Here is a 72,089-nt window from a genome sequence, read left to right as displayed (position 1 = left end):
TAATGCACCGATAGCTTTGTCTCCAACTTTATCTAATAAGACATCCAACACTCCTTGTTTTATGACCAGCAAATGTAGAAGTGTCTTGTTAAGTGAAGTGCAAATGTCTTGTTAAGCTTGGGTCTTAGCGCGGAGGTCAGAAATTGTAGCGGCCCTCTGATAGCTTAAAACGAGCGACATTTTGCTATTGAGTTTTTATGCCCTTAAGAAATCTACGTCTATTTTACCACACCTCCAGCTGCTGACGCCAGACTTGTAAATGGTGAATTAACCGCTGCTCCCTAAAGGGCACAAGGGATAAGCCAAGGCCGGGTGTCACTTTAGGGTACCAATACATCCTTAACACACTGACCCGGTTGACTTTCGTCATACCAGACAGAATTGTTATCTTTGCAATTAGCAGGTTGCACAAAAACAAAACACACATATAACATTCGCGTCAATTCCTCGGTAATTACATTTGCCCAGCATGTTATTATAGCCTCATGATAGAAGGACAGATAATGGCTGAACCCCAACCTGAGGATGGAAGTCTAAACCAGTGAAAATTATTAACGATTTAACAGGAAGAAGAAAACGATATCTGAAGAGAAAGGGTATAAATCACATGCAGCAGTCTTAGGCTAGATAGAGCCAAAAAGAAAGCCAGTATTATACATTTATGGAAATAAATAATAATAAAAAACTGTTAATGCGTGTACGGCGATAAACTGCTACGCAAGCTCATTTCGAAATTTAACTTCACGACAACAAAACCACGCTCATTCTCCCATAAAGCTGGTCTACTTGGCTAATAGAAAAAAAACATCAGCAATACTGCAATAATGACGGTTCGCCGTTTACGAGACGAATGTTTCTTTCTCGCCATTGCGAAACTGCTGTTGAGACTGGTGAGCTAATCAGGCATCATTAAGATTGCCCCCGACCCCCCGGACTCCATGGGCCATGATCAGAGGAATACGTGTGTTGATTTCACTCATAAAAACTTCACATTGTTAGATAATGACGTCTGCGCGTTGACTAGTTTAAGACTTGGATCATGCACCAATTGACCCTTGTATGTTAAGTCTTTTTTTTGGGAGGGGGGAGGGGGGTCGTCTCTGTTTTAACTCTGATGTATAAAGTTGTCCGGTCGCCTGCTCGAAAACAGACCGGTATTTCATTGCATTGATTTATTGTATCTTTGCACCCGTGACCTACAACAACAAATTATTACGTCTGATAATAGAGCGAGTGAAGCCACGCTGTATATAAATACACGAATGTGACATGTTGAACAACACTTACGCTATACTTCAAAATCCTAAAATATCTGACAGATTAGACAAGTATATAATATATATGCAGCTAAGGAATGCAGCCGATCAGGTTATAATGGCAACGTATATACAAAATAGAACAAGGCAAATTTCCATCCTCATTACCAAAACATTGATGTTGTTATTAATAAAGTGGACCAGAAAATAACATCCAGGGCTTTCATGGAGGGATGCATAGGTGGTCCTTTAATTTCGATGGGCCTTAATGACAAACTTTAAGTATGGCCGTAAACAATAACCGAACAAACAGACAATCATATCCGTGTATGGCCGTAAACAATAACCGAACAAACAGACAATCATATCAGTGTATGGCCGTAAACAATAACCGAACAAACAGACAATCATATCAGTGTATGGCCGTAAACAATAACCGAACAAACAGACAATCATATCAGTGCATGGCGGGAAACAACAACCGAACAAACAGACAATCATATCAGTGTATGGCGGAAAACAACAACCGAACAAACAGACAATCAGTGTATGGCGGCAAACCACACCGAACAAACAGACAATCATATCCGTGTATGGCGGGAAACAACAACCGAACAAACAGACAATCATATCCGTGTATGGCGGGAAACAACAACCGAACAAACAGACAATCAGTGTATGGCGGCAAACCACACCGAACAAACAGACAATCATATCAGCGCATGGGAACAAACCAATTCCTTGCCTTGGAATGTGCATATAGACTGTAAATGTTGTATAGGTATATCATGTATGTTAAACTACCACTCTCAAAAGAACCAAAAGAACCGTCTAGAATGACAGAAGGGCTGATGCATAAAAGTGCTTTTGTAAATGTTGAAACCATAAACCATAAGCCAGATTTTTATGGGCTGTATATACATATATATATATATATATATATATATATATATATATATATATATATATATATATATATATATATATATATATATATATATATTTTCTTATGCTGTAAGAAAATACAACTTTTCTCACATTAAACATCCATTTAGTCCATTAGATTTATTTATTTCATTAGTACTTTACGCCTTACTCAAGAATATTTCATTTATACCACGGCGGCCAGGATTGGGAGGAAAACGGACAGAGCCCGGGGGAAACACACAAGTATCAGGAGATTGCTGCAAGAAATTATCACTTATGGCCGAAGAAGAAGCCAGCATGAGCTGGACTTGAATTCCCATCGACCGCGTTGCATGGCGCGAGACTCCTGGGCCATTGCGCCGCGCTGGCACACTAACCACCTCTGCCAAGGAGGCACCATTTCCTATTATGAAGAATGCTTCACATTTTTACCAAATGGAGACTTGTCTTGACCACGCAAGTAAATATATGTGGTTTCATCCTCTGAACTTCTAATCGTGTTTGGGAAAACATTACCGAGGTCCAGGTACATATTTCCTAAATTTTAAATTTGCATTTGCTAAATGTTACTTTGAAAAAGCAACATTTTTTGTCATTTCGATTAATTGGCTGATTGGTTGACTGAAATAAAGGTAATTGATTCATTTATTGATTGATTTATTCATTAATTTGTCATTTCAGAGTAGCGCAGCTGATTGGATTGGAGTTGTCTGTATATATGCATATATAATATATACTGATTTATTTATTGGATTAGTGTTTTATGCCGTCCTCAAGAATGTCACTTATACGACGGCCGCCAGCATTATGGTCATATATAAGAAATGATTTCATAAGAACGAAATAACCGATGTTATAATAAGGGACACGACATATAGTATAGACTACCTATACAGCACTAGCAAAACCCTGAGACACGTTGTTATAGAAAATCTGCCCGACGCGCTATATGGCAGAGCATTGCTGTCAGTGCCAATGTGACACAGACAGTGTCCGAATGTCGGTGCAATGACATAGATTAATTTGGCCTTCATTCCAATTTACTGGATATACTACAGACCCAATGGGGTGGAGAGAGAGGGTGGGGAAGAGCGGTCATGGACAGTGTAAACTATGTGACCGGCTTGTGGCTGGGGTTAAGTCAACCCCTCCAAAGTAGGTCCATGTGTGAAGTGTGTGGTGAGTGAGTTGGGAGTCGGAACTACATAGTATTCTACATACATGTACATGTATACACTTTGATGGAGGGTATCAGTTATTATACAGATCTGTACTGGCTGTTACAACAGTATTTCTACATCTTGTTATGTTTAATTCTATTATAATAAAACGCAATTTGTAACTGTATACAGAGAGATTCGAGAACAAAAGGCGTTTTATTTTACGATCTGGTAGAGTTGAGCTGAAATTAAATGTATTGAAAGATTTTGAATAAACATTTTCAAGTTTTGCACGAGCATTGCTTTCATTAAGACTGTGTCTAAATGGTGTGGTTTATACGTCATAACGTTATCAAATAAGCATAAACTCTTTTTACGTCGGCTTACACTAAGCTCTTTTTATAATGCTTACTTATCGTGACTCACTGTGTTTCTAATTCTTGTGAAGGAGTATTAAAACCCTGGACAACAAAATTTTTGGATGGTGTCTAAAAGCAAACAACTTTTAAAAAATATGCCACCGAGTGCATTCCAAATGATAGTTTTCTGTATTTTCGAATGCAGAATAATTGCATAACATGTATTATTTCAAATTAATTATTTATTGATCTCTGGACAATAAAAAAAATGGTAGTCTCCCTTGGCAGCGAGTCCCGATGCACGAGTTTTGTTTACCTTACCTCTAACACATGAAGTCGTAAATATTTAGACTATGTTCAAATAATGATGTTAATGCTGGTGTTAACCTGTATTTAAAAAAGAAGATAGAGAGGAAATCAGATCATGATGTTAATAATACAACACCGAGGCAATATTTTCAACAGTGAGATACAGCCTTTCGCTTCTTTATCCACAGCTTATGCTCTGAAAAACATAGGCCTGCATATTTTTATCAGCAAACCATGATGAAATACAGAACCACGAAAAGAAAAGTTTGTTCGCACATTTTAAGTTAAAACATCAAATGCAATCCAAAGAATATTCCTTAATGACGTCATTGGTAATCTGCGGTCAGTCATGTGACGTCACAGAATGAAAAAAGTCAGAGGTTGCGCATAACCTACATAACCTACCTTTGTCAGGATTATCTACACGCTTAATGAATGGTTTACGTGAGAGAGTAATACTCCCCGGACGTTATGCGCATGTGTGTGTAACCCGCCGTGTCGCGAAAACGCAAATATTTACCCTAAACAAATAATTACACTAAGAAGATAATTCCCTTTGCATTTTGAAGGGGGAATTCTCCAACCTAACGAATCATATTGTGAAAGTAGGTCATATAGCTGACCCCACAGTTGTGTTTTGTCGGAGTCATTATTTGACTGTGACACTCACCACGGAGGCAATCCGCTTAAAACAATTGTGTGGGCGTGTGCGAAGCTGTGAACGCATGTGCTGAGCCGGACCGACTTCCGCGTGACTATATATCACTGTAGGTAACTGTGCATCACTGTATTATTAAGGCCAGCTGTGTGAGGCAGTATGTCTGTGAGTTTGGCTCGCTACACCTGGGCACGGAGATAATATGTCCGATGGACATCACCTGGAAATCATTGTATTATAAATCGGTGCAGATGGATATACCACAGCGACAAATATATACCAAACAAGTTGGATGTGAATTAAGTCATATTAGCGCGGATCAATATGTCACTGTAATATATAACACACAAGCCGAGTGTAACTCAATTATATATAAACGCATACGGATATGTCATTGCAATATACACCACACAAGCTGAGTGTAACTCAATTATACATAAATGCATACGGATGTGTCACTGCAATATACACCACACAAGCCGAGTGTAACTCAATTATATATAAACGCATACGGATATGTCATTGCAATATACACCACACAAGCTGAGTGTAACTCAATTATATATAAATGCATACGGATGTGTCACTGCAATATACACCACACAAGCCGAGTGTAACTCAATTATATATAAATGCATACGGATATGTCACTGCAATATACACCACACAAGCTGAGTGTAACTCAATTATACATAAATGCATACGGATGTGTCACTGCAATATACACCACACAAGCCGAGTGTAACTCAGTTATATATAAATGCATACGGATATGTCACTGCAATATACACCACACAAGCCGAGTGTAACTCAATTATATATAAACGCATACGGATATGTCACTGCAATATACACCACACAAGCTGAGTGTAACTCGGTTATGTATAAACCCATGCAGATATGTCATTGCAATATACACCACACAAGCTGAGTGTAACTCGGTTATGTATAAACCCATGCAGATATGTCATTGCAATATACACCACACAAGCTGAGTGTAACTCAATTATATATAAACGCATACGGATATGTCATTGCAATATAACACCACACAAGCTGAGTGTAACTCAATTATATATAAACGCATACGGATATATCACTGCAATATACACCACACAAGCTAAGTGTAACTCAATTATATATAAACGCATACAGATGTCACTGCAATATACACCACACAAGCTGAGTGTAACTCAATTATATATAAACGCATACGGATATGTCACTGAAATATACACCACACAAGCCGAGTGTAACTCAATTATATATAAACGCATACGGATATATCACTGCAATATACACCACACAAGCCGAGTGTAACTCAATTATATATAAACGCATACGGATATGTCACTGCAATATACACCACACAAGCTAAGTGTAACTCAATTATATATAAGCGCATACGGATGTCACTGCAATATACACCACACAAGCTGAGTGTAACTCAATTATATATAAACGCATACGGATATGTCACTGCAATATACACCACACAAGCCGAGTGTAACTCAATTATACATAAATGCATACGGATATGTCACTGCAATATACACCACACAAGCCGAGTGTAACTCAATTATAAATAAACGCATACGGATGTCACTGCAATATACACCACACAAGCTGAGTGTAACTCAATTATATATAAACGCATACGGATATGTCACTGCAATATACACCACACAAGCTGAGTGTAACTTGGTTATATATAAACGCATACGGATATGTCACTGCAATATACACCACACAAGCTGAGTGTAACTCGGTTATGTATGAACCCACGCAGATATGCCATTGCAATATAACACCACACAAGCTGAGTGTAACTCAGTTATATATAAGCCCATACGGATATGTCGTAAAGATCAAAATATTCTTGAGCATGGCTTAAAACATCAATCAAACAAATATATGCCACACAACCTGACTGTAACTCAATTATATATAAGCACGTACGAATATGTCACAGTAATATATATACCACATAATTCAGCCAGATGCCACTCTATTATATATCAGTGCAGATGAATATATCACTAAAATATATACCACCCAAGCTGGATGTTACTCAGTGTAACGTTATATACAATGTATTTATTTATATGATAGGTGTTTTATGTCATACTCAAGAAAATTTTACTAACAAGTAGAATGAGACTTGCATAATATGGTGCGAGGAACAATTGCAAATGCGAGTGAGGATGAATACAAGCCTATACTGCGATATATATCACACCAACTGCGATATATATCACACCAACTGCGATATATATCATACCAGCTGGATCACTCCAGCACATATCGGCCTAGATGACTACACCACACATGCTGGATGTGACCGTATTACATACCACTGTTGTTGGACACTATGCACAGCATCAGTCAGAGATAACTAGTTCACAATGCGGTATACTGCAAGAGAGTATACTTTAATTATAATCTAATCATACGCTGAATAAAAATATGCCCATATAATTCTCATTTGTGGGCAAACAAATGTGAATTAAGGACGAACTACTGTTCTTGAAAACATTATATAGATACGCATTTCTGACAACACAAGCATTGTATATTCAGGCACGAATGTAATACAACCATCCCTATTACAGCACGCATCACAACTCAGTGTCATTTGCTATACGTGAATTAAGTGTTTCTTTCTAGATATGTTGTCCTGTACATCTCCAAAATACACCAGTTACATAAAGCATACTGTAAGACGGTACCTTCTAAAGGCAACCCATACTTCTTTCGGAAACAGTGTATCTTCAAAACACAGTAGTCCCATGCGGTAATGAGATTACTACTAGAATTTATACACTGAGAGATAAGTTGGGTCAACTGACTCAAAAATCTGAGTAATTCAGTGGAGCTAATTCGACTCAGTCAAGAGACTCAGCTGGTTTATAACTCGACTCAGTCAAGAGACTCAGCTGGTTATATTTTGACTCATTTGGTTAGTAGAAAAACCCACAGGAATGGTCCATCGCTTTGCTAACATGCTCAACTGATTAAATTTTCTGAGTCGAAATAGCGCCATTGAATTACTCAGATTTTTAAGTCAGTTAACCCAAACTTTCCTGTCAGTGTTACATACATATCTGTTTAATTATATAATCGGTGTTTTACGCTGTACTCAAGAATAAGGAGTATACGACGTCGGCCATGCAGCATTATGGCTGGAGGAAACACGATGTATATCATGTCGCCTCAGCAACTCCATTCTGACAGGATCTGTCTCCAAAAACATGAAACATTTCCTACTATATCGTGGTACACGCCTGAAATCGTACGTGCCTTCTTAAAACCGCATGTCTCCACAACACAACACAACACATTCCGAGAATGAAGTTTACTACCGTCATAAAACCTCTGCATCTCAAATTGCACTGTCATACAACTCGATTCCAATATACACATATATATAGCAATGCAGTATGTTAATGGAAATCGCCATTTGAAATCAACAGCATTTCTCCAATATAAAGTGTATTGATAATATAGCGTTATTATACGTCTTAATGTCTTACTTAATCATCCAGTAACAATCAAACGACAGTTACTCTATGGACCTCAGATGTCCGTGTTCATTAAGTTAAATAAGGTAAATGCTGTCATACTCTGTTTTAATACACTGTCTGATTATATGTAATCTCATATATATTATCATACAGGTAACCTCAGTATTTATTTATTATTATGTATTCTATTGACTGGAACCTGAAATAAAATCTAATAAAGAAATAAAATATCCAATGAATGACTCAAAACGTAGGAAATCAGATCTATCCCTGTTACCACTGCTAATCCGCAAAAAGGAAATATTTTGCGCGCCAATAAAAAAAAATTCTGATGTCCTTCTATAAAGCAACATCCCTTCCAACATATAGCAATACTCCACTAATACTGTACAATTCTAGAGTACAACATCATTAAAGTTGTCCAAAGACGTGTCTCCATGCAAAATACAGCGATGCTCTAGACATAAAAACACCATACCTCTAATACATTTGGTTCCATTCATTTCGAATTCATATTCTACTTTTGATTTATTTATTTATGCCATTTGTATTTTACGCCGCACTCAAGAATATATCACTTATACGATGGTGACTAACATTATGGTGGGAGGAAACCGGGCACCGCCCGGGGGAAACCCACGACCATCCGCAGGTTGCAGGCAGACCTACCCACGTACGGCCGTAGAGGAAGCCAGCATGAACTGGATTTAAACTCACAGCGACCGCATTGGTGAGAGGCTCGAGGGTCATTTCGCTGTTCTAGTTTTGATTCTTAACTTACACTAACATACATGGCAATACAAGTGTGGCCGAAGAATACTGTTTGTCTGAAGATAATGGATGACAATACATGTGCGCATCTAGTAGTTTTAATATTTACAGACACATATTTGTTACCACTATATATATATCCAACCAAGTAATGTAATCACATGTAATTTTTATCGCGAACACGGAATCACGTTGACAAAAACCTGAGTAAAGATACAAAGACCTGCTCCCAGTTAAGCTTCAGAAAGAGCTTGCAAAGACTGAAAAAAATGAGGGCAATATAGAGGTTGGCTAAATGCTGATAGCTCCGGACTTCACATTGTGACGCCAGATACACCGGTGTACGTTATGAACACAGCGCGGCTGTTCACAAGCAAAGGTAACTATGGTTTTGGCTGAGGAAGAACTTGTACAGCTAATCACAGAGCAGGCATCCAGTGCTTGCCAGAACTGTTTGCTTTTCCATTTCATCCTCAATTACTAGGATTGCTGAAGGAGGCGTGGTCCAGTTCGTTTCATGAATGAAGCGCGAGGCAATCGATTTCGCTCTGCCACTTGCACGTCACTTCTCGGCTGTCTATCTGTCAAGCGTTAGGCCGTCAGCCAATGACTGCGCCGGTCTCAACCACTTGCCGGTGAGGCGGGGACAACAGGATCGACAGAATGCATTATGTTTATTAGATCATATTAATGTCATTCACATTAGTGAATTAGGATTAATAAGGTAGACTATGGTAATTTGTAGCCTGTGAACAGACAGGTCCTGCCTTCTGTGCATGCACACACGTTGTATCTCAGTCGGACAGATCGTGAGAAGCTGTTAGAAATTGTACCGGTACCTCTCAAGACAAGCGTGTACGGAACCGCGCGGGACGGCAAGCGAAGCTAATCATCAGTTATCAGCTTAATACAGGCCGCGAAAGGCAGGCACGCTGCGGCGAACTGTTTACGTCAGGCCAGTGTGTCTCCGTGTGTACAACTGGCCACTGCAACATCAGCAGTTCACAATAACAACTGTAACTAAGATCGGCGTAGTCTCTACCCCATCCTCATCAACCACACCCATTCTAGGACAGACGCTTTGGAGTTTATATGGTGTTCTCGGTGTAACCATCTCCTCCTCTGCAACCACAGCCGGCTGCCGCCAGGACCCTAAAGCTCACGAACGACGTATTATCCATAGACAAAGGTAGGTACCCCAAACCCTTTTTCTCCATCACGTGCCTGTCATTGAGAAATTCACCAGAATAGCATAATTGTGTGCCCTGACAAACATGTCCCGAATTCTCCAAGCCCTACAACCGTGTTGATTTAGTCATTTGCCTGTCACACCTGTGCTCATAAGCCTGTGACCGAGATCTCGTGGGGCATGGCTTTTACCCGACCACTCCCCTGTCGCAGCTCGCATAACCCACAGCTTTGAAGAAGTACTCTTTGTATAATATATATAATGTAAACTATTCCGCATACAACATATACAATGTAATTCTAATTTATAAACAATGGCCTATTAATCTCGATAAACAATGGTTACTACATTATAAACAATTCGATATATTCTATAAATAATTATTGTAACAATGCTGTGTGTTGGTTTTAAAAGAAACTCTGGGATGGAAATACAACAAAAGGTGCCTGTTTATCTACATAATACATACAGTCATTAGGAATACTAATATATACGTTTTATGATATACTTCTGAATCTATCTTTTGTCTTGTTTACATAGTACATTTTGCACTGATGGCGAATTCCTTCAAATCTGTGGCACGCAGTCATTCGCGTATAGCTACTTTAACAAGATAGAGTGAAGTCATTACACAACCTGGTCTCATTTGTCTGCTTGTAATAGAGCCAGTGATCGGCAGAAAGGCGAGTTACGATGGGCATAATTTGGAGAAGATGATAAAAACATCAGCCTTCTAATACTAGGATCTTCCCATCCATCAGCGCTACACTGACATTGATACATCTCTTACAACTTTTCCGTTTTTCTTTTTTTTTTTTTACTCTCCTCAATTATTGCAATTTTTTCTGAATATTTCTCTTCTAGGATTGTCGCTATAGCTAACACGCTGTCATATTCTTCGGTGTCATGGCTTGCTTCTGGTTGTTATAGACTGTCTGTTAAACAATTAGCGTATTGTGTCAACCGAATAAATATTGTCAGTGGCTTGAAAAACGCGTTAAAAAATGGAAGTATATTTGACATGTATTGGTGAGGTTGGCCAAATTATTTTGCACCGATACGAGACTAAATTAACAGGTGAAGCTACAGGACAATGGGATAACCCTGAACTGCATGTATGAGCCGCTAAACAATGGGTCGTGGGTACAGAGATGTGTGATATATAGACCTGTATCTTTTATTGTCTTCCCCAGATTGAACACTAGGCCAATCAGAGCAAGGTCGTCTCCGCGCAGGGGTGCAGTCTGACAGGTACTTCTGATGAGGAGAGTGGTGACGGCGCGCGCGCGATCAGCGACTATATTGTGGTATTATCGTGTCACGCCTGCATGGTGGAAATTTGGATCCCGGACCGACGGACATTGTCACGCTTAGCAGCGTCTGGACCCAAAAGGGGACTTGTAAAACATTCGCAGCTGTATTACATCTTTATAATCTTCTTTCGCTGAAATTTCTGCGACCTGCTTGAGAATCCCAGTCAATTTTGGGCCAGTCTTCCTGAGGAGTCACTTCAGCGTGGTTGTAACAGCTGGGTAGAGAGGCCAATATAGACCCGGTGTTTGACAGATCCTCCGCCCTTATTAACATCCCAGGGGGATATTGGTCTTGCAGAATTAAACTCGTCCAGACATTAAGGTGATACCTAGCGGTCTTTCCAGCTCTCCAAGCCAGATAACCTCTTCAGCTGACCGGACCAACAGTGACAGTCTAGATCAGTATTGGGGCCCCATTCATATACAGGCCCCCCATTTTACTGCACGACGGCAACAATATATTTATTGTGTAAAAGACGCACACAAGTATCATTTGTTATTCAAACAGATCCGTGACATAAAAGACCGCTTGATATTTAATACACGTCGCTCGAAAATATCATATTGAAACGGCAGCCGGCAATTGACAGACAGATAGCAGTGCCCGCGGGCTGCCGGTTCACTGACGGCGATTGACCCACGGGGTAAGCACCCCAGCCTAAAACACGGCCCACCCAGAATGACAGAACATTGTATGGGAGAAGCCGGCTGCGCCTGTCACCCAGCGCCCACCTCGGGTCTCTACACATACAGCTACCCCGGACTGATGGCCGGCCAGGCCCACGGGCTCTACTCTGCCTCCCCGTACGCGGGCCAGGGAGTCTTAGCCACCAACCCGTCCTCGATCTACAACCCCACGGTAAGTTATATAACCTTCCTAGCAAATGCCTAGACCATATGAATAGTACATAATAACTGTAATTAATATGTTTCCAATTAGGAATACAGTTTGTTTGAGTTGAATATTAAATCTACTATCTTAAATTATCTGGCAAAAATTGAGGGCTGTAAGTTGTCTTTTCAATTTGAAACTTTGAACCCACTGATTGGATTCGCAAATTTTATAGGAATATAAATATTTGATGGTCTGTGAGGTGACAGCTATATGTGATACCCACTGTACTATACCAAGTTAAGTCGCTTGTACAGCTTTATTCAAAACATTGCACGTATAACGGAAACTAAACTGGGTCTTAAGTTTGTCATTTGTACTTAATCAGCTGTAGTGCCTTAATTATTCTAATTATGGGACATCTGGTCTGCTCTGCTCTTTTTAGTCAGTATACATATAATTGTAGCAGGAATATTTAGTTTCTTTTTTCTTCACATGATTACTCCATCAACATATTTATATCTTTACGTTTCCAAAAAAACTGGTAGAGAAATGTAATTCTTTGCCTTAGCACTACTAATATCTGACCTAAAAATAAAAAAAAAAATTAGGGTAGATTCTTTTATAGTTTTAACTTGAATTGTTTACAAGCAAATACGATTATAAGCGTCTTAATCGTACAGGCTGATGCGGCATTTTTACCATGTATACCTACAAGATGTACTTATATTGCTTCGGAATTATGTAACACGATAGTATGACATTAAAATATAAATTCACTTGAGATATTCTAATCGTCTTCTAAAATGTATGTTTTAAACCAAGTCTCTGTTGGCTGTTTTTATAATTTTTATGTTCTTGTCAGATTGTTGTTTTGACAAATTATTCCCATTTCTCATGGCAAACCTGTTTTTAACATAGACCCCGAATCATTTGTTCCGGAACCCCGAAATAGCCGGACCGGCTCTATGCCAGATTAGTATTTTACAAAGGCACTTGTCTTCTTACATTTTAACGCCTCGCATGTTGATTAAAACTGTGTGCATTTCTTTCAAATACATGTACAGATATTTAAATTGTCAATTATAATAATATAATTTATGCAGAAATATGTTTTAAAAAATGTTGTGTGTTTAATATTTCATAAACATGAAAAATGGTGTGTAGGCACAACCACATAAAGCTGGGGACGAGACTATGATTATCCTTTGATATAGCCTTTGTACTGATGACCACACGTGCAGATGTGTATATGGTGTTACAAAATTAAAGGCGACCACATGTGACGATTTTCGTATTTGCACTGCTCCATATCTGACGTTTAAAGGTGTGAACTACAGTCGTCTCTGTAAATAATAGAAGCATAGAAACTTAGTATACATTGCACGGTTGGTCAAAATCCATGCAGTGTGCTAATCAGCATTGTAATGAGACAAGGGCCTTTTTTAATTGACAAGCGCGCGTTCAAATTCTACTATTTCCGACTTTTTCGTTCAGTAGATACATCTGCCCTAAAAATATAACTCATTGTCGTTGTACATCTTAACTGTATAGGTGTGTAATGCTAGTCTGTACCTTCACATAATCCAGTAATGTAGCATACTGATATAATATTCCTCTGTCATATACTCCATGTCTTATAACACGTGATTAGTAGTATAAAATAACTGTAATTATATGTCTGCTAATAGTTGTTATAGGTTTCTATGTCCGATGATTATTAGGCGGTCATACATACATGCAGGCATTGTTTAGAAATAGCTCCATTCATAGATTCGTTCATACACAACTGATTATCTGTGCTTATATGGTTAATCATTAGACAATTCGTCCAGACACAAATTTGTTTCCATAATCGTGTCTTGTTTATGCATGTACATTATTGAAAAACGAAATTTTTTTGAACGTTCAAAGAGCCTTCGAGACCATGGCGCTTTCACATACCGCAAATCCATGCATGTATGAGATAGAAATTCTCAACTTTTTTTGTGTTAGTTTCGCTTGAGTAGGACTGTCTGTCAAAATCGATTCCAAGTTTATTACGTTTTTGTCGATCGGAATTATATTTACTTTGTTTACAACGAAGCGAGGCTGTGAGTTTGTGCCTTTAATAATGCACTGCATTTGATATATCTCATGGGTGAACGACACCCTCCTGTATATAGGCCCGTATACAGACAGCGTAACAGATGATAATACTATAGCCTTGTAAAACACGATCGACAGATGAGTTAATCCTTCTGATGTAAAACAGCGCCTTTTCCCGTTTCTTCTAACGTGTATACGCTTATATTATATAACATGTTTTTTTAGCCATGTTGAGCAATAAACAGACATGTTATACACATATCCACCATTCTATATATTTGTATTTGGGATGGTCTGCAGCAACCTACGGATGGTCCTGAGGTTCCCCCGGGAACAGCCTGGTTTCCTCTGTACGGGAGGCCGCCGTCGAATAAGTGTAATGTTCTTGAGTATGGCGTGAAATACCAATCAAATAAATAAATAAATTCCATGCATTATCCTGTGAACGTCATTGCTGTTGAGGAAGCAAATATAAGAAGAAAATTTTCAAAACAATTCTTTTAAAAATTAGAAATGGCGAATCCGCAATATAAACTTCATGTCTTTCCCTACAGATGCTGAGTTACCTCTTACCTTAGTTATTAATTCTGTTGCTTCCGTACTGTTTGGCGAAGAAAAATAGGGCTTATTGTTTTATTTCGGCAAAAGACAAGGCATAGATTAAAGTAAATAAGTAATTAAAGCCAGACTTAGGTGATCAGACATTCTTAATTACTGCCCCGGGGCTAACGACACGTCTAGGGCCGACGTGATCCCTTAATGAAATACCGTGCTTATCTCTCATAATCAAGTCGCATTATTTCGCTAAACTCATTAGAGACTTGAATTTGGAGCACGATTCAATGACCGTAAATGGCATTTTTAACCGCGTAATTAAATGCTCACGTCGCGCATTATTGCGGTATGTATACTTGGCCATCGGTTCTTAGAAGTTTTATCTGGAACTTTAAATTTATAGAATACCAAAATATATCACTGACCCACCCAAACTCTGTAATAATGCATAGAGTGTGCCCCCTGTATTATTTGCTAACGTATATCTATAGTTGCCTTATTTCAAATTTATCACTATTATGCAATGATGAACTAGCCGTATAAACACATTTAGTTATGCCGAGAGTTCTGTCAACCATGTCGAACCCGTCACACGTATTCAGTGATGTGCAAGTCATAGCATCAGTGCAATTTCCTCTTGGAATGTTAAGTACGCTTTTTAATCCTGGACAAGAAACTTTGTTCCTGGGATTCTTTTATTTCACACTGAACCCCATTTCATGCCATCACGCGTAGAACGTATTGAGCACACGATTTATCTGCATCATCTCTGTATATTCTTGCACGCAGAGTCGTGGTTTATTTTAAATTAACTCTCATTTTCCTTAATTTGTTATAAACTATAACTGTTTTCGCTCTGTCGTTTGGTGTACTGGAGTCTGCGATATTGCTACATCCACATCTGTTCACTCAGAAGGATATTACCAAAACATTTTTTTTTATTATTATCTGTTGTTTCATATTGGAATTGTTGTTTTACATGGCATTCATAATACAGTACATACACTCACAGTGTTATAACGAAATCATTTTCCCTGCTACTCTGCATGGTTTCGTATTTGTTGTCTTATGTAGCATTTACATCACAAAACACACACAACGGTACACACAGCGATATAACTAATACCATTAATGAATTTACCGTTTAATGTGGCATCCACAATAAATTACACTCAAGCGAACAAGAGCCAACAGATTCCAAGTGTTGTTGGACTTGCACTGGAGACCTTGTTTTAGGCAAAACCACTCTATCACATTCACCGATTCTGAACAAACGGTTATCCACTCTCAAAAATAATTCAGTTAAATTTGACGGAAAGTCTGTTGTCTGAGTGATGCTAGAATGCACTCTGTTAAATATAGTACACAGATTCTATTATTTTCACATAAAGAGTGTATGAGACTCTAACAGGATATTATATTTAACAAGACAGTATTATGTTATAATAACAGAATAGATTATAGCATCACAGCAGACTTTCTGTTAAAATCAACAGATTATTTTTAGAGTACAATGCCGTCTGGTTTAGGAATCCATTTGGAGGAATTTGCTTTCACACCAACTTTCATGCTTGTCATTCTTAAAACTCGTTATTCATAAAATTTTATCCTTTCTATTCTCTGGTCTTGGAGCCATTTGATTTGACTACTTTTGGGCTCCTTACAAAGATGATGGAGTGATTAACTCAGTCTAGCCTGTATTAGAAGCGCTATTTCATTTTACGGTAGCCCCACTGTAGACCCTCCCTTCTCTTGTGACATTGATCATCGCATTTGTGTTTCCACTTACCGTTTATAAGCTTTCTGTCAGTTAGTTTTTTTTTGTACAGGACGTGTCAGCAGACTTGAACTTCTCCGTAAATCCACGGAGCATATATAGTGTAAAGTCGTATAGTTTATGAAGGATATACTTGTTGTGCTATTGAACTAGCATTTCGAAGTGGTAGAGATTTATGTCGTCCCGACCCTCAACGCCATCCCACCTCACCCCACCCCATCCTCTCATCCCCAAATCAACAGAAGCAACACGCTACTTTCGACATACTTCGTCATATTCAAACATGTGGCAAACGCTGGTATTTCATTTGGTTCAAACAGTTACACGATACAGTATGATGCGTTTAAACAATATTCGCGACTTGACTCAACGATTGGCAAAGAGCCAAGAGCGCGCGACGCGCAGCTGTGATGACGTCATACGCCAACTTAATGCCGCCCTCAGCTGCCACAGTGAGTCTCTCCACTTAAAGTTGTAGATTTCTCTTTAATGCCATATCAAGCTTTACACCTTGTCGGCGTGTTTTGGTTCGTAAAAATGTAGGCGATAAATTAGATTTCTTGAGGTTTATGTACACACGTTTGGTTTATCGTTCATATATTCAGCTAGTATTAGTGGTTGATGTCGCATGCTCTTCAGGGTGTTACCAGACGGCTTTACAAAAAAAAATCTTTTTTCGGTACTCTCTTTGAGCATTTCATGTTAACTGTCTCGCATATACCATTGCACGTACTGTTGCATGTATAGATTACTACAATTTGTGGAGATGGATATATTACCAGGCAGTTGGGAAGGCTAAAGGAATTGCGTTCAGGGTTAATATGACTCCATGATGTTGAGAGTAGGTTAGAAACTAATGTGCTTCGTAAAAGATAGTGCTGCATGATTTCAATGATCGGCTGATATCGCCCTCTAAATTCCATGTGCCTGCACGACAAAACTGTGACCACTCTCTTCTATTTGACCTCTGCGGGTTTACTTCTCAAAGGCACTGTCACTGCTCACCCTGTGTGTTTACTCCTAATACTCACACTGTCACTGCTCACTCTGTACGATCTGACCTCTGAGAGTTTACTCCTCTACACTATCACTGCTCACCCTGCACGATCTGACCTTATTGACTTTACTGCTCACCGACACTGCCACTGCTCACCCTGTACGATCTAAATTCCGAGTCCACGCCTCACAAGTAGTTTCACTTCTCACCCTGCACTGTCTGACCTTTATGAGCCTACCCCTCACAAACACTGTCACTGCTCACGCTGTACGATCTGATCTTTTTGAGTTTACTCCTCAGAAATACTGTCACTTCTCAACCTGTACGAGCTGGCCTTTGTGAGCTTACTCCTCACAAACACTGTCACTTCTCACCCTGTACGATCTGACCTTTTTGAGTTTACTCCTCACAAACACTGTCACTTCTCACCCTGTACGATCTGACCTTTGTGAGCTTACTCCTCACAAACACTGTCACTGCTCACCGTGTACGATCTGACCTTTTTGAGTGTACTCCTCACAAACACTGTCACTGCTCACTCTGTGCGATCTGACCTCTTTGAATCAAATAGTTTTACTTCTCGCCCTGCACGATCTGACCCGTGTGACCTTACTCCTGACAAACACTGTCACTGCTCACCCTGTACGATCTCGCCATTTTGGGTTTACTCCTCACTCACTGTAATTACTCACCCTGTATGATCCGACCCTTGTAAGCCAAGCATCATAAACACACTCACTGCTCATCAGACTATTTATCACTATTTTCCGTCACATACATTATATAACCTAGAAGGCTGACGTCTTCCATGACTGTTGCACTATGAATTACTAGAGGATAATGTTTCAGAGCGTCTAAAACTTTCGACAAGGCTTATCAGGAAATGTCAAATGCTTCTAAGAAAAACAGAGTGGTTTTATGATCAGTCGCTATAAATTCCTCATGCAGCGTTTTATCCTGAGTCATTTTCCTGAGCCATTAAACGTAAAATTTAGTTCTGCCAGAGCTTGGATTTGTAATTGATCTGCTTATCTGGAAAAGTGTATTAAGGTAGAGGTAGAGAAGGAGCAGATAATTTTAAGCTTCCGTAAATGTACTTCATTATTCACCTAATCAGCCAGTCGTCAATTCTCTAACTTGGACAGCGCAAGCACGAATTCCATACGAGAACAAGGGATCTATCTGTCATCTTAAAATATAAAATGTAAATACACAAACATGCATAATGAGAAACAAAACTGTACTCTAATGACCATTACACATGACGCATAATATTGTCAAGCTTGTGTATTATGGCAGGTCATGCTTTGAGATACAATAAATCTTTTTGTTGTCTTTCCGATGATTAACACGAGCTAATTTCAATATTTAATCGCTGTGGAATAAGAGACTTTGCATTCATTATTTTTCGAGCAAATTACCACGTCGATGAGGATTAAAATTAGAAGAAGCATGTATCTATAACCAATCGCGCTTCTCGTTCTTCAGGATGTCATGTAACAAGGCATGTACCTAAGAACAACATACATGTAATACTGCAAAAAACAGCTAAATGGTTGCTTGAGATGAGACCAGTGGATGTTTATTACGTGCGTTATGATTGTATAGAGTGCTGTGTTTAAATCGCACTTAGTTTCTAAAGATTTGTCTTACATTTTACTATAGTTTATCTGCACATTTTTTGTAAACAGGCGGCTTTGGTGCGTCTGACTGAAATGGGCGTTTGTATTTTCTTTTCGATTAGCAATTCCTAGATACTTAAATGATCCGTGTAGTTTCATGCAGTTTGTTCCATATTTCAACTGGATTTTAACGTACTTATGTTTTGTTTTTGTTTTGTTTTGTATCGTTTATGAGAAAATCGCATAGTTGAGCTTTGTGAGTTGAGGGTTTCCTCGTGCAAGGTTTGTCTTTACCCAGTTCATAAGTGGGAAGGTCTGTCAGGAACCTGCGGATGGCCGTGGATTTCCCCCAGGCTCTGCCCGGTTTCCTCCGACCATAATGCTGGCCGCCGTCGTATAAGTGAGATATTCTTGAGTTCGGCGTAAACCACCAATCAAATAAATAAATCAATCAATATTTACCCAATTGGGCCTGTCACTTTCCCAATACAAATATCTTTAACTAGTGTTGTTACGGTACAGGATGATGATATTGATACGGATTTATTAATGAGGAATGGCAGTAAGTTAATCCGAGACATTCTGCATTTTTGTGCCTGCGTTACTTCATAAACCTCATCTTGCTTTTAACAAGATTAAACCAAATCAAATCACGAGGTTTTCATCAGAAACCGTAACAGAGTGAAAAAAAAAAAACCAGAAACAAATGAAGCACTCAGAAGCTAAGATAATTACTCGATTGGAGGTGTAAAAAGATTCTGTTTTAAAAGATTCCCAATGTTCAGAAATCATGCGCGTGGCCGTTAGCGAGTTGTTAATGCGAGTCGGACATAACTGCGTCGAGGTAAGACAAGGTAAGTCGGGTCGGGGGGTCCGCTGTGGACATCGGTTTGGTCACGTAACCAGGTTACCCACCATTAGTGAGAGACAGTCTGACAGCCTCGGCATCGGATCAGGGGACTGCCAATAAAACCACACATACAACATACACGCTGCCTAGCTCTCGTAGATCACTCACTTTTTTTTACACCCATCCATGCAGATGAAAATTTTCGTCACAGCCTACGTAAGCGTTTTCGTGACTAAAGCATAAAGTAGTAGACTTAGTGAGGAATCACGTATAGACTGATAGCATAGAAATGTGAACTCCTGTGGGTGATGATGGTGTAGCCCTGACTCTGAACGCCTCTGACATTATGATTGATGTCAGATCATCCTAGAGTGCTACCTGTCCGGGAGGGCTCCGGCTAGACCTCCGGGCTGACCTCGTGCGTCCAGCTGGGGGAGCCCTCACGGCTGACTGACGTACGGCCCACACTGGGGGTCGGGTATCAAACTCTGGCTCTAGCTCTCCGACGCATGTAGCAGAAGAATGAGCTCATTAACACACTGGACTCGAGCACACACACACAGCCACAAGCGATTTTGTTGAGATAGTGCTGGTCTACTTAATTCTGCATGCCCTCATGATGTTCATGTCTGAATATACATATACATATAAATATACATATATCTTTAACGGATGTGCCCTACGCCGAGGTGACATATTTGGCTAAACATCAGCTATTACATTCAGTAAAAGTATGTCCAAATTTACTGAATTATTACATATTCAATAAAACCAAAGAGTTCAGTTTCACACATCTTTAAAAAAAACTTACATATAAAAAAAATACACATGTACATTAAATATAATGGCGGTTCATGATACTATTTAGCGAAATGTTGCAAATTCTTACAAGCCAAGTCTTATTTTGCACAAATGCATACATCATGAAGAAACATCGGGTACAACAGAGCAACGTTTTCAGGTTATATGGCTACATGACAAATTAGCATGTGTAATGTAAGCTAATGTTTGTGTGCCTGTTTCACTTTTAAGCCGGGTTATACTTCCAGACTTTTTGCGGGATCCTGTGACATGGCATGACAAGGTCTGACTAAACCGACCACTGTTGATGTTAAGACGCCATATGAATTCTTGGTTATAAACTAGATATTTAAAAGGAGAAGGGAAGTTAAATTCATAAATGATCCCGAAAATAAATATTGAGTCGTGTACTGGCATATTCATTAGTATTTTAATACAAGACGGTTGAGATCTGGCATTGTGGCTATTGCAACCTCCGTGCTGACTAGATGCCGTCGACCCTTTCCACCCCACCCCCACGTCCCCCTCCCCGCGCGCTCCGAACCACCACTACAGTGCCACCAAGCTGCACGAATACCACATCTTCCAAGTCAAACATGAGCAGAATGGACGAGGAAGCCTGTAGTTGTGTGAGCTTCTACCCCGCCATGGCCGGGGGCCATCTTAGCACACTAGGGTCCAAATTGTATGAAGCAGATGAATAATGTATTATCATAATAACAGAAATTGCCCACAGTTTTTTTTTTCACCTACAGCGAACAAAAAACCGATCACCAAATCAGTTTGTACGAATGCCATCTCAAACAGCGCTGATCAGAAAATCATGCACTTGTAACAATCACTAGGCTTTCGTAATCATGAATGATTCACCCAACTTCTCTGATATACAGGGCCTGTTACACGTACGCATGTGTACACCACGGCCTGTGTATCATGTACACATCAGTACGTGTCCGCCACAATCTAGGCTCGCGCTAAAAGTTAGACATAGGCTGTAATATGTACGTCGCCGTGCTTTCAGACCCTTAATCTATCAGTAAATTGGGGTTCAAATCCAGCCCTTACCGCTAAGAGTGCTTTCGGGTTTTGTTGGTACCTTTCATTGCGAACGCCTATTTTCCATGTTCATTAACATGGCTGCCTTTCGTCAACTATGGCTTTAAATTTAATCAAATAAATGACTAAATATATTTTGAAGGAGTTTAAAGATGTATCGTACTTCTGATCCTAGCCAGAACAGTTATAATAGTTACCAGGGTAAACTGTTTGCGTGACGGATTAAATTAAGTTAAACTTAAACTGGCATTTTTATTTTATTCATTTATTTTTTTTTTTGATTTTTGCTTAACTCAATGCTCAAGAATTTACATTAGATTGTTTTAGTCTTTATAAGGCGTACCAGTGGATTATTGTATTATAGCTAGCTCCAGCGTTTGGATTATGTGTTTTATAACAGTGATTAATAATGTTGATGCCCGAGAGGTGATGGGAGTTCAGTGTACAAGTGTGGCCAAATCTATTTTCAAAGCCTATTACGTGCTTTGGCCAATCTATCTCTTGTATTTTCAGTCGGCCACGTATGATCTGAAGGACACACCCGCTGCGTGGAGAGGGGCCGTCTACCCTGCCGGTTATTACGCCTACGACCCCTCCATGGCTTATCCATACGGCAATGGGTAAGTAGAGACAAAAGTTTCTAAATTAAGACACTCGTTTCCCATTTATAGACAAACATTTCCCAGCATAAACACAAAGTTTCCCAGTGTAAAGACAAACATTTCCCCGTATAAAGACAAATGTTTCCCATTTATGGGCAGCGTTACCCATTTATAGTCAAACGTTTCCCTATATACAGACAAACGCTTCCCATTTATAAACAAATCTTTCCCAGTATAAAAACAAATCTTTCCCAGTATAAAGGTAAACGTTTCCTGGTAGAAAGGCAAACGTTACCCGCGCCATTTTATTAGACAGACAAGAGTCTGTGCCAGTCGCAATGAATCGTCGTTGATACTATTTAATGTCCATATGCAAAATCGCTCAAAACCTAAAAGGTCTTGTACTTTGCAATAAATTCTTGTCTCCTGGCAAAGACTCGTGGCAAACAGTAACCAGGTGTTCATGACTTCAGATAGCTAATGTGCAAAAGCTTTCACGACTCGTTCGGCCGTGGACATATGTTGCCCCTTGACAAACAATTGAAGGCACTGTGCATGTAAATGATTAACACAAGTGGTTTTGCATATATAGAATAGGTGTGAGGTGAACTCAGCATTGCCTGAGCTTGTTAGAGTAAGAATACATGCAGGCCGAGTTCCGCATCTCCGACGGTATATGAAGGCGAGCTTGTCCAATATTACAAGTACATGATACATGTTTCATACGTTGGTGTTCTTGTTGAAGGAATATTGAACCATTAGACACCACCAGTATAATAGATCTGGCTTACAAAACATATGTCGGGAGTGAAGAATATATAGAGAACAAATTACTCTGCATTATGTAAAGGTGAACGTGCACAATTGTCTGTCAAATAAAGTTTTTTTTTTCTTTTTCAGTTTAAATGGTGTATGGTTGCGCACCGTACTTTTCCATTGCAAATACAGAAATGTTTACCCAAATTATTTTCATGTTCTTACTTATAAATTCGACTTAATCGTATTTTCCAAGTGACATAAATGTGCTGCCATCTTTAGAATAAGGAAATTCAAAGTTTACACTCCTTGAACCGTCGTCACATAAATGAAAAATCAGTTCGTATGTAAACACCAATCAAATAAATAAACTGTAAATACTTAATCAGCAACTTTAATCAACACTGCAATTTCAGCTCTTTCTTTTTTTTTCGAAAAGCTACGCCATAAAATCAATCCCTGATGATGTGTACATGGTTGTTATTTGTCTAAGTGGACCATGAGCGAATTCAGTACAAACTTGTAATCAAAATACACATATTATAGTATACTCCGTATAAAACGAAAAAAAGAAAAAAAAAATGTTCTGCTGCAACGAATTTTTTTTAACATTGAGATATCACATATATCTTTTGTTGTATTTCTTTTCTAATTGGATGGTCGAAGTTAATAGATCGCGTGAAAAATGTGAGAACGACATGCTTAAAATAGAGGAGTGAAACGAGTAAAGAACAAGACGAACATGGAACAATCAGCATGGGTCGTTTGTTTGGTGATGAGAGACGTCCTTGTGCGATGAGGTGAAGGAATAATGAAGAGAGAATCGAGGCCAGACTCCGAGGCATTGCGCGCACACTTTGCCCTTTGTTGTTTTCCACGTTAAAACGGACACATACATTTGCAATTAACATAGAATCCACGAGCTTTTAACTTTTGTAATTTATGCCGATCTTTGTGCGGTTTTGCTTATATACAGTCCTGGCGGACGATCCACTATAGTCTTTATGGTAAAATTATACCTGCACTAATTTGTAGGCTCTATTAACCGGAGAATGTGCTGATTGAAGTTAAGCGGAGTTAATGAGGATGAGAAATGTACATATGCCCGGCCTGAGAGATCTTGTACACTCCAGATTTAACTCCGGCGCCATTGAGAGAAATATGCTGGCTTGAAACTATTACACATGAATAATGGTAGCCCGCTTCTTGGTGATTAATAGTGTCTCCTTATTTTTACTGGCCACAAACGTGCAGTATAATTTCTACTTTCTCAACGCCGTCTTAGTTAATGTATATGTAGCTAAATACTAATCATTGTTTACATAATTTGACACTTTATGTAATGTAAGTATAACTCAATGTATAGAATGTGTTTGCCTCACAGGCTATATTCATAGTTTCGAACCCCGGGGTTTTTTGCAAGGTTTAGGATGTGATAAATAACGTAGAGCTAAGTGGACGAAATACTGATTTTGCCGACTCTTAGAGTGTATATTACTACAGGAAAGCGCAACTGTCAAATTTGAAGTCTAGGTACAGAAGTTCTTACCTGAAGCTATATTTTTCACTTTTTATGCTAAAATCTTGTGGAAGGCCTGTCTCCATTAACTGGGTTCAATTTGCTTTGTTTTCACTGCCAGTTCTCTTGTCATGTGACCAAAGGCCGTGCTGTTGACTGGCTCAGAGCAGCTATGACATCACTGCAAAACTATGACTTCATGTATGCACAGCTGTGTTTTAAGTTATAATTCTATTTATTTCGCCGTTGAACACAAATCAAATAAATGTGAATTGATTAATTTTTGTATGTGGAAGAAATGACATGGTATGGGATCACCAAGCTTCATTGCTCATCGTGTAAGGCCTTTTTTTGTTTAACCCTGAACAGATACGGAGCAATGCCGATAAATGGGGCAACACACACGAAAAATGCGACCAAGGAAGCGACGGGAATACTAAAATCCTGGCTCAACGACCACATGCAAAACCCCTATCCAACGAAAGGAGAGAAGATAATGTTGGCAATCATCACAAAAATGACTCTAACACAAGTGTCCACGTGGTTTGCCAACGCTAGGAGGCGCCTCAAGAAAGAGAACAAGATGACGTGGTCACCTAGAAACCGCTACGATGATGACGTAGACAGAGAAAAGGATGATGATGAGAAGTCGGAGAAGGACGGCGAGAGTCGGGATGACGTCACAGCCGAAAAAGGAACGGTGGAGGAGAAGTGTTTGTCAGGCAAAACAGGTGAGGGTTTCGTTCTCCTACTTGCGGGTGTATCTGTGTGGACTGGTAGATGAAGTGGAGAATGCATAGGTGGAGTGGGTTTGCCTCTATCACGGAACAAATCTGTATAATGGGCTGTGCCGTGAATAAATTAGTGTAAAGCAACACAAGGTACATGGGTCCGGTATTGCTATGGCTATACACGGAAACATATATAGATGAATCGTGCAAGAATTTAAATGGTGGTATACCGACCAAGTGCAAAACAATATCTTTGAAAGAGATTTTGGATTGTGAAAAATATCCATCAGACATATGAAATGTACAAAGCGGCATAATTTTTATTATAGATTTATATTTATTTCATTGTTTCACATGTTTACGTCGATCTCAAGATAATTTCAATTATACAACATCTGGCAGGTTTGTGTATAGAAAAATCGGAGAGTGCCGGTGAAAATAATCACACTTCAACAAATGGCTGAAAATTCTCTGTATACTTAAAGCCACTTCTAAATCAGCAAGAGCTGGGTTCGAACGCAAGACTTCTGTGGTCAAATGCGTGTGTCCACCTCGAGATCGGCGCTTAGTGCCTCCTACCTCATTAATCAGAGGTTAAATATTCATTATTAATTCGTATTTCCGCGAAATGAAACAGATGTTAGGGGGAAAAAGACACTCTCTTCCTGGTTGGATCCTTGCATGGATTGTATACCCCTTAATTCTTGGGGTATATACGATCTACAATTCTGGACTGTGTGGATTCCAGCCATTCCAAACCATGAAAACAAACTCTTTACTAGTTTATTGTCACCACAAAAATGAAACCTGTGGTGAAAAATGAAATACTTCAGTCAAGATTGGAGTATGGATTATTTCTAATCGACTCATTGACTGAAGGACTATTTAATGTAGCCCTTGGATTGGATAAATATCTGCTCAGTTTTCGAAACGGTGACATTTTTATTGCCTTTTAAATAAGAGACAGTAGTATACAACATGCCTATGTCGAGTGTGGATAACGTTCTGTTGGTATAGTTTTTCAATGCATGCGTACATTTAACTGTTTATATTTAAATCACGTTTACAAGCGGGCTTTGTTAATTTTTGTAGTTCAGCTTTAAATATAAACAACATGTTTAATTTTTTTGTTTTGCAAGAATTCTAAAGTTAACAGCTAGAAAGGGCATCAAACATGTAGTTTAATTAACCCGTTCAAAGCAGTCGTTTTGTTCGCTCGTATGTGTATAGTATTTGAAGTGTTGTCGTATTTGGTTCACTCGCTCCAGCCTATACCTGAATTGTCGTGACTTGAACGTACCTGTTTTTTTTTTTTTGTTTTTTTTTTTTTTTTGGGATCGGATAGTTTATGTGATGACTGTCAGAGCGACGAGACCGTGGATGACAGACACCTTTGCCGACAATTCTGACGTCTCTTAACAGAAAAGGCCATTCGGTCTCTCTATGATCTACCTCATAATGCATTGTGATCCGTCAGGTAAATTTCTCGCATGTCTCCTGCGACCGTTTGACGGATTTACAATCATCCTTTCTTTTTTTGTACTTTTCCTTGTACTAAGGTGTCTCAGTTTAAAATCACATATGTATATATGTGATGTACCGGAATGCAGAGCGAAGCGGTTCATCTCTTTATGATTATTTATTGTCGACAATCTTTCTTCTTGAAAGTTTTCCTTAACAATCTTCAAATTAATTTAATTAGTCTTTCAGCTAAATATTTATATGTGCAATATTTCCCTGCATCTTCTCTGTCTGTAGACATTTTTATTGTTCTAATCAGAAAAAAACATAATTTGTTTGTGTCATGTATAGGCCTATTCGTGTACATACACAAGGTATTTACAATTATCACTAATTTTTGTTTCACTATAATGTCCAAGCTATTGCGTGCCGCTAAACCTAGGCAGTCATATAGGAAAACGAGTTCAATTTGCGTTTTGAAACGTAGCTATATTATACGAGCGTTTATATGCATTTTGTTGAATTTTTTTATGTATTTTGGAATATTTATGAATATTATAACTTTTGTGGGGGGCCTCCGTGGCTCTGTTGGTTAGCGCACTAGCGCAGCGTAATGACCCAGGAGCCTCTCACCAATGCGGCCGCTGTGAGTTCAAGTCCAGCTCATGCTGGCTTCCTCTCCGGCCGTACGTGGGAAGGTCCCTCGGGCTCTGCACGGTTTCCTCCCACCATAATGCTGGCCACCGTCGTATAAGTAAAATTTTCTTGAGTGCGGCGTAAAACACTAATCAAATCAAATAAATAAATAAATATAACTTTTGTGTGTCAAACTAGATTAAACAAAAGTCATTAATTTGACGATTATTGAGTGGTGGTAGAGTGAAGTGTTGATTAGATGTGCATAGGATATTTAAAAATAAATTATAATAAAGTATACATCAAATAACAACATTAAGTTTGGAGGCGCAAGAGTTATACTGTTTTTTTTTTATTTTTTTGTTTTTAAATAAACTAAAACGTAGACGTAAAAAAATTAAAACAGATAACGGCACCATGCTGCTGGTTTTCTTGTGACAATCTCGTTTTGTCACTATCCCGTGCTATGAACAGAATTTGCATGAAAAAACAAAAATGATGAAGTCTCAAGCATCTCAGTATTTGTTACTTTGTTATTGTGTCTTTTCCTTTTTGAACTAAAACAATATTCTAATGTTCAAACTGTGAACACCATACTTCTACAAATGCTAGATTATCGTACGTCTTCAATGTAATATTCATTTTGTGCTTCATTTTGATTGGTTAAAACTTCAGTTCAAAAGCCAATTCTTTGGAAACAATTACTATTCTCTATTGTCCGTAGAGAATGTGTAGCTTCTGAGTCAGCAGTTAAAATAAAGTAAAGTTTTAAAAAAGAAATGCTTCTCTTTTGTGTTATGTGCCGTGCGAATGCATTTAATACTTTGTATTTGGATTCACTGCATATACATTTGGCTCTGGTTTTGCAAATATATAACTTTTTATTGACACCCTGCAGAAAATATATAATGAGAGTCATGTATAATACAATTAAATCTTATAATCACATAATCGTACAGGAGAGTATAATAATCCATTCAATAAGTGGACTTTATGTATCAGTCACCCTCCATGGTGAGCCCGCGAAAGACATTAGCTCTGCTCAGAGATATGTTGAACGATGTACTTAATGCATAAGCGTGAGGCCGTATAAGCTACGCCTGCACTGAGCCCCTTACACCGTACAGGTAAACCACAAAGAGTGCAAGCTGCTCCCTTTATGAGCCCCCGAGCATTGCCAGCTCTCCGCACAGATGTATCATGGAAGGGAACGAGGGCACTTTGTTGGAACATAATTACACATATTTGTACCGCGCGTGTGAATTAAAGAAAACCAAGAGAGTGCCGACAAGCCAGTTTGTTAGCCTCGCTTTGTACTCTCTCTTTATGAACTCGCCCAAACACATTCCACACTGATGTTTCTCTTTTTTCCCTCCTAAGTCTTTTGTTTCGTGTTGTTATATTCGGATATTTTTAAACCAAGTGGCCAACATTCCATTAAAGCCGCGCTGTTGATTAAAACCTCAGTTTGACAAAAACCGGCGCTGCGTTTTGCTAATGATGAGTTTACGACTCGATGATTCTCAATAAGGCGAAAAACAAATGAAGCGGAGTACATGAGACAATGGGGTCACGTGACTAATTGGCGGGGTGAAAGGCGATGAGTGACAGGCCTTTTAGGTGGCCAGCAGATGAAACTAACTCTCTGTGCGATCGGCCATAGTCTGAAACTATTTAAATTGCTGCCGAGTGCATGCTTTGAATTTAAAAGCCTTTTTTAAAACTTTTACTTAGGTCTAATTGTCAAAAGAAAAATGGGAAATCGTTCTGATTTACTGGTTTCAGTTACTAAACCATTCTCTCGTGATGACTGTCCAAGCAAGGACGATTACTTCTGATCTATCGTGTCATGATGAACTTATGCAAATGTGATTACCATTAAATCTCGCCATGTTTGCTTTTTGACATGATTTGCTTTTTTTTTGTGATTCTCTTTGAATGGTTTGAGAACTAACTCCGAAAAACGATACAGATCACACCTGTGTTTCTATATTTCAGTTTTATGACATCATCTTCGAAGGTTGTCAGTAGAATGAATGTGTGTAAAATAGAACAATTTCCATTTCTCCAAAATAGTTGTCAGCCCGACAGCGCCCAGTATCGATGTTTAAAAACTCACAAGGACGTCACGCCCTCGGCATCTGCACAGCATCTATAGCACTTATATTGCCTATTATGACGTGAACTGAGGCTTCGCAAAATGTTAGCCCGCCTGATGCAGGCGCCCGTCGATAGAGGTCTAGTTTACAATAATGTGGCATCCATCCACAAACATTTGTTTAGCTCAAGTTGTCATATTTGGTATAAGATGCTCGACTGGCTTTCCCGAACTGGACTCCATTTACGGGACGACGCATTAAAATGGACAAATCTATATGTCGCAGACGCTCAGTAGGGATGTTTGCCGTTGAATAACGTACGCGACTGTGTTTACCGGGCGTAATTATCGTGTGAATTGAATACGTCATGCGATACAAACTGTCGAGTGATCGCCAATTTAATGTAAACAGGTTAGGTTGCGATATGAGGTGGTCACAAGAATCATTACCTTGCTGATTACGACTGCTCCTGTAACAATACACCGTAAGGGACAATGCCCGACACCTGCTTTACCTGTAATCAAACCCTGGCCGCATCATTATCAACCCACTTCGAACCGTGCCACAATGTTTGTCTACCTTCGCGCTGTGGTCACAAATAAAAAAAAACACTGCATGCTTTCCACCTGTTTTTTTTGGGGGGGGGGGGGGGGGGGGATGTACGCATGAAGCGCTATACACACAATAATTTATTCCTTTCATATTTCTCTGTAATTGTCTGTCTGAATCCGTTTCTCCGCCACAGGCGGGCCAATCTATTTGATTGTGGCCGAGGATTATATTGCCCCTTACCACATGTTTCTTTTATTGACTGATTCATTTTTCTCCGCATCTCCATTGTTTTACTCAGTGTTCCTGATCAGTATTGAGAGAGATGCTTATCTGGCTGTATAAGCTCGCCAGCCTGACTGCGTGTGTGTATAGGTTTGACTAGACAGGACAGATGTACCCTGTACACACCCACAACAAAAAATAATTCATAATCTGAATGGATTTATACGTTTGCTAAGATAGCGTCAATGTTATCTATCAATGATATACGGAAAGGGATGTTTTTTCGTAATATAGGGGGATGGTGGATATTTGAAGGAAAGTAAATAGCGCCACTGCCATTACTTAAGGACACATGTAAAACAAGTAGAAAAGTGTGACGATTTTATTGCGTATTTTATCACATTACTGTACTCTATGTATACTATTGGGATATTTTAACAAGCTTCAACATTTTTTTATCGAATATTGGTAACATTCATGAAGTAATTTTGCGGTATAGGTAATTTGGCTCGAAATCGTGTTTATTTTTAGCACGAAAGCCGCGGTATAGATATTTACTGGTTAATAGTTTGGTGAAAAACATAGTAGGCTGTAGTGGTTTATCAGCTCATAAAGGGAATACAAAACCAACACACAGAATTATCATTTTTAACATATATCTTTTTTCTTCGTAACTTTGATGAAGTGGCAGACTTGGGCTTATGAATGTATTACACACCATATGTGATGCAAATTCATGACAAAGGATTGGTGGAAATCGACATATTCAGGTTGAAATCATTCCATACGGGTTTTGCTTTGTTTTGTTTTTTCTCTTTAGCAAAGACTATTTCGCCTCGAGCAAAACGTCGTTTGGCATTTCCATAAATCAAGTTTCTGACACTTTAAGCTAATTGACGTTTACGGCAATGACAGTCAGAGATTACTTCAACCCCAGCAAACATAACACCCATCGGACGTACATATATAGAAAAATTCATTGTCTAGAAGTATTAAAGTATATAAGTATTTTTTACGTGTTTGAACATTTACTGTTAGATTTCATTTTTTAAGGGACGAAAGCAAGCTCTTCCTGTGGTAAAGTAAAACTCGTGTCTTGGGTCGATGGGTATAAGAATAAAGGTCAAAGGCGTGTCAAATCTCATCTCTTATTATGACAGCCTGTGTAACATGTGGCAACTTTCTCGCGGATTTATTTGGCTGAATTGTTCGTATCTCTTACTTAGATAACATTCATTCTCAATACGCTATACGCTAACGGCTACATCATCCATCTATTGTCGGCTGTCTGTGTAAGTCCAAAACCTCTGTTTCTATTGTTATATTGACATTTATTTTATAATAACTGCAACACTTTATATCAGCTTTTTGAATTGTAACAATTGCGTTTGTTTTCTATACGATCACAGCGAAAGCTTCTGTTCTATTCTCGTTTAGGGTGCATTGTCACAGCATCCATTGTGTGCTTTCCATTTTGCATGATGTGGATGAAAATATTGCGTAACATATTTGTTTGTAGCTGAAAACATGTATTAATTGATACAGTAATTAATTGATTGATTGAGAGTTTGTGATAATGTGTAAAACTGATGTAAAATGTTGCAGCTAGACAGAATGGCGGATTACAAGATAAACTTATGTCGGATATTGAAGTGTGTTGGTACCGTAACTATACAGTGTGTTTCGTCTGTTTCCAGAAGATACCTTCCTTAGTGGAACCTCCGTGAAGGCCCCTAGCGTCGACCATCATCTTTCGTTGTCCCCGAGACTCGGTGGGATAGATGAATCCTCTCCAAACTCCTGTGCCAGTGAACAGGATGTGACGTCACCTCACGTGCTGCGGAGAGATAGCGTTCTCTCCGTTGATCAACTCTCGCCGCCCCAGTTACGTCAGAGCGGCGTTGTTCCCGAGGACCTGACGGTGGCCTCTCCGCTGGGATCGCGCCTCCACACTCCCGATCTCGACACGGCGAAATCGCCCATAGCCAACGACTCCTTGACGGCTAGTAAACCACGGATTTGGTCCATAGCAGAGACAGTGGCGTCAGAAACACCTTCCACGCGTACAAAAAATACGAATTCCTCTATTTACTCTTTTGACTCTTCGCAGACGTTCGCCCCATCAGTGGCGCCTTCCTCTGGGCAGCAGTAGTCGTCAATGGAATCTGGCGCCAGACCGCGTTTCACAGTGCGTCACCGTACTGAACCTTCGCCCGTGTGTTGCCACGAACCTAACAGTGTCCTTGTGACCCTCTCTGCATGGATATTAAACGGTGTGATGCCCGAGAATCTCCATAGCGTTGAAGCAGAAAAAAGTAATGTTCGTCTGTGAAATTTGTAACATTCAGATCTCCTGCCGGACGTGCCACGTGGGTGGGGTGAGACTGTCTCATATGGCTCCGCCTAGCGGCAAGGGGAGCTAAGTAGACAGTAGCGAAATGGAGGAGATTATAGTGTTATGTAGCCGTTTTACATATGTTTCGTGTCGTGTGTTTCAGATGTTCTGCTGGCGAGAAATATGCTGTATTCTTGTCAGTGATTTTGTAAAGTATTACTTACCGTTAATGCTCCTCAGACTGTGCGACCTCATATTTTTGATTTTTTCTATTCAAATCGGGAGGATAAAGACAATAAGGCACCTCCTTGCCACATTTGCCACAACATTTGGCTTCTTTTTCTTTGTTTTAAAACTTTGATGGACTAACAATCAGGAACATTGTGAATTTGATTGTTCATAATCATGGAATGACGACTTAGTCAGATGGAAGATTACAGAGCTCAGGGTATTCAAGTCTCCGTCGGCAGATGACTGGTGTTTGGGGAGACCTGTTTGCAATCAGCAACAAAATTCCAGGTAAAGTTAAAGAAAACCTGCTTGGGGATATAGAGGTGAAGGTGCGGATAGTGTTAGTCCCTTGTTGTCAGACTATTGAGCAGCTTGATTCAGGGACAAATGTATTATTCATGGTCGTCATTTATTTATTTATTTATTTCATCGGTGTTTTACGTCGTACTCAAGAATTCCTCGTCGCTAATAGACAGTAAAGCTTTTTGGGTATTGCTAAAGTCTGGGGGGTACTTCAAGTTCAGGGGGCATTTCCGGGAACATGACTTCCTGCCAGAGAACACGGGAGCAAGAGTCATTGATACTGTCGAAGTCAGTGCTACTGTAAATGTTGCGAGAAGAGGGGCCACAGTCGCGTAAAGACTGAGGCGTGATGGCCGTTACGTTGTCCTATGGAAAACGCCATGGGCGGTATTCATTACATGGGTTTTGATATTCTATTTTACTTACAGTTTACGTGTGGTCGCTATTATAGATATATTGAATACGGGACGTCTGAACAGTAGCATATCGCCACCGACTTCGTTATCCTCGCTCAATTCTCCTCTGAACCTCCCTCAGCGTTTATTGTGGTTCCCTCAAATCGTGCCGTCCTGGCAGGTCGACACTAAGCCCGAGAGAAAATCCGATATTTGGGTGAAATTTGCCTCATTTTGCCATCTCTTGCCGTGCGTCAGATCTCAGTAAAGTCGCCTATAATAATTTCCATGTGAGAACGGCCTATCTTCTGGGCTCTCTTACAAATTTCCACTAATCCATACTTCCCTCTGCTCCGCGAAACACCTATAGAGACGCTGTAAAAAGGCTTGTTTACTTATTTAGCGACGCTTCTCCAATGCATGAGGAGAGACAATGGCGCGACATGGCCCACTATAATGGCACAAAAAGTTTTACATTGTCCGCGCCACGTTCAAATGTGTCCCCTGTTCGGTAAAGACCCTTCGATTCCATTCATTGAGTCATATCCAAACAGAAGCGAAGACCGAAGTAAAGAGGGCCATTGGAACTGTGAGGATTGAGCAAGCTGGAAGAATAAACAGCAGTGGTTATATACCCCGACCTCCCGCTAGAATACCAGTCAATCAGCGCGTTCAGAGAAATCGACAATAGATATCCCCCCCCCTTCCCCCGAATAAAATCGACAAGGCTCCTCCCAGCGTCTCCCTTTCGCCGACCGACACTTACGAGTCTGTCAAAGTGGAGGTACGTCGTGGGGGGTCTAATTACAATATGTTTATTCTGCCATTTAGACGGGACGACACGCGACCGAGCGCTTTCAGACTTGAATCCGAAAAAAAGAACGAGGTTGAGGTAGCCCTCGGCAAACATCTCCAGGTTTTTAGCCCTTGTATCGTTTCTTAGCTTGAAGGATCGGAACGGAGCAGACATGTCATGCCCGTATATATATGTAGCTTGAGGACGAGGGTTGTGTTTTGCGTTATATTTTCTGAAATGCTACTAGCATGTAACCATATACTTCTAATGTGATCATGCGCAGATATGTCTTGCATCGCTACACAATATTCACCTCAAGAGTACAGGCCTTTCTTTTTATATATATCTAGTTACACCCAAGAGATGCTCGTAGCCAATTTAACCGTGTATGTGTGTTTTCTCAAATTTTTCAGTGCCGAAATATTTTAATACAATTAGCCAAGATTTATTTTCTGTTGAAATCCGTAATGGATCGTATTAACATATATACCCATAGAAATAATATCACATGTCGTATCTTTACAGTTCATGAAGGGAAATCTCCACCACCGGAGGACAAAAAGGATCTCAGATGCTCGAGTTCTAATAGAACATCTAGATATGAGAGTGGCGAGAAGAAATGTTAGCGGGATGCTGGATATAAGCAACAGTCACGGATGTTGGGAAATCGTGACCCAGTCATGAAAGAGTGATATTCTAAAGCAAACTTTTAACAATCTGAAAGAAACATTTACGTGCTAAGCAAATTCGGCATTAGATACAGACAGCGTGACTCTTACTGAGTTTTATGACGATGTTCACCAGGACGGTCAGCGTATACTGTTGTTCGTGGCATAGGTTTGAAGGGACAGGAATCCAAGATGGCTGATGCCATGAAACGTTGTCAACCAAATCCGTTGTGTACCGTTGCATATACCGTTGATGTCGATGTTCACGGCAGACGTTTGAGGGGACTGGAATCCAAGATGACTGATACTACAAAGCGTGTCACCCAAATTTGGTGCCGTACTGTTGCGTACTATAGAAATATGTGGAACCGGAAGTGATGTATAGTACATATGGCCAATATCATGACATTTGACTGGACTGCATGATTAACGCTATATCTCGTGGTAGACGTGATGGAATCATGTGATACCGATTATTAAATATGGAGATACTTCAGAGATTCATGTTTCTCCTGGTACCTTGTCTGATTGCCCTGACCACTCCGGCTGCTGATCAAAGCCATCCTCAACGCATCTCTCGCCGACATTCATTTTTATGTGTTGTGACATTTTATGGAGTATTTCACTAGATGACATAATCTTATCATAGGTTTATTTTTCATTTTCAGCAAGATTTTGATGTTGCGCAAATTAAGATGATGAAATCTATCTCCCGTTCAAGAATGGTGTATATCATGGGCAACCCTAGGTCCTATATTGGTCAGCCTGGTGTTTTGAGGGTAAATTGGACCAGCAAACTTATACTTGCCAAATTTTGGAGTTTCTATTTGAAATCCTTAGTTGTTTGTTGTTTTCTTTTTTATAATGCAATTTATAATGATTTTCAAACCAGTTCATTTCAAATTAAATATCTTTAATTTGGCTAAATGAAATTCTCACATGTCCACGCTGTGTATATATACTGCATAACTCTGGCTATACTGTGCAGGTATGAAACTGATGCGCATCTTGCCAGTTTTGGTCAGTGTGCCTGCTCTAGCATTTCTTGTCACTATAAATACCACAACATCGGACTATATGTTCACCAACGATTTGGGATCTTGAATTTCTTTTTTGGTTTATTTGGATGTTAACGAAATGACTTCATTTACAATTATTTATATATACATAAATATATATACATAGCAAAAAGACATTAATATTTTGTGAACGGAGAAGCGATAAGAAGAGAATATAAGGAATAAATGTTGATGGAATCTATATATTTATGCGTTTGTGTGTTGTGAAATATTGGACGGAATATTATAATAAAGAGTGAGTGAGTGAGTGCTTGGGGTTAACAATTTTTCAGTCATATGACGACGAAGGAACCCTGGCATGTAATGTGGCTCTTTGTTGCGTGATTGATTTCCACCGCTCTTTTATCTAGTGCTTTATCTAGTGCTGCTTTACTGAGACGCCTTAGCAAGTAATCCGCCAAACCCCAGCCATTATACTCATAGGGGTCAACCAGTCGTTGCACTATCCCCTTCTCGCCGAACGCCAAACTAGGAAGTTACGACTTCCTCTTTTAAGGTCTTAGGTGTGACTTGATCCAGAATTGACCCTGGATCTACCTCTCCCAAAGCGGACGCTCTACCAACAGTGCTACCGGGGCCTGTCAAGGGTTGTAATAAAGGAAAAATCTGCTGAAAATACCGTTCATATTTATGACTGGATTACAACCTTTGTCGCCAGGAATATACATCAAGAGAGAATCTGGATCTGTTTGTGACCTCTGCGATGACTGATTTGTTGATTGATTGGTGTTTATTACCGTCTTTAAGAATGTTTCACCTTTGTGACAGTGAGGCGGAGGAAACCGCCCATATCTTCACCAGATACCTTCTTGCGAAACATTGAGAGTTGGGTTCGAAGAGGAGGGCTTCCGTGGGCGAGTTCAAATCCAACTCATGCTGGCTGCATCTACAGTCGGAGGTATGGCAGCCTGTTTCCCTCGGGCTCTGCACACAAAATCTAACACAACTACAACTTGTGCTGTTTCATTCAACCCAGTGTTACCCCAACACAAACGTATTATAAATAAATGTCAAGTACACAATTTGTATTAGTAAATAATAAAAATCAAGCAAGACCTTGTGTTAATTTAACACAACACAAATGTTAAAATATGACACAAGACTTTTGTTGGAAAGAACACAAGTTTGTGTTCATACAAGTGTTTTTTGCGGGAGGAAAACAAAAAAATAAATATACACTCAAAAAAGTAATCTGTTTATTTTAACAGAAAGTATGTTGTCTGAGTGATGATAGAATGTATTCTGTTATAATAATATTCTGTCATATTCAACATAATATCCTGTTAGTCTAATAGAATCTTTATGTTGAATTAACAGAATATGTGGGTTATATTTAACAGAACAATCCGCTGCAATACAGAATACATTCTGTCATCACTCAACAGACTTTCTATTAAAATTAACATTATTTTTGAGTGTATGGATTAAATATATGCCTTCAAACTAGCGACCTCATTGGTCAGATCTGATAGTCACAACGAGGCAGCATATGTTTGTGATTAGGCAGACCCATTATGGAGATTAAGCAAAAGGCTTTTCTAGTACCCATGACAGACAAGTTTGTCACGTAAATTAAGCTTAACTAGACAGTTATGTCATTTAATGATTGTGGGAAACCGAAGAATTAAAATGTATTGAAAGGGGAAAGAAATAGAAAGGCCCTATAGTTTCGGTCTTTATCTCGGCTGTCTGTTCGCGCGTGTAGGTGTGTTCAATGATAATTCCCTAAATTAGGGACTGTTGCCTTCACGTCACCTGACAGATCATGGATCAGGCACATTTAAAATTTTCAACAAACACGATCTGGATTTGTCAATCTATGCATCGAAACGGAGATTCGTATACCATCCGTCAACCAATAATGACGTTCTAGGTACAGTATTGTTCTGTTAACAATTGATCCAGGATCAATCCTTGATCGATTCACACCTAAGACTTTAAAAGAGGAAGTTGTAACTTCCTCGCTTGGCGTTCAGCATGAAGGGGATAGTGCGACGACTGGTTGACCCGTATCATTATAATGGCTCGGGCGGGGCGTCTTACTTGCCTTCGGTAAGTCGTCTCAGTGAAACAGCACTAAATAAAAGAGCGGTGGAAATCCGTCCTGCAACAAGGAGGCACATTGCACGCACATGCACCCTAAGGATTCCTTCGTCGTCATATGACTGAAAAATTGTTGAGTACGACGTTAAACCCCAAGCACTCACTCACTCATGAACGAACATGTCGGTATGTGAGCGCTTGCAACTTTGACGTCATACATGTGCGGGGCCTATTCTTATACAGGCCACACTCACATTAGCTTAACTCAAGTTGAGGATTTACCCACAGATATCATGCCACTATGCATGGAACTGATTCACGTCACACGTGATGAAGAATGGTTATGCTTTTGATTCTTTTAAATAATATTTCTTGTGTAAAATACATCTTAGAGACAGTATTTATTTATTTGATTGGTGCTTTACGCTTAAGAATATTTTACTCATACGACCCATTAAGGTGGAAGGAAACCTGCCCGCTTAATGTTTAAAGCTGCTGAAATATTGTTGAGTGTAGCGTAAAATACCAATCGAATAATTGTATAATAATGTTTTGTCAACAACTGATTTGAGATATTCGCCTGTAATAATTAGGTTCATACCTGAATCGTGCTGACGATGCTAAAATATTCTTATATTTACTGCCTTTCAATCGATGATATATCTGAGGTGTGGGTTCAACCTGGACAGAGAATTTATAGATTCCAAGGCTTTCACTGCTTGTGAGGCCTTTGTGACAATGTCCTTCAGTCTGACGTTCGTTGAAGACCACTTGTCGTCCTCATATCTTGTGCGCCACGTGCGGTGTACTCCGGCACCCCGGTTTTTTCCATCCATAATGCTGACTGTCATTGTAAAAGTGGAAAATTCTAGAGTTTGGCTTTAAACAACAATCCAGAAGAAATCTAAATTTTACTCTACAGATCTCACCATGTTGCCCCCAACAACATGCAGTAGCCTGATGGTTTCCTGCACCATAGACTTGTATGTTTCTACATGTACCTTTTGCTGAATGGGTTGAATTTTCTGGCGCCACTACAACCCGGAACTGGGCGCCTTGGTTCGGCGGGCGTGACCGCCTAGAGACGAGCACGTCCCGGACACCGCCAAACGACGTGTCAGTCCGGGTGTCACGAGGTCAGCTGCGAACTGGCCTCCGCACAAACAAGCCGTCACACGTAGGTAACATTAAGGCTTTCACTTTGTTTGACGAAGGGACGTGCTGTTTGGATTACGCTCACTTGTCTTTATGCATCCCGCCACACAAATCCTACTTTTCACAGGTTCTTTTCTCTGCAGGATAGATAAGACAGAGGACGTCTTTCATGTGGCTCCAGCTACGCGCGCTCCTTTCCCACATCCTATTGTGAAGGGCCGGTAAACCGTGAGCTGCAGACCCTCTTGTCACGTGATGAAATACCCCACTCCTCGTCCGAGTACCTCAAACCGTTCTGTCAGTTATACCTCTCCCTTTCACTCATCACACAGCCACCCTTTCAACATATTTCCTTACCGAACAATACACAGCCACGATAAAAAAATCTCTTGTTATTCATCTTTATATATGTGCAGAACAATACGTTTACAACGAAAAGGTAAAGTTCCCTTTTGTTTGCCGGGTAGGTGTAAAACTCGCTGGAATGTGTGGCAAAAGTGTAACTGTCATGTCACTTGTGTTGTTTAACACGTAGTTATACATTGTCCACACACTGGTACATACACGGGTCTTCTTTTCATTAGGTTAATTGTCTTCTTCATTAAGTAATTCAATTAACACATCCCACCGTCCGCGTCTGTGGTCAACCAGAAACAACTACTGTTCATGACCGCACGGCATTGTCACAGATTAGTTCCATCCTGTCATTCATCCGTGGCCTTGACTAATGAGGTCAAGGTCATTTCATGCACAAGCGACAAAAACAAAACCGGAAGTAGGCACGACTTGCTAAGTTATGTAAGAAAAGTACATGTATCTGTAATTATATTCATACATCCCCTGACAGCTTTAATTTGTCGACAGGTGGTGGGTTTGGACACGATAAGATAGCGGGTAAATTAGCGAATACATGCACATTGGCGAAGCTCAAACCATTCACGCCAGACTTCAATCCGCCGTTTTTACTTTCTTTGATAATACATGTACTATTGCGATGTACGGTAATAAGCCTATTGCTATCATATAAAATTAGAGGAATTAGTTTACAGGACAAAATACTTCAGCATCAGCTTATTTTTATTTGAGAATACTGCACTACGTGACATTAGCAATGGTGGAACGTTGAGAATCTCACAGACTGACGACTAAGCGACAGAGTAAGCCTCTGGAATGTTTTTGCTTTCTCACAACCCATCCAGCTTTCCTACCTCCGATACCAAAGAGTCTAGTCTCCTTGCCGACGATCGGGTTAAATATAGGCCAGCTGAGACCAATTATTTCCTGTTTACTCGAAGTACTTGTCTTCTCTTCTGCTCTCTGCTGATTAGTTACTTTGAATAGAACAAATTGCCCAACAATTCTCTCTCTCTTAGTCATGCAGAATGCTAATTCTCCTGAGCTAACTTTTTTTCCTCTTTATTTTTTTTTGTCCGATCTTCCATATTTGTTTCTAAAATCGTACCTGACAGCGTGTTTACAGCAGGAATCTATAGTGTCTTATATGATTATCCATTCTACACAGCCATAGACTGTAACTGTAACGGAGCCTCAATCGCGGTTTCTTGTAACATGCAACAGACAAAATATCACAATGGGAAATATTCTACACGGCATCACACTGCGAAGTTTGTACAGCAGTTTTATTGGGCACCAGATCTCTTTGCAAACGTTTTCTTTTTCCTGTAGTACAAAAAAGTTTCATTTTTGTCCATCACCATACATCATCGTTCTTGATATGAAAGACTCCACCATAGAGAGTAAGACCAGAGCAGCGGGGACAGAGTGGTGAAAAATGATCATACATAACAGGTCCTGTTATTTATTTATTTATTTATTTGATTGGTGTTTTACGCCGTACTCAAGAATATTTCACTTATACGACGGCGGCCAGCATTATGGTGGAAGGAATCCGGGCATAGACCGGGGGAAAAAACATGACCATCCGCTGTCAGACCTTTTCACGTACAGGGTTTCATGTTCATGCAAATGCTTGAACAGGAGGACCATTGCAAGTCTTGAATGACAACTTAAAATTTGCTCTACAATCTGACTGTTCATGTAAATGCTTCAATAGTAGCAACTGCCTGTGCATGTCTTGAACGACAACCTACCTTGATGTAAAATTTTCTCTACTATCAAACATCATAGCCAAGTTGTGATCAGTATTTCACACGATAAGGTTTTGTTTCAGTCGTATCTCATCAGCGTCCAGCACATCCCAGACCGCAGTATACGATAGCAGTACATCGATGACTGCTGTCTAACATACACCAAAAAGGGTGCTGAACTTTTATCTACCTTCACGCATTTCCGGAAGCTTTTTGCTTTCGAATTTTTTTCCAATTAACACTCACACGTGCAAAATGTCCAACAATGGGAACTTTTTGTTTGGCTTGTTTCCATACACAGCGATTAACATCAGGACGGGAGTGGCCAAATTCCACGCCATTCGTATACGTAAATGTACACACTATACGTACATGTACTTTTGTCAGTAATTAAGATACTCACCAACACTAGTCTTGCATTCGACACTGCCTCGTATACTCTAGAACAGAGCTCGTCATAACATTTGTTAAACATCAGTAAGAAAAACATTATCTGAGCAGCAAAAACACTGGAGGAGCACCAAGTCAAGGGGGCAGTTTTTCGTGAATACATCGTACAACCATTGGCTGCCCCTCGCCTTGAAAATTTACATACTTTACCACGGAATTTTCGACAAAATTTACGACAAAGTAAATATTTTGCCCAAACCATACACATTTTTTGTTTCAGAAATACGCATTCAATAAGGTAATCTTTCATCCAGAACAACACAATGCTGTATCCATTTGTCCATGAGCACGTTACGCAGTAAACATGACTCCATAACCACCGACAGACACGGTACAACCTAGTCCACAACCATTGAACGTTGTTGTTAACGTTTGTTCAGAACCAACGACTAACACGGTATAAGTTAGAATATATAACCACTGGACTTTGTAAACCTTTCTCTGGAACCAATGACTGACATGGTAACCGTTTGTGTAGAACCACTGGATATTGTTAACGTTTGTTTCAGAACCACCAACTGGAACAGTAAAAAATAGTTTACAACCAATGAACTGTAAACCTTTCTCTAGATCCAATGACTGACATGGTAACCGTGTTTGTGCAGAACCACTGGACATTGTAAACGGTTGCATAGAACCACCGACTGACACGGTAAAAGTTAGTCCAAAACCACTGGACACGGTTGCTTCGGACTGACATGCTTGTCAGGGCAACTGCCGCTGACATGATCAACATTTGTGCCGAACCACCAGCTAACGCGGAAAAATCTTGGCCAGAAATATAGGACACAGTAAACATTTGTCAAGAGCCCAAGGGACATGGTAACCGTGTGTTTAAAACCACCAGATGCGAACACAGTGAACGTTTGCCTAGAACTGACGATTTGGTAACTCCTATGATTTACAAATTCCCAACATAGCTGGAATTGAGATTAAGTACATTTTTTCCTCACCCCTTCTCAACGCTGTTGATCATGTTCAAAAGGCAATTTTTGATAAGCATTTCTCGAATGGTTCTGTATATTCAGTTTTTAATTCTTCCACAGGATACTCTTGCGAAAGTGAATAAGTTGTAATCAGAGATCTGGAAGGCAAATGTCACGATATTGTCCCAAAATAATTATAGGCGGGTGACACACTATCAGTTTATCTAACGTAACTGTGTAGCCTGTTAAAACAAATCAGACTCCCTGACAGAACTGAAACCTGGACACCATAGTGGTGACAAAATGCTATGATTTCAGTTCTACCGGGGACAGTTTAAGCTGACATGAATACATAAATAGCATGAAAAAGTACTGCGCTTGTGTAACTTAGTCCCAGCGTTGACAGGCAAGATGAATATCAAGGGCCTGTTTCAGATGTTGTAGTCACGTGATTTGTGTACAAACCAAGAGTAACGGTAGCCACATATATACACACACACATAGGAATGATGAAAACAAGGCTCAGAAAAACAAATAAAGTGTGTTGCACTGGTAATTTATCACGGTGTTTGGATGTTTAATTCTTGTGAAACAGATGAAAACATCACAGGGGCATGTGGAAAGACAGATGTTGTGGGGTTGTTTTGAGAACGTGCTGAACATATAGTAAAGGCAGGTGATCGCGCGTTGTCTTTGAGGTTCTCGGTGACAGCGAGAATTCACGAGGCTTTTGGTGAGTTGAGCCTGGCGAGAATGTGGAGTTATGGAGCTATGTTGATTGTTGCTGTCTCGGGTGGTTGTAAAGAGGAAACACAGGCCGGTGATCTGTCAGAAACTTTGAAGCATTTATCTGAAACCAAGCCTTGTCTGTTTGACGTAGCCGCGGGTGAGCCCTTCAAAACACGGAGGACTTCAAGCCTTACTGACCATCCCCGCTGTCACGTCTCGTTTGCTCTCACTAGAAAACGAGCTGCTTCGGACTGACATGTGCTGATGGCGATCATGTACAACGACAACAAGTGTTTACAAGTTTTCCGACCACAGACTCGTGTTTTGGCGTGGAAAAGTTAGGTTTTCACATCCCGGGTTATGATTGATCTCACCCACAGCTAGTTATAGTCACACACAGCCTTATATATAGACTGAACAGAAATGGACAATGTTAAGACCACCGTGTATTTGTTGTTAACATATGTACATTTCAAAAATCTAAAGTTAGTTAGATTACGCAAGTTCGAGAATAGTTTCACATTTAGCCAAAGAATTATATAAAATATAATTAAAAACGTATAGCATAGAGATTAAAACCAGAGCAACCACGAGAGTGTGGTAGCTGGCAATGACCACATCTTGTCAATTTTCCTCAGTCAGTTTTATTCTAACTGATCATGTAAATGCTTTAACAGTAGCAAACTACACGCACCAAGGCTGAAGCAGAATTAGATAAAAAATGCAGTGATGTTAACTAAAATTGGTTAGACGTCACTGGTCAATAATTTCTCAAAACGCAGTGTTGTCATCACATTAAACATACAATAATAATCAAAATTTCCGGTAAAGTATGGGTATATTTTTTTTGGAACTACACATTTCTTTTAGCCTATATAAGTTATACCAAAGCTCTCTGTCACTTATATCCGCGCTCTTCTCTGTGGAGGTACGTTTTAAGTAACCTATATGGTGTTAGTGATTAGAGCGCTGACAAGAGGCGATTACTGCGGGCCTCTGACTATCTCTACAGGAATTCCGCAGTTATGAGAGAAACTGTCTAGCCCCGGAAAATTTGTAAAAAGATAAGCGATAACCAACAACAGTGTGTGTTATAAACAAAGGACTCCTAACACTGTACCAACTGAAGGGGATGTGGAGGTGGGGATGGGGCTAGTTAGACTTCATCCCGAAGTACATACTTATGTGTAGATGTGTGTCAAGGAGACAAGTTAACAAGTTTCATTAACTTTTAGTATGTTATATAAAAAAGCATCCTAACCAACAGACACAAGGTAGGCCGATTCGGTCCTGGCATCGGACAGGGAATTTGTAGATATTCGGCCCTCAATGTTTCCGGCGGCATTGGTGACGATGAGAGGTCGACGGCGTTCGAAGAGCTGTTTGCACAGCCAAACATTCGTTGACGTTCACTTAACTTCCACAAATATGGTGTGCGTTTTTTGAGAAAGTTCTTTAAAGTGAAAAATACCTAAGTGACAATCAACGAATCAGTCAAACAATCTATAATATATATTTATACTGGAATAGTTGTGACCTGTGACTGGCGCAGTACAAAAATACCTGTATATCGCAGTGGATATAGTAATTATGCAGTACCACACTGGACTCAAAAGTTATACCGGTACAACGTGTGAGAAAACTGGTGCATCAGGAATATATTTTCTACATGTTGGACATCTGAATAATCGGCACTACTTATACCACGATCACTGTGATAGTAATAGTAAATGTATATGTAATGTGTAAAGATATCATTGGGGTATCTAGAATATTATTACTGGTTAGGTGTTGTTTGAGATATTGGCGTGTGGCAGTCCCTCTGTGGACTGATTTACACCAACACCGTATATGAACGTCAACGAACTCTGTATATTTCAGGTTATTCTGTAACTAACATTACAAAAAAACAAAAACAAAATTTTTTTATTGTTGTTGCTAGCACTATATACACTCTTAATTGTGTCGTGAGGGAAAATGGCGATGTGAACAAAATATATAAAAGGTTTCTCTCTCATCTGTGGTCTTATTTAGCACTTTGTTTCTGAGATCGATCTACCCACACGAGGTATGCTTTGTTCGTTGAACTTTCCATGCAGGGGTCATATATGTTTTTTGATATTACCACGTTTGCTCTGATTTCCAGGATGACACATTATAAAGTGTCCGATGCATATAAACAGGTCATCAAGTTCTTTCTTTCTCCCTTATGAACGAACGACCTGAACTTTCACGCCAGCGTCTGGTGACCTAGGAAATGTGATTGTTTCACAACTTTTTCCCTCCACTTTAACACACATCTGCATTTTTTCGGTTTTGTGGTGGATGTCATGCCTTGTCCTGATTACAACACTGACAAAAGTACTTCAAACCTACAGAATATATTATGCGGTAAATTGTTCATGGGCCTCGAATGGCTGTTAATCCGCTGGCAGAACTGCTTGGCACTGGTGCTTGCTTCACTCCGAGCTGTCAAGGCCAACGGCAAAACGACTTTCACTTTACATATTTTCACAAAAACGTTATAAGTTTTTCGTCTTCGTCTTTAAGAGGTGCTCCGAAGCGGTTGCTGCAGAATGCACGGCAGAGAAGGTTCTTGGGTTAACTAGTGCGCAGCCGCTCTGCGATGGACAGTTGTGGGAATGTTGGTACTTACACAGGAGGATAACGGAGAAACGGCTAAGCTTGGGAGGGAAGATCAGTCAAGACTATCTTTAATCATGCCGTCCGGTAGAAAGAGCAAAGGTCCGCCATGTGAAAGCATAGTTGCTCTATATATAGGTCATAGCCCTGCCAAGTTCATAATGACTAGCAAATTTTGCCCACTTATATTGAACACACCTGGCATGAAAATAAAGTATCCAACTGCGTTATAAGAGAAAATTCCATGTCTGTTTTGGTTTTCTAAGAGTTTCATGTCTGTAGTACCCTATAAAACAAACCATTATTACACAGTTCACATAAAATACTTAAATACGTAAATTGTAATTTGTTTATTTATTTGTTTTTATGGTGTTTTACGTCGTACTCAAGAATATTTCACTTATACCACAGCCTTCAGCATGATTGTGTGCGAGTGGAGGGGGGGGGGGGGGGGACCGACGACCATCCGCAGGTTTGCTTGTAGGGATTAGACGATATTTTATTTATTTGGCATAGACGATATTGCAAAGACACGGTATTCAGATACAGGTAAATGTATTCCGACAAAATTATTCATCATAGTCATATAAGATGTTCATATTTTGGGAAGAGCTAGATGTAGTAATGAATGTAATGCCATGCAGCCTGACGTTTCAGAGGCTGGAACTTATGAATGGAACAGGTATTTTGAGTTTACTGCCCTTTCTTTGCTTTAACGGCCTGGATATTTATTTTGCCACTACGATGTTTTATTGTTTTAGCAAAAGATTATTGTTGGGTTAACGCATGGTCTTTGACAACCATTCATAACAGATTAGAACTTCTGAAACGCTATCTGCCTGTGTTAACCTTGCCCTCAGGCTTAACCATGAGTTGTTTTCTTAGGTTTTCTGCTTGTTAACCTCGCTGAAGCATGAATGATGAGCGTGTATTACACGTCACGTGATCAGTCTGTAAATATTTCTACTCTCCGGTAGTTCTCAGCAAATCTTTCTCTCACCCAACAGTCTTAGATATGTCTCCATATAGACCTGACAAGCAGCTCCCCTACCCCCCTAAACCCACCCACCCCCTTCCACTCATTAGTACATGTGGTCATGATTTGTGGGCGTCCGACGGGCTACAGATACGGCGAAATCCAGTCACTCAGCTGTCATTTCACTTTATCATTTGTCATGCAAAACTCTCGAATTATACGAAGTAGTTTTCTCAATGGACAATAACGTGGAATATTTGGAAATCTAAGCATAACACCCAGCAAACTTGTATTTCTGGGCAACTGTAAAAGAGAAGAAAAAGAAAAAGCATGTGAAATAACTTCTGTAATTGTGAAATATGATTTCACTGTAACTGTAGATCTGGAAGGAACATCAGAGAAAAAGAAACAGAGAAAAGTAAAGACAGCATCATACAAAGTGGGGTTGCCAATATATTATGCTTCCCAATTAAGCGAATATATTTATCATAATAAGAATTAAGAAATAGCATCAATTTCCTCGATGAATTACAGTTTAACACACCAGACCTAAATTGTCCTTTCTTATGGTTTTTTTTTTTTTAAAACTGTTCAATTCACGCTCATGCTTGCTTCCTCTGCAGTCGAACATGTACGTGAGAAAGTCTGTCAGCAACCTTCGGATGGTCACGGGTCTCCAGGGTTCTGTTCGGATTCCTCCCACCATAATGTTGACCGCCGTTGTATAAGTGAAATATTCTTGAGTACGGCGTAAAACACCCATCAAATAAAACAATTTCAAAACAAATTGATGAATCAAAATGTTTTTGTCCATATTTTCCGACAAAACAAGCACTGACTCATTAATACGTAAGCATTTGAGTTTAATATAATAAATAAAAAATTACCTGATTTATATATGACGGGACAAGAATAATTTTAACTTGAAAAAGTACGAAATATGTTGGATGAATGAATTTTCTACATCCGCTGAATTTTTGGTCTGACACGAAGTCTGACACAGCAAAGGAGCTCACTCACACAAAACCCACTGGGTTGTCTAAATTTGTGAAGAGACTAATTTTCTACTAACAGCCAATGTTTGCCTATTGACAACGACAGCTGAAGATCTATGTTGGTCTAATCAGGGCTAAGTGACAGGCTGACTGTCTGTCTGTCTTTGTGTCTGTGTGTCTGGCATCTCACTGCCTCACTTAAGGACTGGTCAATGGACTCCTGTGGCGGGGAGTCCATGACTTACAACGGGTGCCCGTCAGAAGTACACGCTGACACTGATAATCATAGATGGGTGTCTGTGCCGTAAACGGAAAACGGAAAAACGCCACTTGCTTCAGTCCTGCAAAAATGGTTTCATGGCTCCAGTCCTGCAAGACGGCCTTCTGGCTCCAGTTGTGAAAAGACAGACTTCTCACTGGGTATCAGGTCGCTCAGGCGTCTATACGAGATCTATTGGATCTCGATAGACAGAGAGGACTTTAGGCCAAAACACTTTTGGCACTCAAAATTACTAATCGAAAACATTACACGTTGAAAACGCAGTAACGCTATTTGTTCGTTTAAACCGGATAACATCCATGCTTTGAAAATCTCAGACAATGTCGATACCACAGTCAAGTGATATCAGTTCCACTTTCAGCTAAAGCTAATACCACAACCAGGTAATGTCAATACCACATTGAGGCAAAAGCCCAATACCAGAGTCAAGTAATGCCAATACAACAGTCAGGTGAGCCCAATACCACAGTCAGGTATGACCAATTGAACAATCTGGTAATGTCAATACCACAGTCAGGTATGGCCAATATCACAGACGGGTATGACCAATGCTACAGCCAAGTATGACCAATATCACAGACATGTAACAGCAATACCACAGTCAGGTATGGCCAATATTACAGACAGGTAAATGCCAATGCCACAGTCAGGTATGACCAATATCACAGTCAGGTATGACCAATATCACAGACAGGTAATGTCAATGCCACAGTCAGATATGGCCAATATTACAGACAGGTATGGTCAATACCGCAGTCAGGTATGACCAGAATCACAGTCAGGTAATATCAATACCGCAGTCAGGTAATATTAATATCTCAGTCAGATATGGTCAATACCACAGTCAGGTATGACCAATATCACAGACAGATATGGCCAGTATCACAGACAGTTAATGCCAATACCACAGACAGGTAATGTCAATACCACAGTCAGGTATGACCAATATCACAGACAGTCAGGTATGACCAATACGACAGATAGATATGACCGATACCACAGTCAGTGACCAATATCACAGACAGGTAATGCCAATACTACAGTCAGGTAATGTTAATAGAGTCAGGTAAAGCTCACTACCACAGTCAAGTGTTCCCAGTACCAGAGTCAGCTATGACCAATACCACAATAAGGTATTACCAATGCCACACCCAAGTATGACCAATATCACAGAGAGGTAACGGCAATACCACAGTCAGGTATGACTAATATCACAGTCCGATATGACCAATACCACAGTCAGGTATGACCAATATCACAGACAGGTAATGGCAATACCACAGTCAGGTATGACCAATATCACAGTCAGATATGACCAACACTACAGTCAGGTATGACCAATATCACAGACAGCTAATGCCAATATTACAGTCAGGTAATGTTAATACAGTCAGGTAAAGCCCAGTACCACAGTCAAGTGTTCCCAGTACCACAGTTAGCTATGACCAATACAACAATCAGGGATGACCAATGCCACAGCCAAGTATAACCAATAACACAGACAGGCAACGGCAATACCACAGTCAGGTATGGCCAATATCACAGACAGGTAATGCCAATGGCACAGTCAGGTATGGCCAATATTACAGACAGGTAATGCCAATGCCACAGTCAGGTATGACCTATATCACAGTCAGGTATGACCAATATCACAACCAGGTATGACCAATATCACAGTCAGGTATGAACAATATTACAGACAGGTAATGTCAATGCCACAGTCAGATATGGTCAATATTACAGGCAGGTGTGGTCAATACCACAGTCAGCTATGACTAATACCACAGTCAGGTATGACCAGAATCACAGTCAGGTAATATCAATACCGCAGTCAGGTAATATCAAAACCGCAGTCAGACATGGCCAATACCACAGTCATTTATGGTCAATTTCACAGTCAGGTATGACCAATTTCATAGACAGGTAATGGCAATATCACAGTCAGGTATGACCAATATCCACAGTCAGATATCACCAATACCACTGTCAGGTATGACCAATATCACAGACAGGTAATGCCAATACCACAGACAGGTAATGCCAATACCACAGACAGGTGTGACCAATATCACAGACAGATATGGCCAATATCATAGACAGGTATAACAAATATCACAGAAAGGTAATGCCAATGCCATAATCAGGTATGCCCAATACAATTGTTACATCCTTTGCTAAATTATCCATACCCTAAAAGCAAACAAGTTTGCAGTAAGTTTATGCTTTATCTAATTCGACAAGGCTGACTAGTAGGAAATACGGTAACAAAAGTAGGCCTATGTTCTTCCACATTGCAGATGGATATTCTCCTTGTCTCCACCGAGTCACCGTCGATTAGAGACCTTCGAAGCACTGCAATGACTTTTCATTGTCATTCGACACACACACAAGGTTACCATTTTTCAGTGCCTCCCTAACTGCTTCCTAACAGGTTTTTGGTTTACTAATTTTGGAATTTCGTTTTCAACCTCCTTCACACATTTCTAACCCAACTCACACGTGCAGTGAGTCATGCAGTAAGATATACTCCTTACACCCGTATGTGCTGCTCCCTTCTCTCACTTTATACCATTGGTACCTCTAGACAGTCCTTGATCTTTGGAGCGTAGGGTTTATTTAGATTTAGCCACACCAATGGTGTCCGTCTTGCGGAACTATAATCAGCCTTCATCAATAAAACTGTGCCAGGTGAAGTTTGAATGATGTTAAACATTTTTAAGTAGAGATAATGCGTGTGCATCAAGTATGAATGGAAACAAATTTGAAAAGCCGAGACGGAGATTTGTACCGTGACCCCAGTGGCCTTAGCGCTGTTCAGGATTTGTGTACAAAATTTGCTGGTGGTGCAGTGACGTCAAGAGAGCGTAGGGATCGACGCCTGTGCTGTAAGGAGTATGGCTGTTACATAGATCGAGCTTTAAATTCTATCACATGACGTAAACTATCCAATCCAATTTGTGTTTGAATTTTCCATGTCTCTAATGCATTTCGACTATTTCTTAAACTCTCTGATGATTGGGTCACCTAAACTGTTTTACTGTTGAATAAGCCTATGTTTTTCCAGCGGGTATTACGAACAGAAGTAGGGTGAGGAATCGCCGTGTTTATTATGAGCATAAGCTCAAGCTAGCTTCTTCTCCCGTTGTAGGTGGGGAAGGTCAGCCAGCAACCTAAAGATGGTCCTGATTTTCCCTCAAGATCTGCCCGGCTTCCTCACACCGCACGGATGGTCGCGGTCGTACAAGTGAAATATTTTTGAGTACGGCGTAAAACACCAATCAAATAAATAAATATTATTGCTTCTATTCATATTTTTCTCACAAAGCATATATACTGGACATTTAATACTGAAGAATTTAAGTTTATTATAGGGAAAAAACAATTCTACTTCAGCTATCATGCTAACACTTTTGTAAAATATAGCCAATATCATATATTCGTCACATGTACCCATATAATAAAAGGCAAAATATTTTGACGTAATGGGCTATTTCTAACAGTTTATCAGTCTAAGAGACTGTCTTGAATTTACTGACTCCAGGTCCGGAAATCATGTTAAGTGTGGGTAAATATTACGTCATTGTACTTTTACCATTTGTAAACCTCTTTCTAATTCCAGCCGTACAAAGGCGGTTTTTCAGTTACAGTCGTGACTTCAAGGTAAAAATCGTTCATCTTTTTCCAGGCCTCTTCGTCCATTTTCGACAATTGTGCCTGGTTTTCGTGTAACTTTTTACTTTGACATACCTACATTATTCTGACAACTCATATAACAAAAGGGATACATGGGTGTATTGCGAAAGTTCTACTTCAGTGCTGACACAGTGCTGGTTTCTTCGTGGTTTTCCCACAACTTACTCGTGCGACGGTTATCAGGTTATATGGGTTGGGGAAACCAAAGACAGTCATAGGCTAAAACAAGGCATATTTGTGACTATAGATAACATATGACTTACGTCACAAGCATCCACGCGTGTATATTACCAAGAATCAACATTTTAGCGTTTTTCTTCCATGGTTTTCGTGCGAAAAAAAATATAAAACAAACACCATTCTTTTCTTAGTTGATCTAAAAACAAATAATTTGCCCAACAAGATAGATAACATATCACCTAGCAGGTCTATCTCCTAACTTACATGTACTGAGTCTGTGTACACAGTAAGGGGCACAATGAAAAAAGGAACGTTGATTATGAAGACAGTGTGTGCCTAGCGGTGCAGTGATGCACAGTGAATCATGAGCTGTATGTTGTAACCCATCATATCGCCTCATATATGTCAACGAGATTTTAACCCACAGTTTATTTTGTTTCTTGCCCTCGCTAGCATGTTGGATAACCTTGAAGCACTTGATGGGGCTATACGAGTACTCCGTAATGACAAACGTATGTTCATATAGCATAATGAATATGCCTGCGTGTGTTCTCTGTTCTACACACTATTATAGCAGCATTTTTTACTATTTGCCACCATATCGTAGCTGCTTTATATTTTTGTCGTCCTCTGGGACGGTGAGCTGTTCGTAGCGCCATTGGTTTCACGACCAATATCCATGGACACACAGTGTAACTGTCGGTGTAACCGCCTTCCTTATGGCTATAATCCGTAGATGTAACTGTTTCCTTTAGGGTCTATTTCATGATTATAATCCGTAGATTTAACGGTTTCCTTAACGGTCCACTTCATAATTACAATCCGTCGATGTAAACGGTTCCCTTACGTTCCACCACATGATTACAATCCGTAGATGTGACTGTTTCCATAACGTTCCACTTCATTATTACAATCCGTAAAAATAAGGGTTTCCATAACGGTTACTTTATGATTACAACCCGTAGATGTAACTGCTTCCATAACGTTTCACTCCATTATTACAATCCGTAGATGTAACCATTTCCATAATGGTTTTCCATAACGTTCCACTTCATTATTACAATCCGTAGATGTAACGTTTTCCATAATGGTAGTGGCCTTGATTGATCTGGGACCTCCTTATTGGTTGACGGCTGGTATACGAATGTCCGCATCAACAGACTTCAGCAATCTGTTGATGGTCGTGGGTCTCCCCCGGTTTGCTCTCACCATAATGCTGACCGCCGTCGTATGAGTGAAATATTCTTGAGCATGCGTAAAACACCAACCACATAAATAAATAATCTTCAAAGGTCGGTCGTTTACTCAGGACTCCGATTTGCTCCTTGTCGATAGAAAAGATGGCCGCTGTATAGGTGAAAAGTTATTGATGCTGTGGCTTACGCAGCAATTAAATAAATGAGTACATAAATGAGACTGTCAATCTCCTTACGTATAACATTGTTGCAATTTTCTAAAAGTTTTCAAGTCGGTCTTATCTTGACTGAAAATTCCTATATTTATTTTTAGAGGATTTCCATATACTTCACAGCAAGTCGAACTTACAACATAACTGAAATTCCTATGCTTGTCGTGCTATACCTGAACACTGTTACTGTAAACATGGCATTTTTTGTGACGGAAATAACGTCACTTGCTACAAATAGCACACCTCGTTTCTATGCCTGAAGGTTAGCTCAGTTTGTGTAATTCACACTGTTTGAGTCATCTGAAGGTTAGGATTCCTATGTGTAGCAATGACAATATTTTATTTATTTATTTATTTATTTATTTGGTTTTTATGCGGTACTCGCAATGGCTATAATTTGTAGCGCATTCGGCTCAAATCTCATGTTGAATACACCAAGCGCCAGATGTGGGTAAACCACGCTCATTTAAAAGTTCTGTGGTATTTCCCAATGGGAGATTTAAATAAACCAGGTACCCTGGATTTTGTGTTAATTTTGTGAAGTAAAGCACAGACCCTTGTTAAGTTAGTGGCAACTCTGCATGCCAGGTTTGATATATATATATATTACGGTCACATTGGTGAAAAATAAGCAGATGTTCTCCAGCAAACTCCATGCAAAGCCACACGAAAGAGTTGCTTACCATCAATACACACAGATGTGTGCGAGTTGAGGAATCTTGTAGGTTCCTGTTCGAGAATGAGATTGAAATCATCGAGTGGAAATCAAGTAAATTAACCCATTCGACACTGACTCGCTCGCCGAATTACTAATAGACAAGAAGCTAACGTTTATAGCACAAATAATAAACTGAGGAAGGCTTAAGTTGCATAAAACCACAAACCTTCGATCTACTTGATACTTTTCAAAGGTAAGTCGATATGAGTATACCGGCAACAATGGGACTTTGATCACCTTTGTTGCACAGAAGCCAGAGTTGCTGGTCGATTCACTTGGGGCGGTATGGCGCAGCTTGCCAAATGGTGCCTATCCGCAACTCCGCTCCATATATCTTCCAATAATCACAGGTGTTTAATTTGTTGACGAACTTCTATACCTGTGATCATTTGATGTCGTCGATAAAGCAATACAAGTCCACCTACATGTAAACCGCGGGATGGTATGTAATGTAGCGTGTAAGCATTGTGAGTTGAGGGCCCGTTCATATACTGCCACTAACCACGCAGAGCAGACATTGTCAAGCGTATACAACCCCAAAACCGTTATTTGATGCCAGTTTCATTTCTGTCATGTACTTCATAAAAGCTGCTTTTAACAGACTACTCATTACGAACAACAGTTCAAAGTGAATGGTTGTTTGAAAGCTTGTGATGGCTATTTACTCGGGAGGCAACCAGGCATGTTTCGGCCTATTCCATCCAGGTCCAGCAAATGGGCGTGGCCCGGAACTGGACCCTTCGCTATTGAAAACAAGAGCACGTGACCATCGCGCCACAAACAGCTCACTTCTGCAAGCCGGGGATTCCCCCCGGAAGTAAGATTTCAACGCTGCATAAAATCAGCGAGGGCAACTAGTAATTTTGTTAAACGCAATGTTTTCACCTGATTAGATAACTAAATTTATGAGTGCGCAGACGGGTGTCGGCATGGCTCATATAATGACGGCGACCGCTAGCCACCTTTTGTTAACATTGGTCTTCTAATGGGCCGAGTCACGCACTTCACGTCACTGACGGAATGCCTAAGCAAGGACACGACATGATATGTAGGGTTGTGGGTGATGCTGGAAATGTAGGGTTGCCTTACATTTATTTATATTTGAGCCTGGTGTCACGAGTCATTCAAGAACATTTTGCAAGTAGGCCACACTGGAGTGTCCGAAGTGAATAGTCAACCTTTGGCAAGTAACTTTTCGAGTTATTTCCAGCGAATTCCATGCCTGTTAATGCCATCTAAGCCGTCGTATGAACGTTGCTGACCGCTTATTACCATCATGATCGCAAATACAACGGAGACAACAATGTAAATCCGGAGACCTGCGATCTTAGTTATTAATTCGTCTGAAGAAAATAATGAAAATCACCCTGATTATGACTACATTATAATTAAAGCACAGCTATGATAAATATACCGTAGTTACTTTTTTTCGTAGTACTATCTGTCCATCATCATAAGATATCCGTGTTGCTTTTCTGTCATTTTTGCAGTCCTGTTTTTTTAAGTCAAAGTTTACCAAAGGAGAAGGTGAAGAAGTTTAAGCATTTAAAACCTATGATGGTTTGGGATATGTGAGGAATAATGAATATCCACCACCACATTTGCGCATGCGTCACTTGTGTGTGGAATGATCATCAGCTGACTTGCCAAAGGTGGGTGGTCTTACTCCAGTCACTCTGATTTCCCCCTCTCATAAGTTATCATAGCGTCGAAGCACAATCGAATTAATATAAAAAAGTTACAATCTATACGCTACAATGAGAATAAAACATTCTCGAAATTCTGCTTTGGACTCACGGTAGGAAAATTATCGTGAATGACGTCCTGGTTGTGTTGTTGTTAAGGAAGGTATCCCACGCATGTAGGTGAGGTTATGGCCGACGTCGTTGGGGGGGGGGGGGGGGGCTTCATATTTTAAAGTTAGACAATATTGCACCTGGTCAATGTAGAGATGAAGCTGAAGCTGTTTGCTACCGAGGTTAGGGACATTTAGCGAGGATAGGGAAATTTACCGAGGGTAGGGCCATTTCACAATGGTAAGTGTCACGTGTCAGAACATGTCTGACCTCTGGTTATAATTGCTGACGGTGATACGGTCTACGGATAAAAAAAGCGTCTGTGGTGAACAGATTGGATTTTATTCCGTTTTTGTCGGGGTTCGTAACCATTAACCTGTGGGAATCGTTTGCTACGGGGTTTCCCAAGTACCAGTATGGTTGATGTTTTTGCCTCTGTTATTGCTTTACTGCTATAACATAAACATGTTCTACGATGTAATTGACCGTGTGATGCCTTAGGGCCTGCATCTTCAGACGTCTGCGAGGAAAATTGGCTTAACAATTAATATAATAAGGAAAACAAATGTCATCGGTAATTTATAGAATAATTAAAAAGATGCACTAACAGCACATGGGGTGAAGCGTACTTGCAAAGGACGAGGACAGTGTTAATTTGATCTTAACAGGTATATCGCGTTGACACTTTGCGGGATTTTTCGAGACTTGCGAGTCGGACAGTCATTAATTTCATACATGCAAATTAACTCGACCCTGACATCGCTCAAGTACATCAGAGTTATCTACTGATTCTCAGAACGGTGAGCAGAATGAATCGATGGAAGCGATGAAAGAGGTGTTGATAAGGGGGAAGTTCCACCCCTCATACCTCTCTCCACCTTACAACTCCCAACCCCGGAGGAAAGCGTTAATCAGACTGTTGATTTGGCATCAATTTGTCGGGAAATAGACGCATCCCCTTCCCCCCAGCCTGGACTCACCGGATAAGTCATGAAGCGGCGAATTTGTCCCGTGGAGAGGGGAATAAAGTGTTAAAGGATGAGTTTTATCCCTTTTCAAAGAGAGAGCCATTAAGAGAGCATTGTTATCTGTTTACAACCCATCGACTTCAATTTCTCTGTCAACACCACTGTAAGGTTCGGAGCTTGTGAAAGCAGATCCGTACATTTAGACGCTGAGCACCTTCGCTTTTCTTCTCACTTCATTGAGCTGAACGGACGAAGGCGAAAGAATGGCTGCCGTGGGCACAGCTAAAAGCTCCGCATTAATAAGGAAGTTTTAGGGGCGAGAGACGAGTGGCGGTGGCTACTTCCGGTGTACGGCAGGCAGCGTGAAAGACGACCGGTCGGCGGGCAATCTCTGCCCGAAACCCTACACTTCACCTTACGGCCTCAATTGACAAAATCTCATGAGCTCTGAAAGAAGCGCTCTTTGACACTGTAAAGGATTTGTTTGGAGGAGACCACAGACTAAGTGATGGATGCTTCGCTTAACACAAAGGTGGAAATAGAAATATTTTTAACACTGCAGCTATATAATTGGCGCGCCGAGAACTCGAATTACGAGGGGGAAAAAGTCCAACAAATGAAAGTCATATCTCACAGGAAAGCTGGGAATATGATCTGAAAGACAAACTTAGGTTAACCTCTATCAAGACAGTTCAATATTTATTCGTCTCTTCGTCTTACACCTTGAATTCAATTACATTAACTAATTACTGACAGGAAATAAAAAAAATTGCTTGAAAGTCGGTTAAGAGAGTTATCAGTCTCCTGCACCAGCTGCATGTCTTTTATTATATTATGTATGAAATTTTGGTGGAGGCAAGTCCCATTTATTAGGCTGGAACGGTCGATGCACAGTTCTGATAGGCAACAAAGAAACATGGAATCACAAATGGTGTACATATAGGCATGTTACAGACACAGGTCTATAGATCACGTGGTCTGTTCCTCGAACCTAAGAATAATGCCAATAATGCTAACACACTTTTACCAATGCAACTAACAGCTAATTCATTTATCATAATTAATATATATATATATATATATATATATATATATATATATATATATATATATATACAAGGGACGAGACACGCTAACACTAAAAATGTAAATCATGTGTTACTTGCGTTCTGTGTCAAAATTTGCGCCCTGTGTCAAAATACAAAGTTCTAAAAAACAAAGAATTTTTGGCACAGGAAAATGTCCGATTTTGAGCTAATTTCGCGAAGTACAGGGACAATTTTGCCAGTGCATGCACTTTTATACGGCATTTTATGTCCCCAGTTTGTGTTCATGCAGTTCTTTCCTTAAATTCATTTGGATAATATATCACGATTTTCACAAACATTTGGTAGTCTTGAAAGTTTAATAAATCTCGTCAACTTTTAAACGAATTAGACTCCTTGTCAAAGTTATTGCCATTTTTAGACACTCTAAACTTAATGGGTTAATACTTTTAAATAGAATAATCGCAGAATAGCATGATAGTTACACCTTTACCGTTCCCCTAGCTCAGCATAATGGTTACACCTATACTGTTCACCTAGCTCAGCGTGATTACACCTATACTCTACACGTATCTCAGCATCATAGTTACACCTATACTGTTCACCTAGCTCAGCGTGATTACACCTATACTCTACACGTATCTCAGCATTATAGTTACACCTATACTCTTAACTTAGCTTACCATAATGGTTACACCTAAACTCTACACGTATTTCACCATGATACTTACACCTATACTGTTAACCTAGCTCAGAATAATGGTTAAACTATACACGTATCTCAGCATGATAGTTACACCTGTACTCTACACGGATCTCAGCATGGTAGTTACACCTGTACTCTACATGTATCTCAGCATAATGGTCACACCTGTACTCTACACGGATCTCAGCATGGTACTTACACCTGTACTCTACATGTATCTCAGCATAATGTTACACCTGTACTCTACACGTATCTCAGCATGATAGTTACACCTGTACTCTACACGGATCTCAGCATAATGGTTACACCAATACTCTACACGTATCTCAGCATAACATTTACACCTATACTCTACACTTATTTCAGCATGATAGTTACACCTATCCTCTACAGGTATCTCAGCATGATAGTTACACCTATACTCTACAGGTATCTCAGCATGATAGTTACACGTGTAATCTACACGGATCTCAGCATCATATTTACACATGGCATGATACATACCGTTATACCTTACAGACACGCACTATAGTGATGTAGTTTAGTATGATTTAGCTATATTTTACCCCAACATATAGAATAGGGTGTAACCCTCAGTGTCGAATCGCAAAATTGGCCTTACGTAAGACTGAAATAAGATTTATTTATTTATTTGATTGGTGTTTAACGCCATACTCAAGAATATTTCACTTATACGACGTCGGCCAGCATTAATTTTGGGAGGAAACCGGACAGAGCACGGGGGAAACCCACGACCATCCGCAGGTTGTTGTCAGACCTTCCCACGTACGAGAATGAAATAAGTCGTAGAATGGAATAATACACAGATCCACATGGACTTGTCTTACAACATGAATGATGCACGTAAAATAGAGGGAACTGTGTAACAACAAATCTACGAAGATATGCCCAGTGTAAATCTTTATCTAAAAGTCATGAAAACATGTCCATGGTAAAAATGTATTGTTATTTTCAAATGGAACGATTGGGCACCGTATACAAACCGAGCAAAGTAGTATGTTATGTTGAATATGGCAAAATATTGTGTTATTCTAACAGGACAAATTAACAGATAGACTTTAATGTGTGCATGTATGTCTTTCACGTTTTGACGTTTCGCCACAAAACGACTGAAAGACACAAATACGGTTCATTTTTTACATTATAGGCACATTTCCTTATTATCCTTGTCTTTTTGAAGCACTGTATAATAAGCCTTTAATAATCAATTGTTTACAGTAACATGGATCATTTGATCACGGTATACGGTATGGGTGTATCTATCGTCTGTTATACAACACTGCTTTTTGCATGCAGACATACAGAATGGGCTTTCAATAAATCTATATCTGGCAAGTGTTGAATATTTCAAAACCGACGAGTGCAAAACAAGAGTTTCTATACGTGCATTTGCCAAATTAGTTATATTGCGCTGGGCAACATGTCGACGATCACCACATGGTCATCGGGGAGTAGAAACGCTAGTCCTGTGTGGATTTTGTCGGGATTTGGCACAGAATCGGCGAAGAGTCGTGTAAACATTATGTTATCTAGACCTCATATCATTGTACAGAAGGGTAAATAATCGACCGATGACAGTTTCAGACCAATTAAGCATTTTGAAATTATGAAGGCATTTGTTAACAGATGTGACTAGTAATTTGAAAATGCTGAAATTCAGTATTTAATCCAGAATGTATCACAATTCAGGCTCCAGTGGTTGTCAATGCTGATTTACCTGGAAAACGCTGTATTCCCGTTCCCGACCCACTCGTATCACATTACCAGTCGAGAAGTGGGGCGAGGGTGGGGGCAGTGTTAAAAAGGTGTTATCAATGTAGTTCTATTGATTAATTACGAAGGGGCTAAGAGCCGTGAAGGTAAACTGTGATTCGGTGATAAAATTAGCTAACCTCTGTAACAAGCTACAATGTATTGATCCCGGCTGTGCATGCCTACAGCCAGTAACGCGGGATGACGTTACCTGACGGGCACGGTTCACTGATCGTCCCCCCACGGGCAGAACGCGGTTTTTCCAGGTGAAGCGGCTTTTTCCTGCCAGTCCCTGCCGAGGACGTACGCTGGCGTAAAAACCGCAGGCCGATTCTAAACCGCGCACACGCGACTTCTGATTCATACCTTTGTCAAATCTCAACAATTCATTCCCACAAAGGTGATTATAAATGGAGAGTAATTGTTGATAGTGATGTTTTCTAATCGATGGCCATCCACTTAATTTGACGGATGCTGCTATAACGAACGAGCCGACGTTATACCTGTGCAAGAGAGGCCGACGGCCATACCTAACCCACTCCGGAAGTGCAGTGTGCTAGACAATGCCCCGGTATACCCCTAACGATGCCCACTTCCCGACACTGTCCTTCATTTATTACCTCTCATTAACCGTCGGAAACAGCCCAAACTCAACCCCCCCAAAACACAAAGTGATAAAGTGCAGATCGCTTGGGCGTATCTCTCAACCCCTGGCCCTTTACCTCAATTAATTATTGATGGCAGCGACAAGTGTGCAGCTCAGGGACAAAACATTAACAAGATTTTTATTTTTATATTTGTCCGATGTAGTCTTCGTTTGCAGTTCTAATGGGCTGGTTTTCACTCTCGTGGTTTAAGGTAATCGCTCGCCACAAGTCAAACCTTGCCCAATTCCGCCATGCGAACCGACAACATCTGGAATCAAATACCGTTTAATATGCCATAAGCGACAATGTTAACGTTTAATACTGTAACTCAGTCCCAAAAGCTTCTTGACAAATAAGCACCCTTGCCTATCTTGTCCAATTTGTAAGAAAGTAGCCAGAAAACTCTTAACATAGGTTGACCGTTATACTCTGAACCACCAAACTCTCGATCCTGCAACCCTGGACCGTCAAAGTCTGCACCGTTCTGTGCCAGTAGCTAGGAGAGGCACATTCCGTGTGAAGCAAACGCCACGGGTTCGTCTACACAATACTCACATAGAGTTTCTTTCTGAATTCCTGACATGCAAGTCGTATAAGTGTGTAATTCGTGCGCATTTTGAGCAATAAAGCTCAATCAAATAAATTCACAAAAATACAACCTGATATGACCCAACTCGACTGGTCATTGGTAAATACATCATCAGCTGCAGAAGTTTTGTTTCTTAAATATATGCAACATTTGAATATGCAGTTTTCCCAACGAAATAAACACATTTAACTTTCTTTTCTTTCGAATGATGAAACACAAGATCGTATAATTTAAAGGCATGCATGGTTTTATGCTTCGTCCCTTGGTACAGATGCAATATATTGCACATGGTATAATTCAGCGGGGACACGGAGTTTTGTATCATTGTAACTTCCAAACACAGATTATGGAAAAGAAGTAACATTCCACTCACGCCGTAAATCGTTTTATTTTTCTGTCAAATAGAAAGAACAGTTGGCGGGATGATGTCTTCATCCGTTGAAACCATCCTCCAACTTTCCCCCACCCCACGCGACCTTTGTGACCCATAGAGTTAAACTAACAAATTGACTGGAGACTTCTTCATAAAGCCGCCACATCCAGACAACAAGCCTCATCTTCTCTTCACTGATTAAACTCATTTCTTTAGTGAAGCTGTAACGAATGCCCCTGGGTCTTTGTTCCCATCGCGGCTGTGGGTAGGGTGTTGACTGACGAGGGGTGGTAAGCACGCGGCTATTGCTCGTTCCGAGCCGCAGGAGAATCTCAGAGCGACAGCCGTGGTCGTGATCGTCAGATTTATTCCCTTAACTCTCATTTATTTCCCTTTTCTTCCATTCAATGTGCATTTTATCAACTATTTTTCTCTTGATATCTGAAATCATCTAGGCGATCCTATAAAATGTTCTAGAGTTATTACATAAGTTTTCGATGGCGGTGTAACCAAAATAAAGCTGGCACAGTAAATAAATTTCAATTTTGCATTTAATACATTCTGTTTTTCCTCTTACGTATGTTTCTCCTCCTTGCCGAAATTCATTTCTGTTTCAGATTCGCCGACAGAGTATTTTGATATTGTTACTAATACGAGTCATAAAATGATGTACAAGGATAAATAATATATCAGTAGAAACAGTCTTTTGTGTACAGTTGACTACACCATTGTATGTAATACCCTAAACAGTCTTTTGAGTACAATTTACCGTAGTTTCCGTTTTCTGCTATTTCAATTATTTTAAAAGTTTTATATGTGTACCTAATTCAGCACAATACCGTAGGGCGGGCATAAGCTGAACAGACAACCTCAAGCCAGACACGTCATACACAATGAAAATCTTATTTCTGTGCGCCATTAAACGCCAAATAAATACATAACATTATGCCAAAAAATAACTGATGAAAGCCTCGCAGGTATTCTTTAGATTTTCTTTATTACTCACTGTAACTGACAAACGTAACTAATGATATTAGAATCCGATAATAGTAGGGTAAGGACTTTTGACCAGATTTTTCAGACTTCTCTGGTAAATGGTGATAGATCTAACATTTACTGATATCATCGCCTGGAGGTTTAAGAAAAGTGATCAAGTGACGTTCACATTTTCATTCAAATGAGTCCAAACTATTTGAAGTATGTGAAATTAGTATGTAACCTAGGAACCAGAGCCTGTGTAAATGTATCCAAATTTGGAAATGGGTTATTATGTTATTCATGTTAACGCAAACCCTGTAATTATACTAAACGATCACATCCTGGATTAGTATACGGGAGTGACTTCGCCTGGGTAACACCTATAGCTCGTGTGGTAATTACACTCACTTACAGCGGTGTATATTTTTAATTAGTTAACTTTCAACACCTGTGCTTCTTAGCTGAAACATTTGACTGAGTGACACGCAAGTGTTTCCACGGGCTCCACCATGCCACATTTTGACAGAATATACACAATGTTTTAATTTTGATATATTAACTCTGCCTGTCTCGTCAGTGACTTTATTAACGATGGAACCCGACCACGCGCTGGACGGTCACGTCATGCAGGTGTCACCTTTCGCGCAATCGGATAACACTTCCGGCTGGTATCCTGAAAACCGGATTATTTTACCGACACAGACGTTAAGTGAATCGTCGCAGCTTCTCCGATCAGATTTCAGAGGTCGGAAATCGCTCTTGTCTATGGTCTCCGGAATTATTTAATTAAATGTATTGAGAAATCGAAGCTGTCCTCTCTCATCACAGGTCGGGTGTCTAGAGGCCTATAGAATATAACTCAAAGCTATAGTGCTCCTCAGCGAGCAGTTACTCAACAACTGCTGTGGACAGTTTGAGGTGCATATCAGTATCTCACAGATTCTGGTTTTGTTAAGCCAGAGAAAATCATGTTCAGCTGCTGTGTCTTTTTTTGAATTTGTGGTGTCTATCGACTTCTGAAGCTAATAGATATATGTATCGAAGCAGAAATTCGTGTACAAGTCGTAAACCACAATGGCCGTTCCGTGTCAAAAACCACAAGGTCAGTTCCGAAAACGACCTTTAACACAAACCACCAAATAACTAAGAAAGTATACGAAATAAGGACCGAATCATGCACAGACTACAGTTTTCATTGATGTTGGAAAACCGCAAGGTATGTTATCTAGACGAATGAATGAAAGCAGTATTCAACTCGTGCCATACGTGGGAAGGTCTTCCGTCTTCTGCAGATGGTCATGGGTTTCCCCGGGCTCTGTCCGGTTTCCACCAACCATAATGTGGCCGCCGTCGTAGAAGTAAAATACTCTGGAGTACGGCGTAAACCACTAATCAAATAAATAAATAATCAAATCGTGTACCATGCTAGTGTATAAGTTGTCAATAATCAAAGTATGTTTCTCAGTCACTTTGATTGCAAACTAACTTTATATAAGTGCTTCTTTAGCTTTGCATTATGTTTTAGAGCAAATTAAGTGGAAGTCTCTAACAACCAGATTAACACAGGCCTGCTTAGCGTATTTCTTTTTTTTTTTGTAACGAAATTCTCGCATTGTTTGTAACAGATGATTGTCAAAAGTGCACGTACTTCAACAAGAGCAGGCACAGGCCCCAATTAACTACGCATCCAAAATGTCTCAGAAGCTAAATTAACCAGTTATTAGAAAAGACAACAAGAACTGACCTCTGGGCGACACAGATATGTCAAGGAAGGATGGATCTGTGAGCAATGTGCTGTAATAAGTACGTTAACTGGGTGTATTTATCCTGTATTGATGACTGGGCCGTTGTTATGGGTGTGGACGTGTCTTTTTGGATTAGCGTCTTTGATGAAAACTCTCAAAGCGACGCCATTTATTTGACAGCTTATGGTCCTCCCGCATCACAGTGAAGAGCATTTCGCTTTGTTCCAAAACCTCCGCCAGTTATCACAGAGAATTACCGCTGACCCATTGAAAGTAGTCCAGCCGAGATTTGACCACAAATCTAACCAGATACTTTATCCCCACCGCCCCCTTTTTCACCGCGCTGACACCTTGCGAAGATTAAATTGCGCTGTTTTCCCTGAGAGAGAGAAGCCGTCGTTATGGTGGCGCTGGAAGAATTACCCTCAGTGGTCATTAGCCGACTCGTCAGTACCGATCACTCACCCACATCCGCAGTAACAATAGAGATCAGCAAGCCCCCTCCTCCTTCCCCTCTCCCTTCTTTGAAACACAACCTGCTCACAAGTTAATTTTCCACCCAAATCAAAGCTACTTGAGACAATTTAATGTATTACATTTGACATGGGATATGCTATTTTCTAAAGTTTCAACCAGACACCCTTTTCCCTATCGTACCGTTTTCCTGTTATATGAGTATACAGCCATTTAGCATGATGCAAAAGCATGAAGACGAAGACTAAACAGAGAACCCATTTATTAAATAAGAGTGCTGAGACTTCTCAATTTATTCGGAGTATATATGTTCTTTATGCATCTCTGGTGCATGAAACCTTGTACCCTTACTGGTGATCCAAATAAAAATCATAACCTCTCTGAGAAGAAAGCTGTGAAACAAAATCTGAGAAAAGAAATGGAAATGGATTCACCAAGCTCTCAGTGACCAAAACACGGTCAAGCTATGGCTAATAGGCTTTCGTGTACGTTATAAATTCCTAATGTGAAAGATTTCGTTTTTGGAAAGAGAATTTTCAACATCCACCTGATTTTATTGTTTTCATGTTTGGGTGACAATACATGGTGGGCAGTGTTTCTTGTGTCGTCTTGCACGAAGTTCGCTGAAGATAACTGGCCTTCCACCAATATTACGTATAGGTAACTTGTGGAAAAGTATGCCAGCACAACTGAGTACAAATGGCTGGGCACAACTGGCTGAATATCAGTGGATTACTCATAATATACTGGCTGGACGCCATCGTGCATGTAAAAATTCTTGAGTATGGAATTAAACAACAATGGAAACAATTGGAAACAAAAGTTAAATAGACACCTAAAATAAAGCCCCTGCGGTGTGTTTCTGTTCATGATGAATATACAGGCTTAAATGCCTTAAGAGGACCAGCGTGTGACAGAAAGACCGAGATCATTGAAATGTGTCTAATGCCATCTTTAAAACTGACTGACACGAACTCAGATGGACAGTAAAATTTTGTTTGATAACATAATGTGTTAAAAACCGATGACCGGCCAGTGGTCAATCTGGGGGACGCTGTACTCTTGGTGTCAGTCTCGTGGACGACACGTGCTCTTACCACCCTCTCACCTGGGATCCAATTAAACTGACATCAAATAATTACAGGTGTCAATGGGAATGAGGTTGTTGAAGCTTGGTCATAAATACATGCCACTTAGTGGATCGTCCGCCACCCCTTACCTGCCCATTTACCACTCTTTCCCCCTCACTCAGCCACCGCTGCACAGGTATATACAGGCCGTACAGAATGGGATCTGGATACGTGTGCACACCCTTAACCCCAGCAGCCATTAGCGGGAAATTCTCATACGGTCTGGCAGTGATTAAGTCACTGAGATAAGGGTGTATTCATAGTCATAGTGGAGACTTTATGCCGGTAAGTGACAAGCTGTAAAGCATGGCACTTTACACGTATTGTCTGTTAACGGTTTAATATCAATCTCTCAACTCCCCCATCCTCCTGTGACATATTGGCGTAGAATTATGGTTGCTTTGACAATCCGTTATATGAGTGCTTTGATTTATTTATTTGTTTGTTTGTTTATTTCATTGGTGCTTTATGCCGTACTCAAGAATATGTCACCTATAGGAACATTATGCGACCAACATTATGATGGGAGGAAACTGAACAGAAACCCGGGGTAAACCCACGGCCAATGGCTGCTTCAGTACTCCGTTGTATACCTGCTTTGGTACTCCATTATATGACTTGGGGGAAAAATCAAAATTACAGTTCAGGTCATTTATAATTAGTCAGACGATTAAAAATGATCAACGTATTTCCCAAAGGCATGTTTCAGTTCTGGATTCATCAGTACAATTTCTCAGACAAATACATGTATTTAATTTGAAAAAATCATCTATACCTTTCCACAACCAAGAGCAGTCAACAGTATTCATATACTATATTCATAACCTTTCATCAAATGAATTAGGTATCATGAAATGCTCCTTTTTCGTTGTGCACCTTTTTGTGCAAATTCTTAATTCGCATATCCTGCAAACAATAGGAAATTTCATTTCAAATTCTAAGATGTCTGGTCCAGTCTAGCTCTATAGTGTATGCAACTGTTCGAGATATTAGTATGCATTATGCAAGATAACAAATAATGATATCCTTCAATTGAAAGTTGACAATATCACAGTTAAATTTTTTCTGTTTTACTCTTATGAATATTCAGTTGCATATAAGATATGTTACTTAGGGAAACCGTTCACTCATTTAATTCTGGAGAACAGGGATAGGCTTCCTTGATTTTGTTTTTCATGATATACAAAATCATGTGATAACGTTCAAATTTCATTTTTCCTTCAGCCTCTGCTTTAGGTGGAGAAGAAAAGATCTTTTACGTCAGGATTAAACAAAACGTACGTTACGTATACATATTAGTGATGAGAAACCCATAAATTCCAAGCATAACCTGAAGAAGCGAAAGTTTAAAAATGATCCGATAAGGCCAACACAAAATACATATTATAAGGCTTTTAAAAAACTTAATAAGGATAAGCTGTAGCCCGCTTTATAGAGAATACAGGGAATCCTAAGGATAAAAGTTTATTTTGCCTTCCTTTCTCCATGCTACACCAACTTTATTATTATTTTGCTAGCAAGCACAGTTACGACATCAGTTGCTCAACCGACTTGGACCGAGCACCGGCAATTTTCACAGTTCTGAATCGAATTGCACCTAGAAAGCTTCTGAGCCGAGTTAAACCCGAGAACAGTTTTAGCCGTTCTGAACCGACATGGACCGAGGACGGGCCATTTTCACAGTACTGCATGGTCCGAGATGAATACAATGTCTACTGACGAAATAAACCCATGCATTTAGATGTACATGGTGTTATCCAACTGCACTGGAATCGTGCTTTCAGATCCACCTCCTGACTATGATTATAGGCTCGTGTTTTGTCAGGATCTTCACGTCTTTCCATTTAGCAAGACCACCCTCCCCCCACCCTTTCCCCCCAAACAAGCAAAATATACGTGCAGTCATGTTGAAGAAATAGTCTCGGTACCTAACTTAATTTAAAGGCAAAGTAAACGCTAACATGAAATATATGTCAGGTGAAAGCCTATTAAAACTGTCCACAAAAATAGTTGGATTGACATGTTTAGAATTTTTCAACCAAGAAAAATGCATTTGCAGCTTTGAAATGAACTAGTTCAAGGAAAAAATATTGTTACGTCACTGATACCCTCTGGGTCACTACAGACCACTGTAGATTCTGATGTTTTAAAACAGTTCTACTCGGTTGGACAAATTCTGAAAAAATAAATCGAACTATTTACATGAACACTGTTTAATGTTCTTTCGCCTGGTTTACACTTTACTTTAGTGTTTTCTTTGCCTTGCAGCACAGAAACCTTAACCGGCATGGGCATTTGTCATCCAGAAAGGTTTCAACCGCGACACAGTTTTAACTCTTTCGGAAACAATTTAATCCTGAATAGCAGTTGGATAACACCAGGTCAGGAGTCACAGCCTCCATCTAGTCTAACACATCGTTAGTTTCAGTTTCACTCAGCGTGAAATTTCCACACTTTTCGAAATTATGCTATAAAAACTGACCTTCTCATTTCAGCAACTGTTTTTCATACATGATTTTAAAGCGATAATCGTGTTCCCTGTATGGTCAACAAGGCCTTAAGAACTTTTAGAACATGGTAGAAACAAGAGGGTAGCAATACAGGTCGTGGTGTGTATCAGAAAACAGTGGTTGATGGGTGGGAAGGCTCCCCACCCATACCCGGGACCCGTGAGTACCTAAACAACAAAACACGGACAGCAAACACGGGTACATAACGAATAGCATTTTAAGCAATTAACAAGGCATGGCGAAGTTCAACTTGTTCTACTTTTAATAAAATCGTTGCTGCTGAGTTCGTTGGACATTGAATTTCGTTCACAAGCTCGAGCGCCGGGTTCTTGAACATTCTTCCGGTGCGACGTAACACGCCGCTGTCTTGTCGGAGCGGATGTTCGGGCGGTACATACCACTGTTCCTACCCACGCTTCTCTGATCAAGCCAGCTTAGGGCAGGTGCTCGCTTTCGCAATTCAGCAACCATCCAAATTGTCTACAGTTGTACCTGGGATCATTTGTATTCATTGTACCGGTCTTCGAGACAAGTGGTGTTTAATCAATCATCCGGGATTATGGCAGTTCATTTCACCTACAACTCGTGTTTATGTGACCCGGGTGGCAGGCCCGCCCCATCAGCGCTGATTGCTACAAGACGGCTAATCAGGGCGCGCATTTAGGAGCAATACATCTTCCGGACCTAACCCCAGAGGTGGACACGGATTCGCAAAGAAAACAGACACCCCAGCTGACAAGTTTGGGGCTAATATTCAACTACGGGACAAACAAGATTTATTTAGAGGCAACACAAAAAATTCCTTTCCGTATTTGATCAGTGTACAGTTTTATATTTAACCTTTTTATCAGAGTCTAGGCTCAGCACTAATCCCCAAACATGGCCCTAATTTTAAAACCAATTTGTCGGTTTGCGCGGGCTTTATCAGTTGTTCAGAATCAATATTCATGAAGATGAAACAGAAATCACGAGACTATCTAAACCGGACTGATTTACACTTGACGCTGGGCAGCTTTACGACCATACATCAAACATACAGTAATACAAACGGAATAAATTTACAGCCAGAACTTGCTGTTCCTCGAATAACCTCAGTGGCATTGCATGTCAATGTGTCTGTCTTCTGCTTTACCGTTACAGCACTATCTTGGCACGAATACCACTTAAGACCTCAATGGAAAATTCACGATATCTATTGTCTGAGAGATTTTTAATCAGGCTCACATGATTTCGTATAGCTGATTGAATATATGGAGAAATCACATACATGTATAATGGCCACCCGTAAATTATTCACATTAATTTCTAGCAAAAACATTGGATAAAATGGCAAATTCAACAAGACATTTTGATTGTATTCATGTATTAAGTGTCACAGGCTTGCTGTGCAAATCTTAAAACATGATGCCGTGCTTATCTTCGTATTGACGGATGCTGCAGTCTGGATATTTGTGTTTTTATTTATTTCAGTATTACATATACCCCTTGAAACTGTTTACCTGCAAATGTAAATTCCTTTGAAAAGTATGAAAACTATTGAAGGAGTAAAAAAATGTACTTCATGTGGTTAAGCCTTGAATTCGAAAGATCATTAATCACATCACCGAAAGATAACAGCTATCCTGATTTTACGCCAATGACCTCACACGCCTCTTTGATCCTGGTCATTGCTTTGGGGGCTGTTCTAACGAGGAACGTCTATGAAATATCGACAATATTTGGGTAGTTACCGGAAGTGATATTATTATCAGAACACTGCGCATGTGCCCTCGGGTCGTCCGATTGGCGTCATTGAAGAGCAGACCCGCTTCCGGTATGACGCAATTAACATTGGTTGGTTGGTGAGACAAACTCACAAACAGAAGTAAACACTTAGCCGGACGTGTTACTCTTGTTCGACGTCTGTCATCCCCACGGCGCGGTGCCTTGTACCCAGAAACTTTACACAACTCCCCCCAGCGTTGAGTGAATATTACAGGTCTATCCCAATGACGCCACGGACTAGCAATTACACATCAGACTACACACTGCCGACAATACCACAATATAAATAAGAAAATTATTACATATCCTTATTTTGACAAATAACGACTTGTCCACGCGTTCAGAGGTCCGTCTATATATATATATAACGATATATAAAGGTGAATAGCGTCATGTCCATACTACCAGAAAAAACCTAGACACACGTCATCAAACCACATGAACTGAAAATAATTAATGGACAAAAAGGACAATGGTTAGGGCCTCTAAAAATGACATCAAAATGGAGTGGTGATTCATTTAGAATGATCAGCAAAGAATATAAATACGCAGATGTCAACTGCGCAGTATAACGCAACTGTCTTCGCTTCTCCGCATTCTTCAAATATGCCGGAAAAGTTTAAAATACAAAAAAGTCCATGGTTTATAAAAAAACAAGTTTATTAACACATTATGCCATTATTATACTTCCTGTCATACATTAAAATAGGTAAACGTTGTTGTCACACCTGAGCAATGGTCAACAATTGTAGATATCTCGAACATAAAAGTAATTGTCACAAAGAAGGGACAAAAACACAAATTCAGTTTTTGAAGCGCTTCAGCAGACAGAAAGCTAAAGATAGTATGTGAATAAA

General features: G+C 39.9%; 1 protein-coding gene across 1 annotated transcript; it reads left to right on the top strand.

Annotated features, from left to right (window-relative positions):
- Nucleotides 1-12,145: 12,145 nt before the first annotated feature.
- Nucleotides 12,146-35,384, top strand: LOC135475789 (homeobox protein araucan-like). The gene is made up of 5 exons (XM_064755728.1): nt 12,146-12,325; nt 22,558-22,664; nt 25,291-25,652; nt 32,320-33,476; nt 35,208-35,384. The coding sequence occupies exons 1-4, from the start codon at nt 12,146-12,148 to the stop codon at nt 32,772-32,774; spliced, it is 1,104 nt and encodes a 367-aa protein (XP_064611798.1). The 3' UTR covers nt 32,775-33,476; nt 35,208-35,384.
- The last annotated feature ends 36,705 nt before the right edge of the window (nt 35,385-72,089 follow it).

Source organism: Liolophura sinensis, chromosome 9 (assembly GCF_032854445.1).
Source record: "Liolophura sinensis isolate JHLJ2023 chromosome 9, CUHK_Ljap_v2, whole genome shotgun sequence".
Taxonomy (NCBI): Eukaryota; Metazoa; Mollusca; class Polyplacophora; order Chitonida; family Chitonidae; genus Liolophura; species Liolophura sinensis.
Note: the sequence above shows the minus strand (reverse complement) of the source record. Positions and strands in the feature narration are given on the sequence as shown.

Coding starts and splice junctions, on each gene's coding strand:
- LOC135475789 (XM_064755728.1), top strand. CDS start 12,146: ATGACAGAACATTGTATGGGAGAAGCCGGCTGCGCCTGTCACCCAGCG. Junction 22,665..25,290: donor GCTTATCCATACGGCAATGG/GTAAGTAGAGAC, acceptor AACCCTGAACAG/ATACGGAGCAATGCCGATAA. Junction 25,653..32,319: donor GTGTTTGTCAGGCAAAACAG/GTGAGGGTTTCG, acceptor GTCTGTTTCCAG/AAGATACCTTCCTTAGTGGA.